Genomic DNA, 72,089 nt, shown 5'->3' with positions numbered 1-72,089 from the left:
ATAGAAGATGGTTACGAATTTCAGTGGTTTGCATATATACAGTTAACAGAAAGATTTAAAGAAGATAAGAAATATATGGAATATGAAGAAGAAAAGTCTGTAGAAGAATCATCTGACAAATAGGATCGTGTGGTTTCCAGAATATATAAACTACGGCTGAAATATGATACGGAGGATGAAGAAGTTAGAGACTGCATGGTAGAGTGGGCATAACGGCTACACAATGCCCTTGAAACGGCTGAAAGGGGAAAACTCTCAGAGTTTCTAAAAGGCAAAAACTGAGCAGAGTTTAAAATAAGAGCGAAAGCCATATGGGACTTTCTATTAGATAAAGAAAACACTGAATTAGGAATATGTAATTTTGAATCATAGAATTTCAGATCATATTATGAATAGTTTAGGTTTCTGTTTTCTTTATGCTTTATTAGTTGTGTAACAAACTCAATGATAAATATTAGTAATTAGGGAAGAAGTGATTCTGAGAAGAATTGAGAAATGCGTGTCGGAGATCCGTTCCCCACCCCGGATCTCCGCTTTTCCAAAATTTCTGCATTACTCTTCTGTTCCTCTTTCTTTTGCTCAGTATGTCTTTATTATATTTGAAATTTAGTAAAATTAATTAATTAATGGAAAACAAAACTTGAATTGGTAATTCAGAAGACCTTTTTTTCCTGCAGAAACAATATACCAGCTATAATTACCTTCCATTTGGACTCTTGCAAGGTACTTTAAGTGTCTCAGGCTTGAAAAGCGTTCTGCACATTTCTCTATGTTGCGTTCTTAGCCTCTTCTGAAACATATCAGCACAACCACATAGCAATATCAAAAGTACACTCACAAATGAGATCGATGATGAAGGAAAGGCGTTATCTACCTGATCAAACTTCTCATTCCACTTGATGGCACTTGAATTCAACACGAATCTCTGGCCCACAGGACCCACAGGGTTCACACTTCCAACCCGGATTGTCTGGAAGGATTCGTTGGGGAACCTGACAAAATTGATGATATCATATCCTGCTTCTAAGTCTCCTTTCTTGCTGAAAAATATTTCTTCACCAGCATTGTTGTTAAACCGAATGTTTCTTAAAAACGAATGAAGCTGGACCAGAGGAGGAAAAACAAAACAAAACACTTCTTTAGTCATATTTGAAGAAATGGATGAATACTCTGTGCTTTCCAGCATCTGAAAATTGTCCATGTAAAACACAATGGAAGAGTTAAAATAACAACTGGTGGGATATTTCCAGGACTTCTCAATGAACCAATGAAGTATTTTTCGCCACCTCTAGTATCATGTAATGTGTTTCTTGATCCATGCAAATCTCCTCTGACTCAGCAACATTATTGCAGCCTGTTGTGCACAAGGTTGATGATGGCATAGGCTCTGGCCCTTTATTGCAAATGAAAAGCTTCCAATTCTCACCCTTTCTCTCAAACGTTCACATTCTCTATGGATCTCTTTCATTTTGGAAAGTGTGGGGGGAATCAGTGGCAGCTATTTCCAGACATTAAAGACTATATCCCATGTTTATTTACTTTATTTCTTATTCATAAATTGGATGCTTATATCATCCATCTGGCTACTAAGGCCACTTTGGGCATTTTACAGATTCCAATTTTCTGAAGCTCCCAAAGGGAATCTCCCCCCCCACCCCGGCAATCTCAGTTTCTCTCTCTCTCTCTCTCTCTCTCTCTCTCTCTCTCTCTGTGCCACACTAATATTATTTTAGATTTTTCCCAAGTAACGGATGTTGTCAGAAGAGCAATGCGATATTAGGTCAAACATTTCTCTCATTGAGAGAAACGGCTTGGGCCCTGGATACCTGAAGGACCGCCTCCTTCCATATGGACCTACCCGGCAGTTAAGATCTAGTCAGGGGGCCCTTTTGAAAGAGCCATCCCTCAAGGAGGTAAGAGGGACGGTTTGTAGACAAAGGGCCTTTTTGGCAGCTGCCCCCAGACTATGGAATGCCCTCCCGACTGAGATTCGTCTGGCGCTGACGCTGATGACATTTCGGCGCCAGGTCAAAACCTTCCTGTTCCAGAAGGCTTTTAATTGAAATAATATTAGCTGTGGGTCTGATGGCAATTTTAATTGTATTTTAATTGTATTTTAATTATTTTATCTTTTACTGTATTGAATTTTAATTATTGTAAGCCGCCTAGAGACCTCTGGGTAGTGTGGGCGGCATATAAATTGAATAAATAAAAAATAAAATAAATAAAATAAATTGAAGAGGCAACAAATTCTCTTCAAAAACCATGGATTTTTTTAAAAAACAAGTAATTTAAAACAAAATTAGGGAACTCTGGAAAGGTATTCGATGCACTTGTGAAAGGCGCACTCAGAAGTGAAAGCTTCTTCTCTGTCACTCTTCGAGAAGAAAAGTGAAATCTCTGTTTTCTCCTATTATTTTGAAGTTTGGGCTACAAACACACTTTGCTCTACTCTGCTTGGTGCTGGCATTGACTTAGTTTAGTTTCATTTATTTCTTTTTTTAAAATGAGATTGATTCACTCAGCAGAAGAAATAAGCCCTAATAATGTCCTGCTTCTCACATTGCACAATTTATTTCCTTTTCTAATTTCGATTACCTGCCATGGCTGAATTTCCTGGAGGCTCCATTTCTCTCCAGGCCCCTTCCGTTTTTGCTTAGCTCTTGATGAAAATGCTGCATGGAGTGCATGAGCTACAGCATAAACAGCATTATAGGTACTGTAGCTCTGGCCAGACATGCCCATTTCAAACACACTTCCAGGAAGACTCCTCAGCTTCTCCTCTCCACTACAAGCCTCCCGATTTGGGACATTGACATTATGAAGGGGTAAGGAACAGAGAAATGCAGTACACCAAAACTGATGGATGAAAAAAATCTGATCCTGATATGGGTTCATATTCTCCAGAAAGTTCTCAAATCCTGGCACCACGTTTGTGTGGAGTTTGAAAGACAACGTTCCATGGAAAGATTTTGTGGTCAGTTTCGTCCCAGCAGGTAAAGCTGTGAAATCCCACTGAGCTGTGGTCACCCACACCCTCCTTTGAGGCTGCATTTTGTGAAATTCAAAGGTGTCTAAAACAAATCGTAGCCCCTCCAGAGACTGCCTGTCTCCATACACAAGAATCACATTAATTCCACTCAGAGAAAGAGTCTGATAGATTGGCCCCAGGATTACCCCAATCACTTCTTTTGGTGAAAACTCAGTCACGATTGGGATTTCTTCTGTCCAAGCAATGCAAATATGATTCTGTACAAGCCTTGGTCTCAAGGTTCGAAGGAAGGTTTCCCCACTGTCGTCCTTGGCAACAATGACACCAATCCAGTTCCATCCAAATGACTTGAACAGCTGAACAATCCCATCATACTGAGCATCTTCGTTGGACACCATCCGGTAGAAGGAAGGGAACTGACTTTTGTCACTTAATATAGGATTGAAGGAGCCATAGCTGAGCTAAGAGAGAAAGCATCACATCTTTTACAATGAAAAAAATGGAAAATACTCCGCTTTGTTCCCAAATATAAACTCACTCTAAACGTATGCTAAGGATGAAAGTCAGGGAGCAAAATGTTTTATTCTTAATCTACAGAGTAATACTTTCTTGTACATTCACTTGGTCTTATGAATTCTACAGGTGGCAATCAATGCTAACCAAGAAGTGGAGTCCAGTTTAAGAGGGCCACAAATAAGATCCCTCAATGAGTTTACATTTATTTAATCCTATGAACGTACCTGAGGTATATTGTAGATACTGACAATGTTGGCCATCTGCATGGAGTTTTCAGAAGTGAGCCCACCAATGGCAGCCACCACTTTCTTCGTCTTGACACAGTTGTAATTGGGGGAAAACACTTCACTCATGAAGAGAAGATCCAGGGTGTTCCTGCAGGTTCTCCGCGGATTAAAAGAATTGTCATAAATCTTGTAACCCAATGTGATATTGGGTAACAGCTGAGCATTATCATTGACATGGTGGATGGCAAAAGCGAAGGCCAGGATGTGCTGGTAGTTCTTCGGAATCACACTACAATGAAATCCCACAAAATTAATCATTATTATTATTTGTGAATCAATTACGGTATGATTAATTGGGCATTTAATTTGGTCCTCAGAGCAAGTTAGGTATGGCCACTGTTACAATGTCTCTCAAACCTGCTTCCCACCCAGCAGTCTGCCTGTCTCCCCTTCCTGTGCACCCTGGCAAGTTCTTTCTTTCTTGATACAGCACAAGGAAAAACACTGGATTCTGTTGAAGTAGAGCCTGCAACCCTCCATCAAAATAATCCAGATGGGGATCGTAAGTGTTAACTAACAGGAGACTTATGGTCAACCACATGCTATTTCTGATTTCAGAAATATAAAAGCAGGAGTGGAAAATCTGTAAAGAGGAAATGGATGAAATCAAATGAAACATCTGATATTCAACAGTCCACCTGTGAAAAAGTTTAAAACGTTTTAAAAAACAAAGCTGCACATGGAGGTGAACGGATATATAGAGGTGAATCTATAGTCTCTTCCACGTTGACAGCATAAAAAGGCTACTGCCTACTTTCAATAAGTACTTTATCTTGTGAAGATAAGAAACCTTCATTGGTTTCAATCTGGATTTTCATTTACAAAGCATTGACAAAGCACTACTTACACAGCCTTTAGTGCAGTAAAATCAGGGTGCATGACAAAAGTTTCCAGAGTGAAGCCAACAAGAGTAATTGATACGAAGTCCCCAAGAATCATCTTATCTGAAGCTTCATGGAAAGAAGTGTGAACTCTTGTCCTCCAGTCACAGATGAAAGGGCTCTTATTTCAGCTGGAAAAATGAAGCACCAGGAGCATCAACAAAGCTAGACAGAAGGCTGGCAAATGTTGGGACTGGTCCGCTTCAGACCTCTTCATGCTGAGCCAAAGGCACCACCAATACAATCACTCTTAGCTGAAGACATAGAGCAGCATGGACTGGCAGAGCTGTCCACTTCCTCTCTCAAGCTGAGATGTTGTTATTTCCTTGGACAGGAGATTTTATACACTAAGTGCAGAGATGCTAATTGAAATGGGTTGTTTTTCCTCCTGATTTTGTCACAATAGCCCCACATTTCTCAGAGGGATTGGGAAAACAGAAATGCTAAAAGCTGTAATTCTGATAATCATAGGAAAGGTAATCAAGGCTGATTGGATTTGTTATGTTTGAAGCCCTGCTCTATCCTAAAGGAATAAAAATGTAAACAGAACTGTCCACGGATCTGGACTTTTTCCAAAGTTTCCAATATCTTTAGTCAATTTGTTCTTGTTCTCTTGTTCTTGTCAAATTGTAGCAAAGTAATGAATGAAGCACCTCCTTGCTTGACTTTTTCCCAAGGAGGGTGACCTCCATCTATCACTCTCTACGAAAAGGCTCTGATGTTTCCTATTGCAACCTCATCTTCTTCTCCCTGGAAATCTTTTAAAAATGGACTGTTCTGTAAGGCACAGGCCGAACGGTGTCCAGGGCTCAACAGAAAGTTTACTCCTCTGAAGCTACCTATTCCAAATGAGCAGTTAATTGATTAAACATTTTTTAAAAATTCTCTAGGAGTTCTGTGGCCTATGTGGGCTTCTAATTGTGGGAAGACTGTGGGCCCACCTTTGACAATAGATCCACATTGGTCCTGAAAAATATGGAAACACTGGTCTCCCCACCAAAAAAAATCAATAGGCAAGGGAGGAAATAAAGGTCTGTTGCCCCTGAAAATTCTGGAGCCAAGAGAAGTCTGTGTTCCATGTTCTCATCGTAGAGGGATGATGCTGTCATTGTTAGCACTTGGCTATGGAGACGTTTTGGAGGGAAACTCCGAGAAGACCTAACTAACCTTGTGAGGAGTAAGATGATGAGAGGAGAAGTCTAAAACAGCTGGAGGGTCAAAGAGACAACCACACACTAGAATTAGAGCATTGTCACGAGTGATATCAATGAAGTCACATTTCTTTCTTCAGGACTTGACTGAAAACCGCACACTAAGAATGACCAAGATGAGGGGATATAAGGGTCATGGCTCCCATTCCCACATGTCAGGGTTGTGTCCCAAGGTTGAAGGGGTTTGCAACTGATTCTTCTTAGAAATGGGGAAATTACATATGAAAAATTCCAATGAGCCACCTCCCTTGTTTTGCTGGCGTTGTTTCAAGAGTAGAGACAAATTGTTTACATCAGCATCTGATCTTTTCCCTTACAGGCTTGTGACTTATTGTACTCCATTGCAAGGCCCTGAATCTTATAAAACATCCTGCCTATTAAAAGACTTTGTAAACTCAGATGAAGAGGACACTTCTCCTGCCATATCATAGTACAATGGTGCCTCTAATAGCGATGTTAATGTGTTCCGCAAAAAACATCGTTATTGGATTTAATCGCTATTCGAAATGCGATTTCCCTTTGAAATGCATTGAAAGCTGGCTAAACCGTTCCAATTGGAACGAATTGCCCTCACTATTCAAAAATCTCCATGGGAAACATTGCTATTCAAAAGGCGGTTCCCCCATTGAAATGCATTGAAACCTATTCAATGCATCTCAACGGGGGGGGGGGGATTCAACAACAACTTAATGAAGAGTCAGAACAAAGTCAAATTGGGTTAACAAAGGCTTTGGCGGGCCAAAAGCCAGCTGGCTTTTCCTTGTTTGGAAACGCAAGCTTGCTGGCCAGAGAGAGATCGGCTCCCTCCTTGGGAACTCGGCGTCGGATGAAAAGAGGGAGCTGATCTCTCCCTGGCCAGTGAGCTTGCTTTTCCAAAGGAGAAGCAAGCTCGCTGGCCAGGGAGAGATTGGTTCCCTCCTTGCACCGATGGTGAGTTCCCTTCGTGCAGGGGGGAGCTCAGCCCAGCGTGAAGGGAACTCAGCGTCAGGTGAAAAGAGGGAGCCGATCTATCCCTGGCCAGCGAGCTTGCTTTTCCAAACGAGAAGCAAGCTCGCTGGCCAGGGAGAGATCGGTTCCTTCCTTGCACCGATGGTGCAAGATTAACCATCTATCACTCTCTACGAAAAGGCTCTGATGATTCCTCTTGCAAACTCCTCTTCTTCTCCCTGGAAATCTTTTTTAAAAAATGGGCTGTTCTTTAAGGTACAGGCCAAATGGTGTCCAGGCCTCGACAGCAAGGTTACCCAGCTGAGGCTACCTATTCCAAATAAGCAGTTAATTGAGTTAACATTTTTTAAAAAATTACCTAGGTGTTTTGTGGCCTATGTGGGCTTCTAATTGTGGGAAGACCGAGGGTTCACCTTTGACGCCTAAGCAGGTTAATACCATTTTAGGCCAGACCTCTAGAGGACTTCTTGCAATAGGTCCACATTGGCCCTGAAAAATATAGAAACCTGGCCCCCCACCCCAACAAAAAAATGGGCAAGGGGGGGAAATAAAGGTCTGTCGCCCCTGAAAGTTCTAGAGCCAACTGAAGTCTGTGTTCCATGTTCTCATCGTAGAGGGATGACGTTGTCATTGTTAGCACTTGGCTACGGAGACATTTTGGAGGGAAACTCTGAGAACAGTTAACTAACCTTCTCAGGAGTAAGATGATGGGAGGAGAAGTCTAAAACAGCTGGAAGGCCAAAGAGACAACCACACACTAGAATGACAGCATTGTCATGGGTGATATCAATAAGGTCACATTTCTTTCTTCAGGACCTGAGTGAAATCCACACACTAAGAATGACCAAAATGAGGGGATATCAGGGTCATGGCTCTCATTCCCACATGTCATGGTTGTGTCCCATGGTTCAAGGGGTTGGCAACTGAATCTTCTTAGAAATGGGGAAATTACACATGAAAAATTCCAATGAGCCACCTCCCTTGTTTTGCTGACATTGTTTCAAGAGTAGAGACATATTTATTACTTCAACATCTGATTTTTCCCTCATAGGCAGGTGACTTATTGCACTCCATCGCAAGGTCCTGAATGTTATAAAATATGCTGCTCATTAATAGACTTTGTAAACTCAGATGAAGAGGACACATCTCCTCCCATATCATAGTATGAATGCATCAATTTATTTTATTATTTATTGCACATATATGCCACCCATCGAGACATAGTCTACGCTGGGCGGCTGAGAGCAGACGAGATAAAAACTGTTAATATATAACAGTTTTACAGCAATATAGAATGATAATAATAGTTCAAAGATAGATAAAGAAGAAAGATAAATTAAGTAGTGCCTGGACGCACTACTTAATGGATCATAGGAAACTGACACACTTTGCAATCCAGAGGGTGTATCATTTTGTGTTTAGTCGTTTAGTCGTGTCTGACTCTTTGTGACCCCATGGACCAGAGCACGCCAGGCCCTCCTATCTTCCACTGCCTCCCGAAGTTGTGTCAAATTCATGTCGGTTGCTTCGCAGACACTGTCCAGCCATCTCATCCTCGGTCGTCCTCTTCTCCTCTTGCCGTCACACCTTCCTAACATCAAGGTTTTTTCCAAGGACTCTTTTTTTCTCATGAGATGGCCAAAGTACTGGAGCCTCAGCTTCAGGATCTGTCCTTCCAGTGAGCCCTCAGGGTTGATTTCCTTTAGAACTGATAGGTTTGTTCTCCTTGCAGTACAGGGGATTCTCAAGAGCCTCCTCCAGCACCACAATTCACAGGCATCAATTCTTCGGCGGTCTGCTTTCTTTATGGTCCAGCTTTCACTTCCATATGTCACAACAGGAAAAACCATAGCTTTGACTATTCAGACTTTTGTTGGCAATGTGATGTCTCTGCTTTTTAAGATGCTGTCAAGATTTGTTATCGCTTTCCTCCCATCATTTTGCTTGATGAGAATTAATTCTAAAAATCTGAATACATTTTTGACTAGTCAACATGCCCACAAATATAATTTAAGAAAAATACACCGCCAATTCGAATTTAATTCTGTAGGTATGACCTCATAAAGGTAACAGACCTTTTTTATACCTCACTTAAAATAAAAACAATGCAAAACCAGGACCATTATCAAGGCCTCTAAGATAGCTTATTTCATTAGTTTGTATATACTTTCCCCGCAGGAATTCACTAAAGATGATGTGATTTCTCTTTCACCTGTATCTCAACTTTTTCCCTACTATTTGCTTTTTGTTGTTCAGGTCAGGCCTAAGAATAAGAACATAACATTTGGGAAGAAAGATACAACCCAGCAAGCCACCACTGGAAGCCAAGATGGAGAAGACCTCCACGGCTACCATGTATTTCCCTTTAGTACTCAGGTAGGCTGGCAGAAAAGACACCCAAACACTGCAAAACATCAACATGCTGAAAGTGATTAATTTGGCTTCATTAAAAGTATCTGGCAACTTGCGGGCAAAGAAAGCCATTGTGAAACTTATGATGGCTAACAGCCCCATGTAGCCCAGGACAAGATAGAACATGAGGTCTGAACCTTCATTACATTGAACTAAGATTTTGTCAGTCTCAGAATGCATGTCAAACTCTGGGAAGGGGGGAGAGGTAATCAACCAGACCACACAGATACCAGCCTGAATAAGAGAACACACGGTGATGACTGACCCTGCCAGCCGCTTCCCAACCCATCTCCTCATCCCAAGTCCAGGTCTTGTAGCCATGAAGGCCACAATCACAGTGAGGGTTTTGGCTAAGACACAAGCAACAGATACACAGAAGACGATGCCAAACACCATTTGTCTCAGAAGGCAGGTGAGAGTTCCAGGCTGTCCAATGAAGAAGAAGGAACAGAGGAAGCAGAGGAGGAGAGAGGAAAGGAGGGCACAGGTGATGCTCCAGTTGTTGGCTTTGACCATGGGAGTGTGGCGGTACTGAATGAATGTCCCCATCACTACTGCAGTGATCATGGAAAGGAATAGGGCTAAGCAAGTCAGAACTGAGCCCAAGGGTTCCTCATAAGAGAGGTAGCATAGGGCTTTCGGAATGCAACTGTCTTGATTCTTGTTTGGATACCATTCTACAGGACATGGTTCACACAAGTCTGCATCTGAAAAAGAAGAGCAAAGTCTTGATATTTCTCGAAACCACATATTTTTGAAATTCAGGTTTGATCAATTGATAAAATGGCACCAAACAAATTACAACCTTCTACAAGAGGACTAGGCACATGAAATTCTTGTTGAGGAATATGGGGGATTATGTGATGATCCAGATGCTGGCAATTAGAGGCTCAGAGTTCCAATATGTGATTTGTCCTTGACAATAGAACTACTGAGAGTTCCTTCAAAACTCACATCATCTGGTACAGAAAAACTAGGTCAAAATTGTTCCTGGCAATATAAGTGAGGCCAGATACCACTTTGGAAAGTCTCACGGTAATCATGGGAAACATAAAGTCCTGGCTGTTCCTGACAAACTGGACTGTGTATGGATGTTGAAGTCCCCCAGTACAATAAGCCGAGGCAACTGATACACCACATTGGCAGCAGATCTCAGACAGGGAGACGGTTATGCAGCAGGGTGGGTGGTACAAGCCCACTCTCAAGTACGTGTACTCAACTTAGAAATCATCTAATCATCTAACCACAGGCTCTGCACATTCACTTTCCCCACCCTCCTGGCTGGCTCCTCCTCCTGAGCTGCTGGTGTGCACTGCACCTTCCCTCCCCATCATCTGAGCTTCCCTTCTGAGAGGAGCATGGACTTCTCCACCTCCTCCAGTAGCTGCTTTCTCAGACAAGGAGCAGGGATTCCTAAAGCACAGCTTGTGAGTGGGCAGCTGCTGGAGGAGGCAGGGAAGAGAAGCCCTTACTTCTGCCGGAAGGGAAGATCATGCAACAGGGAGGGAAGGAGCAGGGTATGCTGGTAAATCAGCTGAGGAGCCAACAAGGGGTGTGTGTGTAAGTTCTGCAGGGAAAGTGGAAGAACATGGTGGCAGATGTTTCCTTAGGCGATACACTGCAATGCTCTATGACAGAATATCATTGGTTCCACAAAATCCATGCATATCTTTATTTTAAGAAAAAAGGGAAAGACATTTCTTGTTGCCTAAAAATCTGAACTTTGGAATGTTCATTTAGGAAATTCGTAAATTTTTCACATACCTATGTGGATAGAAATCCTCCCCTTGGGACACTTCATACAATCATAGCAGCACACCTCTTTACCCTCCTGGATGAACATGCTCTGTCCTGGGTGGCAGCTCTCGACACAAATGGAGCTGGGCATCTTCTGTTTGCCAACACAAGGAAGTGTGTTTAGAATGCACATCTTTATGATGAAAGATCTCCTTTCACTCTCAGACCCGACTGCTATGCCCACAAACAATGGTAAACGGGCTTCTTTTTCTGTCCACGTTGCCTTGGAAGCCTAATCTCCACTGGACACCAATCCCAACTAGCACCGTGTTGTAACAAGAAGGTGCCTCTCTCCACTTCACCTCTTTCATTGCCATTTTCTTAGTGTAGTAGGTATCACTGCCCTTCATTGAAGAGCTAATGATATGAAATATACCAAATGTGTTTTGTCTCAAAGTTCTCAACTGACCAATATTTTTATTGGTTCACTAAGAATTTGCAAATATGATGAGATTTCAGGTTTTCTCCAGAACTTTAACTTAGGCAGTGATGATATAAAGTTGTTGTTTAAGGAAATAGTTTTCAAAGTAAGCCATCTGCAGTAAATTTCTCAAACCAAGTAGAAAGACTTTCTCAGTCCAAGTCTGATTATCTACTACTACCATGCTCCCTGTCTATCTAAAACTTACATGGACTCCATGACTAAACCCAGCAGCCCTCCTACCGGTGTCCCTGTCTAAAAAATGAGGAAGGAGCTATAGGATAGCGAATCTTTTTGGGGGATGCCCCATTGATGGAATGCACTCCTGAGCAAAGCCAGGGTGATGATGGAAATATGGTGGTTTTTAATGGTAATAAACCCCCCCACCTTTAAAAAAAATGCCTCCATTAAATCTAGGAAATAGTGGTGGTAACACATTACGATAAAATTAACAATAATCATCCTCACCTGATTAAACTTGTGATTCCACACAATGGCGTTTCTATCAATGGTGAACCTTTTGCCTAAAGAAGCCCAAGGGTCCATCCTTCCAACTTGGATTTCACTGGAAGACTCGTTGGGAAATGTGACAAAATTCATGATATCATATCCTGCAGCCAGTTGCCCATTCTCATCAAAGATGATTTCTTCCCCAGCACTGTTGTTGAACTGGATATTCCTCAAAAAAGAGTGAAGCTAGAGTGCAGAAATATACAATTCCAGGCAGAGAGCAGGAAATGAGATCCTGATATGCCAAGCATTAAAAAATGTTCCTTCCATAATGAGATGGAAGATGTCAAGGGGAATTGGTAATTCTCTGCATAGCCAGGACATCTCACTGAACCCATAGAATTTGTTCCCAACACTGAATCAGGCTACATATTTGTCTATTCTAGTATTTCTCTTTCAAGAAACAGTAAGTCACTAGGATGCTGTAGGAGAGCATGTATCCTGCCTTGCTTTCTGACCTCTGTTCTTTTAACTGGATAATCCAGGAACTAGGGAATTACAGAGCTCCCTCAGGGCAGAACACTATACTACCGAGTGTATGCCAACCTTGGTTTTTGGTGCCACTTTTGTTATCCATCCAAATCTCCTGAACATTTGCATTTCTTGATATGCAAGTGACCAGTAATGACCAAAAGAGGCCTATAGGTGGCACTAATTTTGCATCATTCTGTAATGCTAAATCACAAGGAGGGGGTTTTCTGGGAGAAATTATGATTTGAGATGTAATATTAAAAAAAATTGCAGCTGAAAGCCAGTAACATACACATATAAATCTACCATCACCTAGGACTTGAAAAGAATGATGGCAAATTAAATGTTAGTACAGTACTTTAAGTTCTATCCTATAAAAGAAAGTGAGTTGTAAAATAATAACATCTGCATGGGCAAAAATTGATAAATCTTTTAAATGGCAATATAACTATATCAACATCTTACTGGCTTACTGAAACAAACTTCTGAACATTCAAAACGTAATTCTTCAAAAATTTATAGCATTTTTTGTGAGACCCTGTGTACCGTACAACTCACCATGCTTTTATATTTATATAAGAAATTTGATCAGTGGTTGTACCAGGACCACTCCTACCGTCAGACTTTTCATATTGAAAATTTCCATCCAAGTCTCCTCTATCCACCACACTCTATCCATCACTCTATCTCATTAGCTCTCTGCTCATTTTAGCAACATATGGATTGGATGAAACAGGAGTGGGAGCAAAGATGCACGCATGTTTCATGCAACACATCGTGCAGTTTCATGTTCATTTGTTTTGGCAACTTCAAATAGAAATTAGATAAATAATTTATCTTTTTTCATGATGTATTTAAATAAATTATTTATCTTATTTCATGTTGTATTTTGATTTTCCTTTATTTTGTACTTCTGATTACCTGCCATGGCTGAATATGGTGGAGGCTCCATTTCTCTCCAGGCTCCTTCCGCTTCTGCGTAGCTCGGGATGAAAAGGCTGCATGGAGCGCATGAGCTACAGCATAAACAGCATTGTAGGTACTGTAGCTCTGGCCAGACATGCCCATTTCAAACACACTCCCAGGAAGGCTCCTCAGCTTCTCCCTCCCGCTACAAGTCTTCCGATTTGGGACATTGACGTTATAAAGCGGGAATGAACAGAGAAATGCAGTACACCAGAATTGATGGATGAAATAAATCTGATCCCGATATGGGTTCATATTCTCCAGAAAGTTCTCAAATCCTTGTACCACATTTGTGTGGAGTTTGAAGGACAAGGTTCCATGGAAAGAATTTGTGGTCAGTTTCAGCCCAGCAGGTAAAGCTGTGAAATCCCACTGAGCCGTGGTCACCCACACTCTCCTTTGCGGCTGCATTTCGTAAAATTCAAAGTTCTCTAAAACAAATCGTAGCCCCTCCAGAGACTGCCTGTCTCCATACACAAGAATCACATTAATTTCACTCAGAGAAAGAGTCCAATAGATTGGCGCCAGGATTACAGCAATCACTTCTTTTGGTGAAAACTCGGTTACGATTGGGATTTCTTCTGTCCAAGCAATGCAGATATGACTCTGCACAAGTCTTGGTCTCAAGGTTCGAAGGAAGCTTTCCCCACTGTCATCCTTGGAAACAATGACACCAATCCAGTTCCATGCAAATGACTTGAACAGTTGAACAATTCCATCATACTGAGCTTCTTCATTGGTCACCATCCGGTAGAAGGAAGGGAACTGACTTTTTTCACTTAATATAAGATTGAAAGAGCCATAGCTGAGCTAAGAGAAAAAGCATTACATCTTATACATTAAAAAAATGGAAAATACTCCCCTTTGCCCCCAAAATAAACTCATTCTAAATGTATACTAAGGATGAAAGTCAGGGAGCAAAATGTTTCATTCTTAGTCTCCAGAGGAATAATATCTTGTACATTCAATTGGTATTATGAATTCTACAGGTGGTAGTCAATGCTAGCCAAGAGATAGCGCCCAGTTTAAGAGGGACGCAAGTAAGATCCCTCAATGAGGTTACATTTATTTAATCCTATGGATGTACCTGAGGTATATTGTAGATACTGAAAATATTTGCCATCTGCATGGAGTTTTCAGAAGTGAGGCCACCAATGGCAGCCACCACTTTCTCCTTCTTGCCACAGTTGTAATTGGGGGGATGCCCTTCGCTCATGAAGAGAAGATCCAGGGTGGTCCGGCAGGTTCTCCGGGGATTAAAAGAATTGTCATAAATCTTGTAACCCAATGTGATATTGGGTAACAGCTGAGCATTCTGGTTGATCTGGCGGATGGCAAAAGCAAAGGCCAGGATGTGCTGGTAGTTCTTGGGAATCACTCTGTAATGAAATCCCACAAAATTAATCATTATCATTTTTTTCAGAATCAATTATGATATGATTAATTGGGCACTTAATTTGGTCATCAGAGCAATTTGGATATGGCCACCATTACCAATGCCTCTCAAACCTGCTTCCCACCCAGCAGTCTGCCTGTCTCCCCTTCCGGTGCACCCTGACAAGTCCTTGCTTTCTTGATACAGCACAAGGAAAAACACTGGATTCATTTGAAGCAGAGCCTGCAACCCTCCATCAAAATAACCCAGATGGAGAGAGTAAGTGTTAACTAACAGGAGACCTATGCCAAAAATATATTTCATAGAAGTCAACCACATACTGTTTATGATCTCAGAAACATAAAAGCAGGAGTGGAAAACCTGTCAAGAGGAAAGGCATAAAACCGAATTAAAAATCTGATATTCAATGGTCCACCTGCCAAAAAGGTTAAAACATTTTAAAAAGCGAAGCTGTCATGGAGGTCAATGGACATATACATATGAATCTATAGTCTCCTCCATGTTGAGAGCATGAAAAGGAAACTGCCTACTTTCAATAATACTTTATTTGGTGAAGATAAGAAACCTTAATTGGTTTCAATCTGAATTTTCATTTACAAAGCATTGCGAAAGAACTACTTACACAGCATTTAGTGTAGTAGAATCAGGGTGCATGAGAAAGGTTTCCAGAGTGAAGCCAACAAGAGTAATGGATACAAAGTCCCCAAGAATAATCTCATCTGAAGCTTCATGGAAAGAAGTTTGAACTCTTGTCATCCGGTCACAGATGGAAGGGCTCATATTCCAGCTGGAAGAATGAAGCACCGGGAGCATCAACAAAGCCAGGCAGAAGGTTGGCAAATGTTGGGACTGGTCCACTTCAGACCTCTTCATGCTGAGCCAAAGGCACCACCAATACAGTCACTCTTGGCTGAAGAGATAGAAGAGCATGGACTGGCAGAGCTGTCCACTTCCTCTCTCAAACTGAGATGTTGTCATTTCCTTGGACAGGAGACTTTATACACTAAGTGCAGAGATGCAGATCCAAATGGGCTGTTTTTCCTCCTGATTTTGACACAAAAGACCCACATTTCTCGGAGGGATTCAAGAAACAGGAATGCTAAAAGCTATAATTCCGATAATCATAGGAAAGGTAATCAAGACTGATTGGATTTGTTATTTTTGAAGCCCTGGTCTATGCTAAAGGAATAAAAATGTAAACAGAATTGTCCACAGATCTGGACTTTTTCCAAAGTTTCTAATATCTTGAGTCAATTTGTCCTCATTCCGCTAAATTGTAGCAAAGTAATGAATGAAGCACCTCCTTACTAACTTTTTCTCAAGGACGGTGACCTCCATCTATCACTCTCTACAAAAAAGGCTCTGATGTTTCCTCTTGCCACCTCATCTTCTTCTCCCTGGAAATATTTTTTTAAAATTGACTGTTCCGTAAGGCACAGGCCAAATGGTGTCCAGGGTTCAACTGAAAGGTTACCCAGCTGAGGCTACCTAATCCAAATAAGAAGTTAATTGATTAATTTTTTTAAAAAAAATTCTCTAGGCGTTTTGTGGCCTATGCGGGCTTCTAACGGAGGGAAGATTGAGGGTCCACCTTTGACTTCTAAGCAGGTTAATGCCATTTTAGACGAGACCTCTAGTGGACTACTTGCAATACTTCCACATTGGTCCTGAAAAATATAGAAACACTGGTCCCCTCACAAAAAAGAAATCAATGGGCAAGGGAGGACATAAAGGTCTGTCACTCCTGAAAGTTCTGGAGCCAACTGAAGTCTGTGTTCCATATTCTCATTATAGAGGGATGAAGTTGTCATTGCCAGCACTTGGCTATGGAGACGTTTTGGAGGGAAACTCTGAGAAGACCTAACTAACCTTGTGAGGAGTAAGACGATAGGAGAAGTCTAAAACAGCTGGAGGGCCAAAGAGACAACCACACACTAGAATGAGAGCATCGTCACGAGTGATATCAATAAGTTCACATTTCTTTCTTCAGGACCTGAGTGAAAATCACACACTAAGAATAACCAAGATGAGGGGATATCAGGTTCATGGCTCCCATACCTACATGTCATGGTTGTGTCCCAACTTTGAAGGGGTTTACAACTGAATCTTCTTAGAAATGGGGGAATTACAAATCAAAAATTCTAATGAGCCACCACCCTTGTTTTGCTGGTATTGTTTGAAGAGTAGAGACATATTGATTACATCAGCATCTGATCTTTTCCCCTCATAGGCAGGTGACTTATTGCACTCCATCACATGGTCCTGAATGTTATAAAATATGCTGCTCATTTATAGACTTTGTAATCTCAAATGAAGAAGACACTTCTCCTCCCATATCATAGTATGAGTTCATCAATTTATTTTATTATGTATTGCACATATATGCCGCCCATCTAGACATAGTCTACTCTGGGTGGCTGACAGCAGACTAGGTTAAAAACAGTTAATATATAATAACAGTTTTACAGCATTATACAATGATAACAATAGTTCAAGATGGGAAGAAAAAGGATGTTTTGCCTATGGACAATGTCTTTCATGACCTATCTTTGAGTCTTTCAGGACCTACCCTTAGGTCTTTTATGGCCTGCTCTTATGACACGCATGGACTATCTCATAGACATGCATGGATTTCTCTCACACACACTCAGGGAATACTTATGACACCCTCATGAACTATACTGAGAACTCTTGTGGATTATCCTTTGAACACTCGTGGATTATTCTTAGGACATTTATGGATTATCAGAATGGGATATTTTTTTACAGGATTTTTCCTTTTGTACAGGATTTTTCTTTTTACAGGATATTGAGGGACTTTGGACTTTTTCTTACCTAATTGGACTATTTTGTTTTTCCTGTTGGATTACCTGATTGGAACTGTTGTTATTCATTTTCTTGGCTTTTTGAATTCTTTTACTGATTTTGGACACTTGTGTATTTTTCATGGTTTGTTTACTTCACTACAGTTTTGTGATTAATCAGCATAATGTTTATTTGCTTGCTTTTGCATAACTTGATTTTCACTTTAAGGAACTTACTTTTTCTTTAATAAAATAATGATTGTAAAAATTAATTGGTTTCTTGAACAGTAAACTTGTCTTAGGTCATCTGATGGTACATGCCTCAGCCTTGCATACTTAATGAGTCCTGCCTGTGGTGCATAGTATGTCTAATGACTACAATGCCCACATGGTTTTCTATCAGAACGATCCAAAGGTACAAGGGTGTTCTTATTAGGGCAGACTTGTAAAAGGGAGGATTGACAAGCCTAGCTGAGCTATGGAACTCTCTCAGCACATTTTAGGGTGTACAATCTACTGATTACTCTCTGTCTGACCATTCACTCGTTCTCTAGGGAGCCGTGGGTGTTGACAGGCACTACTTAGTTGATCATAGGAAACGGACACACTTTGCAATCCAGAGGGTTTATCATAATCCTTGATGAGAAATAATTCTAAAAATGTACTACCCAACTGAATACACTTTGACTAGTCAACATGCCCACAAATATAATTTAAGAAAAATACACCACCCACTTCAAATTTAATTCTGTAGGTATGACCTCAAAAAGGTAACAGACCTTTTTTCTACCTCACATAACATATTAAAAACAATGCAAAACCAGGACCATTATCAAGGCCTCTAAGATAGCTTATTTCATTAGTTTGTGTAGACTTTCCCCAGAGGAATTCACTAAAGATGATGTGATTTCTCTATCAACTGTATCAAACCCTTTTCCCTACTATTTGCTTCTTGTTGTTCAAGTCAGGCCTGAGAATAACAACATAACATTTGGGAAGGAAGATACAACCTAGCAAGCCACCGCTGGAAGCCAAGATAGAGAAGACCTCCACGGCTACCATGTATTTCCCTTTAGTACTCAGGTAGGTTGGCAGAAAAGACACCCAAACACTGCAAAATATCAACATGCTGAAAGTGATTAATTTGGCTTCATTAAAAGTATCTGGCAACTTGCGGGCAAAGAAAGCCATTGTGAAACTTATGATGGCTAACAGCCCCATGTAGCCCAGGACAAGATAGAACATGAGGTCTGAACCTTCGTTACATTGAACTAAGATTTTGTCAGTCTCAGAATGCATGTCAAACTCTGGGAAGGGGGGAGAGGTAATCAACCAGACCACACAGATACCAGCCTGGATAAGAGAAGACACCGTGATGACTGACCCTGCCAGCCACTTCCCAACCCATCTCCTCACCCCAAGTCCAGGTTTTGTGGCCATGAAGGCAACAATCACAGTGATGGTTTTGGCTAAGACACAAGCAACAGATACACAGAAGACGATGCCAAACACCATTTGTCTCAGAAGGCAGGTGAGAGTTCCAGGCTGTCCAATGAAGAAGAAGGAACAGAGGAAGCAGAGGAGGAGAGAGGAAAGGAGGGCACAGGTGATGCTCCAGTTGTTGGCTTTGACCATGGGAGTGTGGCGGTACTGAATGAAAGTCCCCATCACTACGATGGTGGTGATAGAAAGGAAGAGGGCCAAGCTAGTCAGTACTGAGCCCAAGGGTTCCTCATAAGAGAGGTAGCTTAGGGCTTTGGGAATACAACTGTCTTGATTCTTGTTTGGATATTGGTCCTCAGAGCATTCCCGGCATTGTTTTGCATCTGAAAGAAAACAACCTGGTCTTAGTTTTGGAGTCACACAACTTTTATCCATTACAGAAAATAATCCTCCAACTGAGTCCTGCTTTTTTTTTCAAAGTTGATTCTTGGGACATGCTTCTTCTTCGTTTTGAGGCAGGAACACCACTAGAGAGACAATAAAAAATCCTGTATTTCTCCATAGGTGCTTTTGGATTCCTTCACTTACCCATCTGGATCGAAATCCTCCCGTTGGGGCATGCAACGCAGTCATAGCAGCACACCTGTTTCCCCAGTTGGACAGACATGCTCTCTCCAGGGTGGCAGTTCTCCACACAGGTGGACCTGGGTGTATTCTAATGATCATCAGAAGGAAAGTCATGAAGAAGTTAAATGATTGTAACAAAATGCCAACAGAAGCTCAAGAGGGAGGAGCCAAGGAAAGGGCAGGAGGGGCAGCGTTAGAGAGACAGTTGGAAATGTAAAATGTAATGGAACACTCATGCGTATGATCAGGACATACACTGCAGAGAATCCCAATGATTGGGAACACAAATTATCGCAATTACTGTATGCTTATAGATCTGTACCCCTTGAAAACACCAGGTTCAACCATTTGGAACTGTTGTTTGGGCGGGAGGTGTGGGGACCCCTAGATTTACTCTGACAAACTTGGGCGAGCAAGATCCTGAAACAGTAATTCAATACGTAGATAACTTAACACTTTGCAGACATCTCTGGAGATTGCAGCAGAAAACTTATAGGGCCAGAATCAGAAACAAAAATTAGGGTATGACAGAAAAGCCAGAGAGAGAACATTCAACCCTGGAGATGAGGATCTGATGCTAAGACCCATCAAAGGAAATAAGTTGCACTTATCGTATTTGCTGGCGTACAAGATGGCTTTTTGGGTCCAAAAAACATGCCTCCAAGTGGGGGGGGTCATCTTGTACACCGGGTGCACTGAATGACATGGGGCCGCGCTGGCCGGTGAGGAAGGCAGGCGGGCAGGTAGGCAGGCAGGCAGGCAGTCGGTCTGGATGGAGGGAGGGAAGCACAGCCTACCATGCCTGAGTAGCCAGAGCCCGCGGCCAGGCTGCCCACCACCCTGAACTGCTGAGCCAGCTGTGCGCTCGCCCGCCTGCCACCCGCCCCTTTCCCTTTTCCTCCTCCTCCTGTTGGGGGGGGTCGTCTTATACGGCTAGTTGCCTTGTGTGCCAGCAAATATGGTATATTGGGCAGATCTGTACAGAACAATTTCCAAACTGAACAAAATAGATTATATAACCCAGGAGGAGGGAGAATAAATAGGAATAAGGAATAAATATACTACTGAAAGTCAATGTAAAATGTAATAATATGTTCCAGTTGTGTATAAATAAAAAATGTAATTACAAATGTAACTTTCCTTTAGATGAATTAATGATAAGCAATGATAAAGTATTATAGTCAAGAGTATTAATGTGATTTAAAATGTGCAGTGTTATTATTAAAGGTTGTGTGAAATATTACTAAACTGTTTCTATGTTGTTCATGGAGCAAACCACTGTAGATTTTACTCCATGGAACAAACTTTCTAAGGGGGAAGGTATGTAGCGAAATGCCAACAGGTGATGTCATTTCTGCCTGTCCATCGCAGAAGCTCAAGAGGGAGGAGCCAAGGATAGGGCAGGAGGGGCGGTGTTAGAGAGACAGTTGGAAATGTGAAATGGCAGTTAGGGTTGCGAAGAGAGAAGAAGAGGGTTAGAGAATTGAGCTGAGAGTGTTAGGAGAGGGAATTGAGAAGGTTAAACAATACTGAACAAGCAGGAATGAAACTATAAGAACTACAGTGGGGTCTTGACTTAAGAACAGCCCGAGTTAAGAACATTTTGACTTAAGAACCACTCTCATAGGAAAATATTGACTTGACTTAAGTACTTAGATTTGAGTTACGAACTCAAAAAAACCAACGTGGGAGGCAGGGAAAGTGCAAAATGTGAACTTTCAGTTAACTGTTGGCCAGTGAAAAGGGTGCCTGTCTGCTTCCTCACTCCTCCCAGCATTTCTTGACCTAAGGAAAAAAAAATCCCCCTCTAGTGGTCGAAGGCGGAATAGCAGCTTCCCATTAGTTTCTATGGACGGAAAAGAGGAGATACGGATCAAATGGTTTTCAATACATTCCTATGGGAAATGCAGATTTGACCTGAGAACTTTTTGACTTGAGAACCGCCTTCCAATACGGATTAAGTTCTGAAGTCAAGACACCACTGTATAAGAAAGATATTGATTATAAGTACATACTAGTTTGGATTAAAAGTGATTGTATACATGATTCAATCCTTGTTAATACCTGATACAGTTCATACTTGATTTGCCTTTATGGTTTACATGACAATAAATGAATATTTGTTAATTAAACCTCTGATTCCTAAGTTCAGTAACCCGTAGTTTTGGCAGCACATGTGTATAACATAATTGGTATTAGGAGAATACCTGGTGGCAGCTAGAAGAGAAAAAGGGTGTGATCCTTTGTGAGGGCCCAATAAACAGGGGCAACAAGGTCAATCGCCACCATGATAATTAGAAGGAAGGTTATTTATAAGTTAAACAATCATGAGGAACAGGGATCTCTAAACTTTTGAAAATGAGGGCCACATCGTATATTTTCCACATTCTTGAAGGCTAAAGGAAGGTGCTCGTAGACGCAGCCGCATGCACGCATGCACCCCAGTGACCACAGATGTCCGCTCACCTGTATGGAGCCCCCCACACTTGCACACAAAAGCACAGACCCCCGGAAGCCCAACACCCCTCTCCCATATGAGCTGAAGGCCATGGGTTGAAGGGAACAGTCTGGAGAAAATGGCAAAGTAGGCACGATGTGGCCTGCGGGCCGCAGTTTTGAGACCCCTGATGAAGCATGCATATATATTGTAAAATAGTGCCTCCAAGTGCCATCCCAGAGAGAGATGGCCAAGAAGGATAACATGGTCGATGGTATTGAAAGCTGCTGAGAGGTCCAGCAGAACCATTAGGGACACACTCCCCCGTCCAGGTCCTGGTGTAGGTCATCCACCAATGTGACCAAATCTGTCTGTGTCCCATAGCCAGGCCTAAAACCAGATTGAAATGGGTCTAGATAATCTGCTTCCTCCGGGAATCCCTGCAGCCAAAAAACCACCACACAATTCAGTACCTGGCCCGGAATGAGACGTTTGAGACCGGCCAGAGTTATCCAAAACACTGGGATCCAGGGAGTGCTTCTTCAGTAGTGGTCTTATTACTGTCTCCTCTAAACAGTATCTTATCCTGCTGCAAGGATGCATTGAGCACTCCCCGTACCCAATTGGCCATTCCTCCTCTGGCAGCTTTTATGAGCCAGGAAGGCCAAGGGTCCAGCACACATGTGGTGGCATTCACCTCCCCAAGAATCTTGTCCACATCATCAGGCTGCACCAACTGAAAAGTATCCATTAAAAGAGGACAAGCTGGGGCCAAAGATACATCCACTGGGTCTGTATCAATTACAACATCCAGGTCAGAGGGGATGCGAGCGACTTTATCTACAAAATGTTGTGCAAATTGCTCACAGCGGGGTGTGGAGTGGTTGATATTTTATTTTTTTGGTGGGGCATGTACTAAGCCCCGGACCACACAGAACAACTCTACTGGACAACTTTGTTCTTTAGAAGTTAAATTTCTTTTAAAGTATAATGCAAGGGTTGTTTATTATATTTTATTATATTATATTTTAATTTTTTCGCAGGAATCCTGATGAGTTTCCATAAATTATGCATAATTTGCTGTCCTTCTTTGGAGACAATAGACATGGTGTCATCACCGGTCACAAAAGACACTCTGGGCTGAGTCTAACTAAAGTTCTCATCTAGTGTAGACAAATTGGATCAGTTACTTGATGGTGGATCCATGCATACTTTTAATTTTCTTGAAGCAATTAAATTTAACCTCATCTGCATGGAACTGCTGGGAGAGGTTCTCCAGGGTTTTGGTGATCAATCTCACCAGTATGCAGATGACACCCAACTCTATCTCTCCTTCCTGTCTAATGCCAAGGAGGTTGGCTATATGAAAGGATCTGGATAAATAATAGAAGAAGATTAGATTTGGAGGGTCATGACCTAAGATATGGAGAACACGATTACTTTTGGTAAAATAAAGGTGAATGCAGAGTTTAATAACCACCATATACGCCAAGCTATACTGAAGATTTGGGTTCACTACAAGTTAAGACTTTTACCTAAACAGCCATTAGGGGTATCCTCACAGGAGGCATGGTTCAAAAGGGAAAGATTATAAATAAAGGGAAATGGGAACATATGGAAATATTCTAAAAATGGAAGGGGGTTAATTTAAGATGAAGGCAAGAGAAGAATTAATAGAAGATGGTTACGAATTTCAGAGGTTTGCATATGTACAGTTAACAGAAAGATTTAAAGAAGATAAGAAAAATATGGAATATGAAGAAGAAAAGTCTATCTTTGTAGAAGAATTATCTGACAAACAGTATTGTCCGGTTTCCAGAATATATAAACTAATGCTGAAATGGGATACAGATGATGAACAAGTTAGAGACTGCAGGGTAAAGTGGGCATAACGGCTACACAAAGCCCTTGAAATGGCTGAAAGGGGGAAACTCTCAGAGTTTCTAAAAGGCAAAAGTTGAGCAGAGTATAAAATAACAGCGAAAGCCATATGGGACTTTCTTTTAGATAAACAAAACACTAAACTAGGAATATGTAATTATGAATCATAGAATTTCAGATCACATTATGAATTGTTTAGATTTCTGTTTTCTTTATGCTTTATTGGTTATGTAACAAACTCAATGATAAATATTAGTAATTGGGGAGGAAGTGATTCTGAGAAGAATTGAGAAATGCATGCGGAGATCGGTTCCCCACCCCGTATCCCCGCTTTTCAAAAATTTTTGTATTACTGTTTTTTCCTCTTTCTTTTGCTCAGTATGTCTTTATTGTATTTGAAATTTAGTAAAATTAATTAATTAATGGAAAACAAAACTCGAATTGGTAATTCAGAAGACCTTTTTATCCTGCAGAAACAATATACCAGGTGTGATATGAAATGATATTAATCCTCTAATTACCTTCCGTTTGGACTCTCGCAAGGTTCTTTAAGTGTCTCAGGCTTGAAAAGCATTCTGCACATATCTCTATGTTGTGTTCTTAGCCTCTTCTGGAAAAATATCAGCACAACCACATAGCAATATCAAAAGTACACTCACAAATGAGATGGATGATGAAGGAAAGTCGTATCTACCTGATTAAACTTCTCATTCCAGTTAATAGCACTTTCATTCAACACGAATCTCTGGCCCTCAGTAGCCAGAGGGTTCACACTTCCAACCCGGATTGTCTGGAAGGATTCGTTGGGGAACCTGACAAAATTGATGATATCATATCCTGCTTCCAAATCTCCTTTCTCATTAAAAAATATTTCTTCGCCAGCACTGTTGTTAAACCGAATGTTTCTTAAAAACGAATGAAGCTAAATTGGAAGAGAAAAAAATAATTTCTTTAGGCAGAGTTGAAGAAATGCATTAATACTCTGTGCTTTCCAAGCATCTAAAAATTGTCCATGTAAAACACAACAGAAGAGTTAAAATAACAACTGGTGGGATATTTCCAGAACTTCTCAACGAACCGATGAAGACTTTTTTTTCCACCAGTAGTATCAAGTGATGTGTTTCTTGATCCATTCAAATCTCCTCTGACTCAGCAACATTATTGCAGCCTGTTGCGCACAAGGTTGATGACGGCATAGGCTCTGGCCCTTTATTGGAAATTAAAAGCTTCCAATTCTCACCCTTTCTCTCAAACGTCCAAATTCTGTATGGATCTCTTTCATTCTGGAAAGTTTCGGAGGGGAACCTCAAGTTGGTGGGCATCAGTGGCAGCTATTTCCAGACATTAAAGACTATATCCCATGTTTATTTACTCTATTTCTTATTTATAAATTGGATACTTATAATGTCCATCTGGCTACGAAGGCCACTTTGGGCATTTTACAGATTCAAATTTTCTGAAGCTCCCAAAGGGAACCTCCCCCCCCCACCCACAGTCTCTCTCTCTCTCTCTCTCTATGACACAAACATAATTTTAGATTTTTTTTCCAAGTAACAGATGTTGTCAGAAGAGTAATGCGATATTAGGTCAAAAATTTATCTCACTGAAGAGGCAACTAATTTTCTTCAAAAACCATGGATTTAAAAAAACAACGAGTAATTTAAAAGAAAATTGGGGAACTCTGGAAAGGTTTTCAATGCACTTGTGAAAGACACATTCATTGACAGCTCCTTCTCTGTCACTCTTCCATAAGAAAAGTGAAATGTCTGTTTTCTGCTATGATTTTGAAGTTCGGGCTACAAACACATTTTGCTCTGCTTGATGTTGGTATTGGCTTAGTTTAGTTTTATTTATTTATTTATTTTTTAATGAGATTGATTCACTCCACAGGAGAAATAAGCCCTAATGATGCTGTGTTTCTCACATTGCACAATTTATTTCCTTTTCTAATCTCGATTACCTGCCATGGCTGAATGTCCTGGAGGATCCATTTCTCTTCAGGCCCCTTCCGCTTCTGCGTTGCTCTTGATGAAAACGCTGCATGGAGCGCATGAGCTACAGCATAAACAGCATTGTACATACTGTAGCTGTGGCCAGACATGCCCATTTCAAACACACTTCCAGGAAGGCTCCTCAGCTTCTCCTCTCCACTACAAACATCCCGATTTGGGACATTGAGGTCATAAAGTGGGAATGAACAGATAAATGCAGTACACCAAAACTGATGGATGAAATAAATCTGGTCCTGATATGGTTTCATATTGTCCAGAAAGTTCTCAAATCCTGGCACCACGTTTGTGTGGAGTTTGAAGGACAAAGTTCCACTGAAAGATTTTGTGGCCAGTTTCATCTCAGCAGGTAAAGCTGTGAAATCCCACTGAGCCGTGGTCACCCACACCCTCCTTTGAGGCTGCATTTTGTGAAATTCAAATATGTCTAATATTAATCGTAGCCCCTCCAGAGACTGCCTGTCCCCATACACAAGGACCACGTTAATTTCACTCAGAGAAAGAGTCCAATAGATTGGCCCCAGGAATACCTCAATCACTTCTTTTGGTGAAAACACGGTCACTGTTGGGATGACCTCTGTCCAAGAAATGCAAATATGATTCTGCAGAAGTCTTGGTCTCAAAGTTCGAAGGAAGGTTTCCCCACTGTCATCCTTGGAAACAATGACACCAGTCCAGTTCCATCCAAATGACATGAATAGCTGAACAATCCCATCATACTGAGCATTTTCGCTGGGAACCATCCGGTAGAAAGAAGGGAATTGACTTTTGTCAATTAATATAGGATTGAAGGAGCTGTAGCTGAGCTAAGAGAAAAAGCATCACATTTTAAACATTAAAAAAATGGAAAATACTCCCCTTTGTCCCCAAATATAAAGTCAATCTAAATGTATGCTAAGGATGAAAATCAGGGAGCAAAATGTTCAATTCTTAGTCTCCATAGGAATACTTTCTTGTACATTCACTTGGTATTATGAATTCTACAGGTGGGAGTCAAAGTATGCAAGTTAGATGCAAGGGATGCAAGTAAGATCTCTCTATGAAGTTACATTTGTTTAACCCTGTGGACGTACCTGAGGTATATTGTAGATACTGAAAATGTTGGCCATCTGCATGGAGTTTTCGGAAGTGAGCCCACCAATGGCAGCCACCACTTTCTCCTTCTTGCCACAGTTGTAATTGGGGGGATGCCCTCTGCTCATGAAGAGAAGATCCAGGGTGTTCCCGCAGGCTCGCCAGGGATTAAAAGAATTCTCATAAATCTTGTAACCCAAAGTGATATTGGGTAACAGTTGAGCATTCTGGTTGATCTGGCGGATGGCAAAAGCAAAGGCCAGGATGTGCTGGTAGTTTTTTGGAATCAGACTGCAATGAAATCCCACAAAATTAATCATTATCAGGGGTGTTTCTGAGGATCAATTATGTATGATTAATTGGGCACTTATTTTGGTCCTCAGAGCAAGTTCGGTACGGCCACCGTTACAATGCCTCTCAAACATGCTTGCCTCCCAGCAGTCTGCCTGTCTCCCCTTCCGGTGCACCCTGACAAGTTCTTTCTTTCTTGATACAGCACAAGAAAAAACACTGTATTCTGTTGAAGTAAAGCCTGCAACCCTCCATCAAATAACCTAGATGGGTATAGTAAGTGTTAGAAGTCAACCACATACTGTTTTTGATCTCAGAAATATAGAAGCAGGAGTGGAATATCTGTCAAGAGGAAATGCATAAAACCGAATGAAACATCTGATATTCAATGGTCCACCTGTCAAAAAGGTTAAAATGTTTTAAAAGAAAAACAAAGCTGCACACGGAGGTCAACGGGCATATACATCTGAATGCATAGTCTCCTCCATCTTGACATCATAAAAAGGCAACTGCCTACTTTCAATAAGTACTTTACCTTTTGAAGATAGGAAACCCTCATTGGTTTCAATCTGGATTTTCATCTGCATTGACAAATATCTACTTACACAGCATTTACTGCAATAGAGTCTGGGTGGGTCACAAAGGTTTTCAGAAGGAAGCCAACAAGAGTAATGGATACAAAGTCCCCAAGAATCATCTCATCTGAAGCTTCATGGAAAGAAGTTTGAACTCTTGTCCTCCAGTTGCAGACGGAAGGGCTCATATTCCAGCTGGAAGAATGAAGCACCGGGAGCATCAACAAAGCCAGACAGACGGCTGGCAGATGTTGGGAATGTTCCGCTTCAGACCTTTTCATGCTGAGCCAAAGGCACCACCAATACAATCACTCTTGGTGGAATACACAGAGGAGCTTGGACTGGCAGAGCTGTCCACTTCCTCGCTCAAACTGAGATGTTGTCATTTCCTTGGACAGGAGACTTTATACACTAAGCGCAGAAATCCTAACTGACAAGGGCTGTTTTTCCTCCTGATTTTGAGACAAAAGCCCCACATTTCTCAGAGGGATTGAGGAGACAGAAATGCTAAAAGTAGTAATTCCAATAATTATAGGGAAGGTAATCAAGGCTGGTTGGATTTGTGTTGTTTGATGCCCTTCTCTATTCTAAAGGAATAAAAATGTAAACAGAACTGTCCACGGATCTGGACTTTTTCCAAAGTTTCTAATAACATGAGTCAATTTTTTCTTGTTCTGTGCTGTCAAATTGTAGTAAGTTAATGAATGAGGCTCTTGCATCTCCTAACTGACTTTTTCCCAAGGAGATTAAAGATTTGTCACTCTCTACGAAAAGGCACTAGAATGAGAGCAGTGTCACGGGTGATATCAATAAGTTCATATTTCTTTCTTCAGGACCTGAGTGAAAATCACACACTAAGAATGACCAAGATGATGGGATATCAGGGTCATGGCTCCCATTCCCACATGTCAGGGTTGTGTCCCAAGCTTGAAGGGGTTTGCATCTGTATCTTCTTGGAAAAGAGGAAATTACAAATGAAAAATTATAATGAGCCACCTCCCTTGTTTTGCTGGCATTGTTTGAAGAGTACAGACAAATTTTTTACATCAGCATCTGATCTGTTCCCTTACAGGCAGGAGACTTATTGCACTCCATCACAAGGCCCTGAATCTTCTAAAAGATGCTGCTCCATTAAAAGACCTTGTAAACTGAGATGAAGAGGATATTTCTCCTGCCATTTCAATTGACTTCATCAATTGCTGCAGCCACTGATGAATCAAATGACTTTGGGCAGCGTGGCTGGCTCTTACCTCCCACCCTGGATAACGGTGAGACCTTCAAGTCTCCCAACAGAACTAAGACCTGGGGAGGAACACCAGATTATTTAAGGGCATTCCCCCTTAAGCCGCCCTCTACCTTTTCAGGCAGCGGCAAGGGCAGAGCTTGGCAGACGAAAGAAAAAGAAGGGGATTGTGGCATCACATTGGCAACTGACTAGAGGGGAGGAGGGGAGGGTTGCATCACTGAAACTCAGTAGTATGATTTGGCCTGACAATCAAGCGGCTGTTTACATCATAAACAAATTTACGTCCCATTTAGAATGGATCATGACATTGGTTAGGGCATTTATATTTATGCGCTGCAAGTTAACATACTGTAGCATGCATGACATGTACCAGGTCCAGAAAGTTAGATCATCAATGCATTGTCACACCAAGAGATTGAGCTGTTCATGGAGCCGGATACCAGAGCCTGGGAGTTTCCGGACCTTCTGCCTCTGGAGGTTTGGTGAAGTGGTGAGAAGATGCATCAGGAGCAATAGGTTTGGACCTGACACCGAGGATGAGGAAGGGTTATTCGGACGAGAGGATAGTTACAGGAATATAGGAAAATGGTCAACCTGGAGCCAGTTTGGCCGACACCTGTTGAACATTTATAATGATTTATGGTACATTGAAATGGAAAGGGACTGGCACGTGAACTATTTGGGGAAGGTGGTCAGCACTGGCCTTTTTTGGAAGAAAATTAATGGGCTTAGAGTTCACTCAGGGGATTACCGCATAAGGAAAATGATAATGGGACAGTCCAAAGAGAGGGGTAGAATACAAGATATTAAAGCTCCATATCGCCTCCGATATGGTGCATCTGTAAACACTGGGTGCTCTTATGCAGGGATGAATACGAAAGGGTTCCTATTCTAGATGACATCATTAATGACGTTCGCTGGGTCACTTAGAATTAGCAAAAGTGATTACATGGGGAAAAAAGATAAGTCTAGTCTAGCCCTGCAATGGCAGGATGTTAAGGCTAAAGTAGAAAAGGTGCAAATTCTTCTTTGGCACTCCAAGGCTGATCAGCTAGGCAAGGGACTACAAATCACCTTGGGGCATTGAAGCATAAGCAGCATCTGCCTGGTGAAAGTATCACAGCCATAGCTAAAGGTTAGAAAACAGGTCCCCGATTTTTATGTCAACATACTGATAAGTCACCTTTCATGAAATATCAATGCTGGAAATTAACCATCTTAGCATTAGACAGAGTGGATATCGAAGTCATGGTTTTGGCGCACATTCATTCAGAATAGGTGCAGGCTGCACTGTTGCAACCCTGGGTCTTAAACCAAGAAGAGATCTAGAGGAACACTAACTAATGTGTAGGCAGGAGCTTAGTCTGATTAAATCTCCACAGGTCTCATTGGGTTGGAGAGATGGAGGCATATTGTGAGTATCAGCCACAATGGTAGGTATACTGGGCTGCGCGTTATGCAGCTGCATCCCCATGGGGGAGCAACCTGGGTCTCGGGGCCAGAGCACACATCGCATTGGAAAGGCTGCTTGGCATACTTTAGAGCCAGCTTTGCAGGGTGGAGGCCTTTGGCCAGTTTCCAACAGATATGTTGGGTACACCTTGGCGGCATTGATTTGGCCAGGTGCCGATCCTGAACATCATACATGACCTGAAATGGTTGAAGGCCACGAACACGGCCGTGCGTATCCTGTGGTCCACAATCGTACCTCATTTGTCGTGGAGAGAGTGTAGGTTTGTTCCTCAATGTTAATACAGCACACAATGGCTGCAGTGCAGTCTATAGCGGCCTTCAATCGGTTATTGGTCACCAGAGAATCCAGCTGGATAGACCTTTGTGTTTCTTAAAGTTAACATGGCACACAGGGGTGTAAACAGCAAGGGCTGCAGAGGCCATGGATCAGTGATGGTCACCAGAGGATCCAAATGGATAGCCCTGAATTTTTTAGAAAGATGGACTACATCTTTCTGATTTGGGTTTGGATGTCTTCTTGGAAGACATCAAGGGGGGCTTCCTTGTGGAGTTTGAGCGGCTCATTGGCGGCCATGGGATTAACTATGCTAGTCCCTATGCTGTGGCAGGTAGTGTGAAAAAAAACAGGTATTTTCCGGTGAGTCCCATTGTAAGATCAGGTAAACTAACAGCACATGAGACCTCCCAGCACTGCGGACTATGCGATTACAGTGATTGGGGGAACGATGCGCTGGGCCAGTTCCAGACCAACAGTCATCAACTAAAGACGGCTTGAGGTCTGGGGGGTGTTTATTAGTGGCCGGTCAGGTTCCTCCTGTCTTCATGATTGTGAGAACCTGGGGCCCGGGGCTCCGCCCCTATTTGTTGATTAAGGGGTATTTGTATACCTCTGAGATTTACCTGTTTCCGCTGTACAGCAGGCTCCCCTTTGCCAAAGGATGGCTAATTTGAATTTTCAGTCAATAAAGTGTGGCCCATTTTTTAACCCATATTATTTGTCACATATTTTCATTCTGGGGTTGGGGTGCAATGATCATAGTAAACTGACACACTTTGCAATTCAGAGGGTTGATCATATTTCTTGATGAGAAATAATTCTAAAAACGTACCACCCAATCTGCATACACTTTGGCTAGTCAACAAGTCCTGAAATATAATTTAAGAAAAATGCACCGCACAGTTTGAATTTAATTCTATAGGTATGACCTCAGAAAGGAAACAGATCTTTTTTCTACCTCACATAACATGAAAACAATTCAGAACCAGGATCATTATCAAGGCCTCTAAGATAGCTTATTTCTTTGATTGTGTAGACTTTCCCCAGAGGAATTCACTGAAGATGATATGATTTCTCTCTCATCTGTATCTCATCTTTTTCCCTACTATTTGCTTCTTGTTGTTCAGGTCAGGCCTGAGAATAACAATATAACATTTGGGAAGGAAGATACAACCCAGCAACCCACCGCTGGAAGCCAAGATGGAGAAGACCTCCACGGCTACCATGTATTTCCCTTTAGTACTCAAGTAGGCTGGCAGAAAAGACACCCAGACACTGCAAAACATCAACATACTGAAAGTGATTAATTTCGCTTCATTAAACGTATCTGGCAACTTGCGGGCAAAGAAAGCCACTGTGAAACTTATGATGGCTAACAGCCCCATGTAGCCCAGGACAAGATAGAACATGAGGTCTGAACCTTCATTACATTGAATTAAGATTTTGTCAGTCTCAGAATGCATGTCAAACTCTGGGAACGGGGGAGAGGTAATCAACCAGACCACACAGATACCAGCCTGAATAAGAGAAGACACCATGATGACTGACCCTGCCAGCCGCTTCCCAACCCATCTCCTCATCCCAAGTCCAGGCCTTGTAGCCATGAAGGCCACAATGACAGTGAGGGTTTTGGCTAAGACACAAGCAACAGATACGCAGAAGACGATGCCAAACACCATTTGTCTCAGAAGACAGGTGAGAGTTTCAGGCTGTCCTATGAAGAAGAAGGAACAGAGGAAGCAGAGGAGAAGAGAAGAGAGTAGGGCGCAGGTGATGCTCCAATTGTTGGCTTTGACCATGGGAGTGTGGCGATACTGAATGAAAGTCCCCATCACCACCACAGTGATCATGGAAAGGAAGAGGGCCAAGCAAGTCAGAAGTGAGCCCAAGGGTTCCTCATAAGACAGGTAGCTTAGAGCTTTGGGAATACAACTGTCTTGATTCTTGTTTGGATACTTGTCCTTGGGGCATTCCTGGCATTCTCTTGCATCTGAAAGAAAACAACCTGGTCTTAGTTTTGCAGTCACACAACTTTTATCCATTAGAGAACATAATCCTTAGAATGAGTCTGGCATTATTATTCAAAGTTGATACTCTTTCTTTTTCTTCAAATTAACAAAATGAGGCAGGAACACCACTAGAGAGGCAATTAAAAGTACAGTGGTGCCTCGCACAACGAATGCCTCACACAACAATGAATTCACACAACGATGGCTTTTTCTGAAAAATTTGCTGCCTCACACAACAATGTTTCCTATGGGGAATTTTCACAGAACGATTTGGGGACCATGCTTCACACAACGATTGCGTTTTGGGTCCCCTGTTTCACTGAACGATGTTTGCAAAAAAGAGCAGGAAAGGTAGCTGTTAACAGTTTTAAATGCTTGGAATCATTAGTGCACCTTCTAAAATGGGTGCATACTTAATTTGGCGTTGATCTGACTTTTCGTTAATTTTTTGTGAATTTTTTCTTCCCCCATAGGAAACAATGGAGCTCTCAGATTTTGACAGCTGTCAAAAGTTGGGGGGGGGGGATAATTCACCATTAATTAACAAAAAGTCAGATCAAAGCCAAATTAACTTTTGCATCCGTTTTAGAGGGTGCAGAAGCTAATCCAAGCATTTAAAACCATTTTTGACCCTTTTATGACACACTTAAATTTGCAAAAATTGACTTCGCTAAACCATTAAAATGCATTGGAAAGGCTGCAATGCATTTGAATGGAGGAAACATTGTTTCACACAACGATGTTTCCTATGGGGATTTTCGCTTAAGGACGGCAATCCGTTCCAATTGGAATGGATTAACCGGTTTTCAATGCATTCCTATGGGAAATGGTGTTTCGCAGAACGATGATTCACACAATGATGAATTTTTTGGAACCAATTAACATCGTTGTGCGAGGCACCACTGTACTGTATATATACAGAGGTGCTTTTCAATTCTGTCACTTACCCATCTGGATCGAAATCCTCCCGTAAGGGCACGTAACACAATCATAGCAGCACGCCTGCTTCCCCAGTTGGACAGACATGCTCTCTCCAGGGTGGCAGCTCTCCACACAGGTGGACTTGGGTGTATTCTAATGATCATCAGAAGGAAAGTGAGGAAGAAGTTAAATGATAATTAGAAGGAAGGTTATTTAAAAGTTAAATGATCATGAGGAACAGGAGTCTCCAAACTTTTGAACATGGGACATCGTAGGCATCCTTCAGTCTCGAAAGACTATGGTAGCGTGCTCTGTATGGAGGACTTGGAACAGCGTCTAGTGTGGCTGAGGAGGCCAATTCTAGAGTTACAATCTCTTCCACACTGAAGACAAATCCAATCTGTCACCTGTCCAGCTCCCTGGTTTTGCTTCCTTTGTGACTTCCTCTTTGCCTCGGCCTGCTGGACAAGGGTCTCTTCAAATTGGGAGAGGCCGTGATGTACCGCCTGCCTCCAGGCTGAACAATCAGATGTCAGAGTTTCCCATCTGTTGAGGTCTATTCCTAAGGCCTTCAGATCCCACTTGCAGATATCCTTGTATCGCAGCTGTGGTCTCCCTCTGGGGCAATTTCCCTGCACTAATTCTCTATATAGGAGATCCTTTGGAATCCGACCATCAGCCATTCTCACAACGTGCCCAAGCCAGCGTAGACGTCGCTGTTTCAGTAATGTATGCATGCTGAAAATTCCAGCTCGTTCTAGGACTACTCTATTTGGAACTCTGTCCTGCCAGTTGATACCAAAAATCCGTCGGAGGCAATGCATATGGAAGGTGTTCAACTTCCTCTCCTGCCGGGCACAAAGTGTCTAGGACTCACTGCAGTACAGGAGTGTGCTCAGGACACAGGCTCTATAGAACTGGATCTTGGTATCGTATATTTTCCACATTTTTGAAGGCTAAAGTATCATGCTCATAGATGCAACCACATGCAACACAGTGAGCACAGACGTCCGTCCACCCGTATGGAGGTCCCCCCACACACATGCACACACAAGCACAGACCCCCGGAGCCCGCCAGCCCTCTCCCATATGAGCTGGAGGCCATGGGCTTAAAGGAACAGTCTTGGAAAAATGGTAAAGTAGGCAGGATGTGGCCTGTGGGCTGCAGTTTGCAGACCCCTAATGAAGAGAAAGACATATATATACATATATACATGCATAGCTATGTGTGTGGCTCACAACATTAAAGTTAAATAAAACAATATATGATTTAAAATACAATTGAATCATCAAAACATTAAAACATAAAAGAGAGTAAAATTTCTGCTGAAACAGGTTCAGGAATTCAGTTATTATTGTTAAAAGCCTGTCTGAAGAGATGGGTCTTTAGCTTTTGTCGAAAGGATAAAAGGGAAGGGGAGAACGTTCCATAGCCTGGGAGCTGCCACAGAGAAGGCCCTCTCCCGTGTCCCCATCAGCTGTGCTTGCGCTGGCAAGGGAACTGAGAGGAGGGTACCCTCTGCTGATGTTAATCACTGAGAAGGCGCATATCAGGAGATACAGTCCTTCAGGGAGCCCAGACCCAAGTTGTATCAGTGTATAATGACCAGCACTTTGAATTAGGCCCGGAAATGGACTGGTATCCAGTGCAGTTCTTGTAACAGGTGTATTATATGCTCCCTGTTGCTGGCCGCAGTCAGTAGACTGCCTGCAGACTTTTGCACCAGCTGAACTGTCTTCAAAGGAACCCCCACATAGTGCGTGTTACAGTAATCCAAATGGGATGTAACTAAGGCATGTGTCACTGTAGCCAGATCCGACATCTCAAGGACCAGGCACAGCTGGTGTGTGGGTGATCACAGAACAGAGGAAGGCTAATTGTTTAGAGAAAGTTCAAAGGAGTCGGGAAGCAAATGTCCGAGCCAGCGGATCCTAAAGGCAACGCCCTGAAAGCTCCCTTTATTGACTAAGAGTGAGTTAAATAGTATTTTGTGAGAATTCAGATAGGATACTTAATCGTAATCAGGATTGGTTGAAGAAACTCTTCGATCTAATGCTGTTCCTCTAACCGAAATGTTAGAATGAGGAGTTGCCCAGCCCGCTGGCAGCTGCCAGTTCCTCCCAGGAATGTGTGCACATCACTGGAACAGAATGCATCTAGGACCTTTAGGCGGACGTTTCCCACACTAGCGCAAAAGATTTAGCTGTGCAGTTGCACTCATGATCATCGCCGAGACCTGGGCATCGAAGGTTAGGGACGAATCGAAGGAGTACACCCAACCTGCAGACCTGTGTTTTCATTGGGGGTTGGTGTAACCCTATTCAGCACAGTTAGTATCAGTACTGCTTCATCTGCCTTCCGACTAACCAGTAGCACCTCTGTCTTGTCCGGATTAAGTTCCAGTTTGTTTGCCCTCATCCAGCCCATTACTGATGCCAAGAGTAAAGAGTCGAGACTCAAGACAGCTTCCCTGGAGTTAGGTGGAAAGGAAATATAGAGTTGGGTGTCATCCGCATACAGGAGACACCCAACTGCAAAACTCCAGACAACCTCTCCCAGCGGTTTCATGTAGATGTTAAAAAGCGTGGGTGACAAAACAGAACCCTGAGGAACACTGCAGGCCAATGGCCAGGGCGTTGAGCAGGAGTCACCCAGCACAACCTTCTGAGATCTCCCCTCAAGGAAGGACTGGAGCCACTGTAAAATTGTGCTTCCAGTTCCCATCACAGAGTGATGGCCCAGAAGGACACCATGGTTAATGGTATTGATAGCCGCTGACAGGTCCAGCAGAACCAAGAGGGACACACTCCCCCTGTCCAGTTCCCGGTGTAGGTCATCCACCAATGTGACCAAATCTGTCTGTGTCCCATAGCCAGGCCTGAAACGAGATTGAAATGGGTCTAAATAATCTCCTTCCTCCGGGAATCCCTGGAGCATAGAAACCACCACACAGTTCAGTACCTTGTCCCGGAATGAGATGTTTGAGACCGGCCAGTATTTCTCCAATTCACTGGGATCCAGCGAGGGCTTCTTCAGTAGTGGTCTTATTACTGCCTCCTTTAAGCAAGCAGGGATCCTACCCTGCTGCAAGAAGGTATTGACCACTCCCCGTACCCAATCAGCCATTCCTCCTCTGGCAGCTTTTATGAGCGAAGAAGGCCAAGGGTCCAGCACACATGTGGTGGCACTTACCTCTCCAAGGATCCTGTCCACATCATCAGGCTGCACCAACTGAAAAGTATCCATTAAAAGTGGACAAGCTGGGGCCAAAGGTACATCCACTGGGTCTGTATCAATTACAGGGTCCACGTCAGAGGGGATGCGAGCAACTTTATCTACAAAATGTCGTGCAAATTGCTCACAGCGGGTTGTGGAGTGGTTGATATTTTATTCTTTTGGTGGGGCATGTACTAAGCCCCGGACCACACAGAACAACTCTACTGGACAACTTTGTTCTTTAGAAGTTAAAATTCTTTTAAGGTATAATGCAAGGGTTGTTTTTTAATTTTTTAATTTTAATTTTTTTTGCAGGAATCCTGTTGAGTTTCCATAAATTATACATAATTTGCTGTCCTTCTTTGGAGACAATAGACATGGTGTAATCACCGGTCACAAAAGACACTCTGGGCTGAGTCTAACTATTGTTCTCATCTAGTGTAGACAGATTGGATCAGTTACTTGATGGTGGATCCATGCATACTTTTTATTTTCTTGAAGCAATTAAATTTAACGTCATCTATATGGAACTGCTGGGAGAGGTTCTCCAGCGTTTTGGTGATCAATCTCACCAGTATGCAGATGACACCCAACTCTATCTCTCCTTCCTGTCTAATGCCAAAGAGGTTGGCTATATGAATGGATCTGGATAAATAATAGAAGATGATTAGATTTGGAGGGTCATGACCTAAGATATGGAGGACACGATTACTTTTAGTAAAATAAAGGTGAATGCAGAGTTTAATAACCACCATATACACTAAGCTATACTGAAGATTTGGGATCACTACAAGTTAAGACTTTTACCTAAACAGCCATCAGGGGTATCCTCACAGGAGGCATGGTTCAAAAGGGAAAGATTATATATAAAGGGAAATGGGAACGTATGGAAATATTCTAAAAATGGAAGGGGGATAATTTAAGATGAAGGCAAGAGGAGAATTGATAGAAGATGGTTACGAATTTCAGTGGTTTGCATATATACAGTTAACAGAAAGATTTAAAGAAGATAAGAAATATATGGAATATGAAGAAGAAAAGTCTGTAGAAGAATCATCTGACAAATAGGATCGTGTGGTTTCCAGAATATATAAACTAAGGCTGAAATATGATACAGAGGATGAAGAAGTTAGAGACTGCATGGTAGAGTGGGCATAACGGCTACACAATGCCCTTGAAACGGCTGAAAGGGGAAAACTCTCAGAGTTTCTAAAAGGCAAAAATTGAGCAGAGTTTAAAATAACAGCGAAAGCCATATGGGACTTTCTATTAGATAAAGAAAACACTGAATTAGGAATATGTAATTTTGAATCATAGAATTTCAGATCATATTATGAATAGTTTAGGTTTCTGTTTTCTTTATGCTTTATTAGTTGTGTAACAAACTCAATGATAAATATTAGTAATTAGGGAAGAAGTGATTCTGAGAAGAATTGAGAAATGCGTGTCGGAGATCCGTTCCCCACCCCGGATCTCCGCTTTTCCAAAATTTCTGCATTACTCTTCTGTTCCTCTTTCTTTTGCTCAGTATGTCTTTATTATATTTGAAATTTAGTAAAATTAATTAATTAATGGAAAACAAAACTTGAATTGGTAATTCAGAAGACCTTTTTATCCTGCAGAAACAATATACCAGCTATAATTACCTTCCATTTGGACTCTTGCAAGGTACTTTAAGTGTCTCAGGCTTGAAAAGCGTTCTGCACATTTCTCTATGTTGCGTTCTTAGCCTCTTCTGAAACATATCAGCACAACCACATAGCAATATCAAAAGTACACTCACAAATGAGATCGATGATGAAGGAAAGGCGTTATCTACCTGATCAAACTTCTCATTCCATTTGATGGCACTTGAATTCAACACAAATCTCTGGCCCACAGGACCCACAGGGTTCACACTTCCAACCCGGATTGTCTGGAAGGATTCGTTGGGGAACCTGACAAAATTGATGATATCATATCCTGCTTCTAAGTCTCCTTTCTTGCTGAAAAATATTTCTTCACCAGCATTGTTGTTAAACCGAATGTTTCTTAAAAACGAATGAAGCTGGACCAGAGGAGGAAAAACAAAACAAAACACTTCTTTAGTCATATTTGAAGAAATGGATGAATACTCTGTGCTTTCCAGCATCTGAAAATTGTCCATGTAAAACACAATGGAAGAGTTAAAATAACAACTGGTGGGATATTTCCAGGACTTCTCAATGAACCAATGAAGTATTTTTCGCCACCTCTAGTATCATGTAATGTGTTTCTTGATCCATGCAAATCTCCTCTGACTCAGCAACATTATTGCAGCCTGTTGTGCACAAGGTTGATGATGGCATAGGCTCTGGCACTTTATTGCAAATGAAAAGCTTGCAATTCTCACCCTTTCTCTCAAACGTTCACATTCTCTATGGATCTCTTTCATTTTGGAAAGTGTGGGGGGGAATCAGTGGCAGCTATTTCCAGACATTAAAGACTATATCCCATGTTTATTTACTTTATTTCTTATTCATAAATTGGATGCTTATATCATCCATCTGGCTACTAAGGCCACTTTGGGCATTTTACAGATTCCAATTTTCTGAAGCTCCCAAAGGGAATCTCCCCCCCCACCCCGGCAATCTCAGTTTCTCTCTCTCTCTCTCTCTCTCTCTCTCTCTCTCTCTGTGTGTGTGTGTGCCACACTAATATTATTTTAGATTTTTCCCAAGTAACGGATGTTGTCAGAAGAGCAATGCGATATTAGGTCAAACATTTCTCTCATTGAGAGAAACGGCTTGGGCCCTGGATACCTGAAGGACCGCCTCCTTCCATATGGACCTACCCGGCAGTTAAGATCTAGTCAGGGGGCCCTTTTAAAAGAGCCGTCCCTTAAGGAGGTAAGAGGGACGGTTTGTAGACAAAGGGCCTTTTCGGCAGCTGCCCCCAGACTATGGAATGCCTTCCCGACTGAGATTCGTCTGGTCCCGACGCTGATGACATTTCGGCGCCAGGTCAAAACCTTCCTGTTCCAGAATGCTTTTAATTGAAATAATATTCGCTGTGGGTCTGATGGCAATTTTAATTGTATTTTAATTGTACTTTAATTATTTTATCTTTTACTGTATTGAATTTTAATTATTGTAAGCCGCCTAGAGACCTCTGGGTAGTGTGGGCGGCATATAAATTGAATAAATAAAAAATAAAATAAGTAAAATAAATTGAAGAGGCAACAAATTCTCTTCAAAAACCATGGATTTTTTTAAAAAACAAGTAATTTAAAACAAAATTAGGGAACTCTGGAAAGGTATTCGATGCACTTGTGAAAGGCACACTCAGAAGTGAAAGCTTCTTCTCTGTCACTCTTCGAGAAGAAAAGTGAAACCTCTGTTTTCTATTATTTTGAAGTTTGGGCTACAAACACGCTTTGCTCTACTCTGCTTGGTGCTGGCATTGACTTAGTTTAGTTTCATTTATTTCTTTTTTTAAAATGAGATTGATTCACTCAGCAGGAGAAATAAGCCCTAATAATGTCCTGCTTCTCACATTGCACAATTTATTTCCTTTTCTAATTTCGATTACCTGCCATGGCTGAATTTCCTGGAGGCTCCATTTCTCTCCAGGACCCTTCCGCTTCTGTTTAGCTCTTGATGAATAGGCTGCATGGAGCGCATGAACTACAGCATAAACAGCATTGTAGGTACTGTAGCTCTGGCCAGACATGCCCATTTCAAACACACTTCCAGGAAGGCTCCTCAGCTTCTCCTCTCCACTACAAGCCTCCCGATTTGGGACATTGACATTATGAAGGGGAAAGGAACAGAGAAATGCAGTACACCAAAACTGATGGATGAAATAAATCTGGTCCTGATATGGGTTCATATTCTCCAGAAAGTTCTCAAATCCTGGCACCACGTTTGTGTGGAGTTTGAAAGACAACGTTCCATGGAAAGATTTTGTGGTGAGTTTCGTCCCAGCAGGTAAAGCTGTGAAATCCCACTGAGCCGTGGTCACCCATACCCTCCTTTGAGGCTGCATTTTGTGAAATTCAAAGGTGTCTAAAACTAATCGTAGCCCCTCCAGAGACTGCCTGTCTCCATACACAAGAATCACATTAATTCCACTCAGAGAAAGAGTCCGATAGATTGGCCCCAGGAATACGCCAATCACTTCTTTTGGTGAAAACTCAGTCACGATTGGGATTTCTTCTGTCCAAGCAATGCAAATATGATTCTGCACAAGCCTTGGTCTCAAGGCTCGAAGGAAGGTTTCCCCACTGTCATCCTTGGAAACAATGACACCAATCCAGTTCCATCCAAATGACTTGAATAGCTGAACAATCCCATCATACTGAGCATCTTCGTTGGACACCATCCGGTAGAAGGAAGGGAACTGACTTTTGTCACTTAATATAGGATTGAAGGAGCCATAGCTGAGCTAAGAGAGAAAACATCACATGTTTTACAATGAAGAAAAATGGAAAATACTCCCCTTTTTTCCCAACTATAAAATCACTTTAAATCTATACTACGGATGAAAGTCAGGGAGCAAAATGTTTTATTCTTAATCTACAGAGTAATACTTTCTTGTACATTCACTTGGTATTATGAATTCTACAGGTGGCAATCAATGCTAACCAAGAAGAGGAGTCCAGTTTAAGAGGTCCACAAATAAGATCCCTCAATGAGGTTACATTTATTTAAGCCTATGAACGTACCTGAGGTATATTGTAGATACTGACAATGTTGGCCATCTGCATGGAGTTTTCAGAAGTGAGCCCACCAATGGCAGCCACCACTTTCTTCGTCTTGACACAGTTGTAATTGGGGGAAAGCACTTCACTCATGAAGAGAAGATCCAGGGTGTTCCTGCAGGTTCTCCGCGGATTAAAAGAATTGTCATAAATCTTGTAACCCAATGTGATATTGGGTAACAGCTGAGCATTATCATTGACATGGTGGATGGCAAAAGCGAAGGCCAGGATGTGCTGGTAGTTCTTCGGAATCACACTACAATGAAATCCCACAAAATTAATCATTATTATTATTTGTGAATCAATTACGGTATGATTAATTGGGCATTTAATTTGGTCCTCAGAGCAAGTTAGGTATGGCCACTGTTACAATGCCTCTCAAACATGCTTATCACCCAGCAGTCTGCCTGTCTCCCCTTCCTGTGCACCCTGGCAAGTTCTTTCTTTCTTGATACAGCACAAGGAAAAACACTGGATTCTGTTGAAGTAGAGCCTGCAACCCTCCATCAAAATAACCCAGATGGGGATCGTAAGTGTTAACTAACAGGAGACTTATGGCAATAATATATTTCATAGAAGTCAACCACATGCTATTCTGATTTCAGAAATATAAAAGCAGGAGTGGAAAATCTGTAAAGAGGAAATGGATGAAATCAAATGAAACATCAGATATTCAACAGTCCACCTGTGAAAAAGTTTAAAACGTTTTAAAAAACAAAGCTGCACATGGAGGTGAACGGATATATAGAGGTGAATCTATAGTCTCTTCCACGTTGACAGCATAAAAAGGCAACTGCCTACTTTCAATAAGTACTTTATCTTGTGAAGATAAGAAACCTTCATTGGTTTCAATCTGGATTTTCATTTACAAAGCATTGACAAAGCACTACTTACACAGCCTTTAGTGCAGTAAAATCAGGGTGCATGACAAAAGTTTCCAGAGTGAAGCCAACAAGAGTAATTGATACAAAGTCCCCAAGAATCATCTCATCTGAAGCCTCATGGAAAGAAGTGTGAACTCTTGTCCTCCAGTCACAGATGAAAGGGCTCTTATTTCAGCTGGAAAAATGAAGCACCAGGAGCATCAACAAAGCTAGACAGAAGGCTGGCAAATGTTGGGACTGGTTCGCTTCAGATCTCGTCATTCTGAGCCAAAGGCATGACCAATACAATCACTCTTGGTGGAAGACACAGAGGAGCAGGGACTGACAGAGCTGTCCACTTCCTCTCTCAAGCTGAGATGTTGTTATTTCCTTGGACAGGAGATTTTATACACTAAGTGCAGAGATGCTAATTGAAATCGGTTGTTTTTCCTCCTGATTTTGTCACAATAGCCCCACATTTCTCAGAGGGATTGGGAAAACAGAAATGCTAAAAGCTGTAATTCTGATAATCATAGGAAAGGTAATCAAGGCTGATTGGGCTCTATCCTAAAGGAATAAAAATGTAAACAGAACTGTCCACGGATCTGGACTTTTTCCAAAGTTTCCAATATCTTTAGTCAATTTGTTCTTGTTCTCTTGTTCTTGTCAAATTGTAGCAAAGTAATGAATGAAGCACCTCCTTGCTTGACTTTTTCCCAAGGAGGGTGACCTCCATCTATCACTCTCTACGAAAAGGCTCTGATGTTTCCTATTGCAACCTCATCTTCTTCTCCCTGGAAATCTTTTAAAAATGGACTGTTCTGTAAGGCACAGGCCGAACAGTGTCCAGGGCTCAACAGAACGTTTACTCCTCTGAAGCTACCTATTCCAAATGAGCAGTTAATTGATTAAACATTTTTTAAAAATTCTCTAGGAGTTCTGTGGCCTATGTGGGCTTCTAATTGTGGGAAGACTGTGGGCCCACCTTTGACAATAGATCCACATTGGTCCTGAAAAATATGGAAACACTGGTCTCCCCACCAAAAAAAATCAATAGGCAAGGGAGGAAATAAAGGTCTGTCGCCCCTGAAAATTCTGGAGCCAAGAGAAGTCTGTGTTCCATGTTCTCATCGTAGAGGGATGATGCTGTCATTGTTAGCACTTGGCTATGGAGACGTTTTGGAGGGAAACTCCGAGAAGACCTAACTAACCTTGTGAGGAGTAAGATGATGAGAGGAGAAGTCTAAAACAGCTGGAGGGTCAAAGAGACAACCACACACTAGAATTAGAGCATTGTCACGAGTGATATCAATGAAGTCACATTTCTTTCTTCAGGACTTGACTGAAAACCGCACACTAAGAATGACCAAGATGAGGGGATATAAGGGTCATGGCTCCCATTCCCACATGTCAGGGTTGTGTCCCAAGGTTGAAGGGGTTTGCAACTGATTCTTCTTAGAAATGGGGAAATTACATATGAAAAATTCCAATGAGCCACCTCCCTTGTTTTGCTGGCATTGTTTGAAGAGTACAGACAAATTGTTTACATCAGCATCTGATCTGTTCCCTTACAGGCTTGTGACTTATTGTACTCCATTGCAAGGCCCTGAATCTTATAAAAGATCCTGCTTATTAAAAGACTTTGTAAACTCAGATGAAGAGGACACTTCTCCTGCCATATCATAGTACAATGGTGCCTCTAATAGCGATGTTAATGTGTTCCGCAAAAAACATCATTATTGGATTTAATCGCTATTCGAAGCTCTTGTTTCAAGAGTAGAGACATATTTATTACTTCAACATCTGATTTTTCCCTCATAGGCAGGTGACTTATTGCACTCCATCGCAAGGTCCTGAATATTATAAAATATGCTGCTCATTAATAGACTTTGTAAACTCAGATGAAGAGGACACATCTCCTCCCATATCATAGTATGAATGCATCAATTTATTTTATTATTTATTGCACATATATGCCACCCATCGAGACATAGTCTACGCTGGGCGGCTGAAAGCAGACAAGATAAAAACAGTTAATATATAACAGTTTTACAGCAATATAGAATGATAATAATAGTTCAAAGATAGATAAAGAAGAAAGATAAATTAAGTAGTGCCTGGACGCACTACTTAATGGATCATAGGAAACTGACACACTTTGCAATCCAGAGGGTGTATCATTTTGTGTTTAGTCGTTTAGTCGTGTCTGACTCTTTGTGACCCCATGGACCAGAGCACGCCAGGCCCTCCTATCTTCCACTGCCTCCCGAAGTTGTGTCAAATTCATGTCGGTTGCTTCGCAGACACTGTCCAGCCATCTCATCCTCGGTCGTCCCCTTCTCCTCTTGCCGTCACACCTTCCTAACATCAAGGTTTTTTCCAAGGACTCTTTTTTTCTCATGAGATGGCCAAAGTACTGGAGCCTCAGCTTCAGGATCTGTCCTTCCAGTGAGCACTCAGGGTTGATTTCCTTTAGAACTGATAGGTTTGTTCTCCTTGCAGTCCAGGGGATTCTCAAGAGCCTCCTCCAGCACCACAATTCACAGGCATCAATTCTTCGGCGGTCTGCTTTCTTTATGGTCCAGCTTTCACTTCCATATATCACAACAGGAAAAACCATAGCTTTGACTATTCGGACTTTTGTTGGCAATGTGATGTCTCTGCTTTTTAAGATGCTGTCAAGATTTGTTATCGCTTTCCTCCCATCATTTTGCTTGATGAGAATTAATTCTAAAAATCTGAATACATTTTTGACTAGTCAACATGCCCACAAATATAATTTAAGAAAAATACACCGCCAATTCGAATTTAATTCTGTAGGTATGACCTCATAAAGGCAACAGACCTTTTTTATACCTCACTTAAAATAAAAACAATGCAAAACCAGGACCATTATCAAGGCCTTTAAGATAGCTTATTTCATTAGTTTGTATATACTTTCCCCGCAGGAATTCACTAAAGATGATGTGATTTCTCTTTCACCTGTATCTCAACTTTTTCCCTACTATTTGCTTTTTGTTGTTCAGGTCAGGCCTAAGAATAAGAACATAACATTTGGGAAGAAAGATACAACCCAGCAAGCCACCACTGGAAGCCAAGATGGAGAAGACCTCCACGGCTACCATGTATTTCCCTTTAGTACTCAGGTAGGCTGGCAGAAAAGACACCCAAACACTGCAAAACATCAACATGCTGAAAGTGATTAATTTGGCTTCATTAAAAGTATCTGGCAACTTGCGGGCAAAGAAAGCAACTGTGAAACTTATGATGGCTAAAAGCCCCATGTAGCCCAGGACAAGATAGAACATGAGGTCTGAACCTTCGTTACATTGAACTAAGATTTTGTCAGTCTCAGAATGCATGTCAAACTCTGGGAAGGGGGGAGAGGTAATCAACCAGACCGCACAGATACCAACCTGGATTAGAGAAGACACCATGATGACTGACCCTGCCAGCCGCTTCCCAACCCATCTCCTCATCCCAAGTCCAGGCCTTGTAGCCATGAAGGCCACAATCACAGTGATGGTTTTGGCTAAGACACAAGCAACAGATAGACAGAAGACGATGCCAAACACCATTTGTCTCAGAAGGCAGGTGAGAGTTCTGGGCTGTCCAATGAAGAAGAAGGAACAGAGGAAGCAGAGGAGGAGAGAGGAGAGGAGGGCACAGGTGATGCTCCAGTTGTTGGCTTTGACCATGGGAGTGTGGCGGTAATGAATGAACGTCCCCATCACTACTGCAGTGATCATGGAAAGGAATAGGGCTAAGCAAGTCAGAACTGAGCCCAAGGGTTCCTCATAAGAGAGGTAGCTTAGGGCTTTGGGAATGCAACTGTCTTGATTCTTGTTTGGATACCATTCTTCAGAACATGGTTCACACAAGTCTGCATCTGAAAAAGAAGAACAAAGTGTTGATATTACTCGAAACCACATATTTTTGAAATTCAGGTTTGATCAATTGATAAAATGGCACCAAACAAATTACAACCTTCGACAAGAGGACTAAGCACATGAAATTTTGGTTGAGGAATATGCAGGATTATGTGATGATCCAGATGCTGGCAATTAGAGGCTCAGAGTTCCAATAAGTAATTTGTCCTTCACTATAGAACTACTGAGAATTCCTTGAAAACTCACATCATATGGTACAGAAAAACTAGGTCAAAACTGTGCCTGGCAATATACAGTAAGTGAGGCCAGATACCACTTTGGAAAGTCTCAAGGTAATCATAGTAAACATGAAGTCCTGGCTGTTCCTGACAAACTGGACTCTACATGGATGTTGAAGCCCCCCAGCACAATAAGCTGAGGCAAATGATGCACCACATTGACAGCAGATCTCAGACAGGGAGATGGTTATGCAGCAGGGTGGGTGGTACAAACCCATTCTCAATTACATGTACTCAAGTTCAGAATTCATATAATCATCTAACCACAGGCTCTGCACATTCACTTTCCCCACCCTCCTGGCTGGCTGCTCCTCCTGAGTAGCTGGTGTGCACTGCACCTTCCCTCCCCATCATCTGAGTTTTCCTTCTGGGAGGAGCATGGACTTCTCCACCTCCTCCAGTAGGTGCTTTCTCAGACAAGGAGCAGGGATTCCTAAAGCACAGCTTGTGAGTGGGGAGCTGCTGGAGGAGGCAGAGAGGGGAAGCCCTTACTCCTGCCGGAAGGGAAGATCATGCAACAGGGAGGGAAGGAGCAGTGCACTCTGGTAAGTCAGCTGAGGAGCCAACAAGGGGTGTGTGTGTAAGTTCTGCAGGGAAAGTGGAGGAACATGGCGGCAGATGTTTCCTTAGGCCATACACTCCAATGCTCTATGACAGAATATCATTGGTTCCACAAAATCCATGCATATCTTTATTTTGAGAAAAAAGGGAAAGACATTTCTTGATGCCTAAAAATCTGAACTTTGGAATGTTCATCTAGGAAACTCGTAAATCCTTCACATACCTATGTGGATAGAAATCCTCCCCTTGGGACACTTCACACAATCATAGCAGCACGCCTCTTTACCCTCCTGGATGAACATGCTCTGTCCTGGGTGGCAGCTCTCGACACAAATGGAGCTGGGCAGCTTCTGTTTGCCAACACAAGGAAGTGTGTTTAGAATGCACATCTTTATGATGAAAGATCTCCTTTCACTCTCAGACCCGACTGCTATGCCCACAAACAATGGTAAACGGGCTTCTTTTTCTGTCCACGTTGCCTTGGAAGCCTAATCTCCACTGGACACCAATCCCAACTAGCACCGTGTTGTAACAAGAAGGTGCCTCTCTCCACTTCACCTCTTTCATTGCCATTTTCTTAGTGTAGTAGGTATCACTGCCCTTCATCGAAGAGCTAATGATATGAAATATACCAAATGTGTTTTGTCTCAAAGTTCTCAACTGACCAATATTTTTATTGGATCACTAAGAATTTGCAAATATGATGAGATTTCAGGTTTTCTCCAGAACTTTAACTTAGGCAGTGATGATATAAAGTTGTTGTTTAAGGAAATAGTTTTCAAAGTAAGCCATCTGCAGTAAATTTCTCAAACCAAGTAGAAAGACTTTCTCAGTCTAAGTCTGATTATCTACTACTACCATGCTCCCTGTCTATCTAAAACTTACATGGACTCCATGACTAAACCCAGCAGCCCTCCTACCGGTGTCCCTGTCTAAAAAATGAGGAAGGAGCTATAGGATAGCGAATCTTTTGGGGGGATGCCCCATTGATGGAATGCACTCCTGAGCAAAGCCAGGGTGATGATGGAAATATGGTGGTTTTTAATGGTAATAAAAAACCCCAACTTTTAAAAAAATGCCTCCATTAAATCTAGGAAATAGTGGTGGTAACACATTACGATAAAATTAACAATAATCATCCTCACCTGATTAAACTTGTGATTCCACACAATGGCGTTTCTATCAATGGTGAACCTTTTGCCTAAAGAAGCCCAAGGGTCCATCCTTCCAACTTGGATTTCACTGGAAGACTCGTTGGGAAATGTGACAAAATTCATGATATCATATCCTGCAGCCAGTTGTCCATTCTCATCAAAGATGATTTCTTCCCCAGCACTGTTGTTGAACTGGATATTCCTCAAAAAAGAGTGAAGCTAGAGTGCAGAAATGTACAATTCCAGGCAGAGAGCAGGAAATGAGATCCTGCTCCTCATATGCCAAGCATTCAGAAATGTTCCTTCCATAATGAGATGGAAGATGTCAAGGGGAATTGGTAATCCTCTGCATAGCCAGGACATCTCACTGAACCCATAGAATTTGTTTCCAACACTGAATCAGGCGACATATTTGTCTATTCTTGTATTTCTCTTTCAAGAAACAGTAAGTCACTAGGATGCTGTAGGAGAGCATGTATCCTGCCTTGCTTTCTGACCTCTGTTCTTTTAACTGGATAATCCAGGAACTAGGGAATTACAGAGCTCCCTCATGGCAGAACACTATACTACCGAGTGTATGCCAACCTTGTTTTTTTGTTGCCACTTTTGTTATGCATCCAAATCTCCTGAACATTTGCATTTCTTGATATGCAAGTGACCAGTAATGACCAAAAGAGGCCTATAGGTGGCACTAATTTTGCATCATTCTGTAATGCTAAATCACAAGGAGGGGGTTTTCTGGGAGAAATTATGATTTGAGATGTAATATTAAAAAAAATTGCAGCTGAAAGCCAGTAACATACACATATAAATCTACCATCACCTAGGACTTGAAAAGAATGATGGCAAATTAAATGTTAGTACAGTACTTTAAGTTCTATCCTATAAAAGAAAGTGAGTTGTAAAATAATAACATCTGCATGGGCAAAAATTGATAAATCTTTTAAATGGCAATATAACTATATCAGCATCTTACTGGCTTACTGAAACAAACTTCTAAACATTCAAAACGTAATTCTTCAAAAATTTATAACATTTTTTGTGAGACCCTGTGTACCGTACAACTCACCATGCTTTTATATTTATATAAGAAATTTGATCAGTGGTTGTACCAGGACCACTCCTACCATCAGACTTTTCATATTGAAAATTTCCGTCCAAGTCTCCTCTATCCACCACACTCTATCCATCACTCTATCTCATTAGCTCTCTGCTCATTTTAGCAACATATGGATTGGATGAAACAGGAGTGGGAGCAAAGATGCACGCATGTTTCATGCAACACATCGTGCAGTTTCATGTTCATTTGTTTTGGCAACTTCAAATAGAAATTAGATAAATTATTTTTCTTTTTTCATTATGTATTTAAATTAATTATTTATCTTATTTCATGTTGTATTTAGATAAATTACGTATCTTATTTCATGTTGTATTTTGATTTTCCTTTATTTTGTACTTCTGATTACCTGCCATGGCTGAATATGGTGGAGGCTCCATTTCTCTCCAGGCTCCTTCCGCTTCTGCGTAGCTCGGGATGAAAAGGCTGCATGGAGCGCATGAGCTACAGCATAAACAGCATTGTAGGTACTGTAGCTCTGGCCAGACATGCCCATTTCAAACACACTCCCAGGAAGGCTCCTCAGCTTCTCCCCTCCACTACAAATCTTCTGATTTGGATAATTGAGGCTGTAAAGTGGGAATGAACAGAGAAATGCAGTACACCAAAACTCATGGAGGAAATAAATCTGATCCTGATATGGGTTCATATTCTCCAGAAAGTTCTCAAATCCTGGCACCACGTTTGTGTGGAGTCTGAAGGACAAGGTTCCATGGAAAGAATTTGTGGCCAGTTTCAGCCCAGCAGGTAAAGCTGTGAAATCCCACTGAGCCGTGGTCACCCACACTCTCCTTTGCGGCTGCATTTCGTAAAATTCAAAGTTCTCTAAAACAAATCGTAGCCCCTCCAGAGACTGCCTGTCTCCATACACAAGAATCACATTAATTTCACTCAGAGAAAGAGTCCAATAGATTGGCGCCAGGATTACAGCAATCACTTCTTTTGGTGAAAACTCGGTCACGATTGGGATTTCTTCTGTCCAAGCAATGCAGATATGACTCTGCACAAGTCTTGGTCTCAAGGTTCGAAGGAAGGTTTCCCCACTGTCATCCTTGGAAACAATGACACCAATCCAGTTCCATGCAAATGACTTGAATAGCTGAACAATCCCATCATACTGAGCTTCTTCGCTGGGCACCATCCGGTAGAAGGAAGGGAACTGACTTTTGTCTCTTAATATAGGATTGAAGGAGCCGTAGCTGAGCTAAGAGAGAAAGCATCACATCTTTTACAATGAAAAAAATGGAAAATACTCCCCTTTGTTCCCAAATATAAACTCACTCTAAACGTATACTAAGGATGAAAGTCAGGGAGCAAAATGTTTGATTCTTAGTCTCCAGAGGAATAATTTCTTGTACATTTACTTGGTATTATAAATTCTACAGGTGGGAGTCAATGTGACCCAAGAGATGGGGCCCAGTTTAAGAGGGATGCAAGTAAGATCCCTCAATGAAGTTACATTTATTTAAACCTATGGACATACCTGAGGTATATTGTAGATACTGAAAATGTTGGCCATCTGCATGGAGTTTTCAGAAGTGAGCCCACCAATGGCAGCCACCACTTTCTCCTTCTTGCCACAGTTGTAATTGGGGGGATGCCCTTCGCTCATGAAGAGAAGATCCAGGGTGGTCCGGCAGGTTCTCCGGGGATTAAAAGAATTGTCATAAATTTTGTAACCCAGTGTGATATTGGGTAACAGCTGAGCATTCTGGTTGATCTGGCGGATGGCAAAAGCAAAGGCCAGGATGTGCTGGTAGTTCTTCGGAATCACACTGCAATGAAATGCCACAAAATTAATCATTATCATTTTTTTCAGAATCAATTATGTTATGATTAATTGGGCATGTAATTTGGTCCTCAGAGCAATTTGGATATGGCCACCACTACCAATGCCTCTCAAACCTGCTTCCCACCCAGCAGTCTGCCTGTCTCCCCTTCCGGTGCACCCTGTCAAGTGATTGCTGTCTTGATACAGCACAAGGAAAAACACTGGATTCGTTTGAAGCAGAGCCTGCAACCCTCCATCAAAATAACCCAGATGGGGATAGTAAGTGTTAACTAACAGGAGACCTATGCCAAAAATATATTTCATAGAAGTCAACCACATACTGTTTATGATCTCAGAAATATAAAAGCAGGAGTGGAAAACCTGTCAAGAGGAAATGCATAAAACCAAATTAAAAATCTGATATTCAATGGTCCACCTGCCAAAAAGGTTAAAACATTTTAAAAAACGAAGCTGTCATGGAGGTCAATGGACATATATATCTGAATCTATAGTCTCCTCCACGTTGAGAGCATGAAAAGGAAACTGCCTACTTTCAATAATACTTTATTTTGTGAAGATAAGAAACCTTAATTGGTTTCAATCTGAATTTTCATTTACAAAGCATTGCGAAAGAACTACTTACACAGCATTTAGTGTAGTAGAATCAGGGTGCATGAGAAAGGTTTCCAGAGTGAAGCCAACAAGAGTAATGGATACAAAGTCCCCAAGAATCAACTCATCTGAAGCTTCATGGAAAGAAGTTTGAACTCTTGTCATCCGGTCACAGATGGAAGGGCTCATATTCCAGCTGGAAGAATGAAGCACCGGGAGCATCAACAAAGCCATACAGAAGCCTGGCAAATGTTGGGAATGTTCCGCTTCAGACCTCTTCATGCTGAGCCAAAGGCACCACCAATACAGTCACTCTTTGCTGAAGAGATAGAGGAGCATGGACTGGCAGAGCTGTCCACTTCCTCTCTCAAACTGAGATGTTGTCATTTCCTTGGACAGGAGACTTTATACACTAAATGCAGAGATGCTAATTGAAATCGGTTGTTTTTCCTCCTGATTTTGTCACAATAGCCCCACATTTCTCAGAGGGATTGGGAAAACAGAAATGCTAAAAGCTGTAATTCTGATAATCATAGGAAAGGTAATCAAGACTGATTGGATTTGTTATTTTTGAAGCCCTGCTCTATTCTAAAGGAGTAAACATGTAAAAAGAACTGTCCACGGATCTGGACTTTTTCCAAAGTTTCTAATATCTTGAGTCAATCTGTCCTTGTTCTGCCAAATTGTAGCAAAGTAATGAATGAAGCATCTCCTTTCTGACTTTTTCCCAAGGAGGGTGACCTCCATCTATCACTCTCTACGAAAAGGCTCTAATGTTTCCTCTTGCCACCTCATCTTCTTCTCCCTGGAAATATTTTTTTAAATTGACTGTTCTGTAAGGCATAGGCCAAATGGTCTCCAGGGTTCAACTGAAAGGTTACCCAGCTGAGGCTACCTAATCCAAATAAGCAGTTAATTGATTAAACTTTTTTTTTTAATTCTCTAGGCGTTTTGTGGCCTATGCGGGCTTCTAATGGAGGGAAGATTGAGGGTCCACCTTTGACTTCTAAGCAGGTTAATGCCATTTTAGGCGAGACCTCTAGAGGACTACTTGCAATACTTCCACATTGGTCCTGAAAAATATAGAAACACTGGTCCCCTCACAAAAAAGAAATCAATGGGCAAGGCAGGACATAAAGGTCTGTCACTCCTGAAAGTTCTGGAGCCAACTGAAGCCTGTGTTCCATATTCTCATTGTAGAGGGATGATTTTGTCATTGCTAGCTCTTGGCTATGGAGACGTTTTGGAGGGAAACTCCAAGAAGACCTAACTAATCTTGTCAGGAGTAAGACGATGGGAGGAGAAGTCTAAAACAGCTGGAGGGCCAAAGAGACAACCACATACTAGAATGAGAGCATTGTCCCGGGTGATATCAATAAGTTCACATTTCTTTCTTCAGGACCTGAGTGAAAATCACACACTAAGAATGACCAAGATGAGGAGATATCACGTTCATGGCTCTCATTCCGACCTGTCAGGGTTGTGTCCCAAGTTTGAAGGGGTTTACAACTGAATCTTCTTAGAAATGGGGGAATTACAAATGAAAAATTCCAATGAGCCACCACCCTTGTTTTGCTGGCATTGTTTCAAGAGTAGAGACATATTGATTACATCAGCATCTGATCTTTTCCCTCACAGGCAGGCGACTTATTGCACTCCATCGCAAGGTCCTGAATGTTATAAAATATGCTGCTCATTAATAGACTTTGTAAAGTCAGATGAAGAGGACACTTCTCCTCCCATATCATAGTATGAATTCATCAATTTATTTTATTATTTATTGCACATATATGCCACCCATCTATACATAGTCTACTCAGGGCGGATGACAGCAGACAAGATAAAAACAGTTAATATATAATAACAGTTTTATAGCAATATACAATGATAATAATAGCTCAAAGATAGATAAAGAAGAAAAATAAATTAGGTAGTTCCTGGAGGCACTGTGATGAGATGGGATATGTGTTTAAAAATCTTGTGTTGAATATGGTTTATGTGGTAATGAAAAATGCAAGAGAGGTTCCATCTTGTTTCTCTGCATACTTGATCTTTGCTATGCTGACAGGGTGTTTGCTAGTGAGAGCTGGGAAAATGCTTTTCTGAGAGCATAAGAAGAAACACTGTGATAAGATAGAAGGGTTTTGTTGTGACTCGGTGCAAAACCACAGAAACCCAAATAACATCTGTTAGCCGTGAGAAGGAAGGTCAGGTGGTACAGCAGGATTGTTTGCGTAACGACGGACTGGGATTGGATGACATCATGGGAAGGAGCAGATAAGGATTTGCCAGTTACTCTTAAAAAAGGGACTTTTGCCTATGGACAATGTCTTTCATGACCTACCTTTAAGTCTTTCAGGACCTACTCTTAGGTCTTTTATGGCCTACTCTTATGACACGCATGGACTATCTCATAGACATGCATGGATTTCTCTCACACACACTCAGGGAATACTCATGACACCCTCATGGACTATACTGAGAACTCCTTTGAACACTCGTGGATTATTCTTAGGACATTTATGGATTACCAGAATGGGATATTTTCTTTTACAGGATTTTTCCTTTTGTACAGGATTTTTCTTTTTACAGGATATTGAGGGACTTTGGACTTTTTCTTACCTAATTGGACTATTTTGTTTTTCCTGATGGATTACCTGATTGGAACTGTTGTTATTCATTTTCTTGGCTTTTTGAATTCTTTTACTGTTTTTGGAAACTTGTGTATTTTTCATGGTTTCTTTACTTCACTACAGTTTTGTGATTATAATGTTTATTTGCTTGCTTTTGCATAACTTGATTTTCCCTTTAAGGAACTTACTTTTTCTTTAATAAAATAATGATTATAAAAATCAATTGGTTTCTTGAACATTAAACTTGTTTCAGGTCATCTGATGGTACATGCCTCAGCCTTGCATACTTAATGAGTCCTACCTGTGGTGCATAGTATGTCTAATGACTACAAAGCCCACATGGTTTTCTATCAGAACAATCCAAAGGTACAAGGGTGTTCTTATTAGGGCAGACTTGTAAAAGGGAGGATTGACAAGCCTAGCTGAGCTATGGAACTCTCTCAGCACATTTTAGGGTGTACAATCTACTGATTACTCTCTGTCCGACCATTCACGCGTTCTCTAGGGAGCTGTGGGTGTTGACAGGCACTACTTAGTTGATCATAGGAAACGGACACACTTTGCAATCCAGAGGGTTTATCATAATCCTTGATGAGAAATAATTCTAAAAATGTACTACCCAATTGAATACACTTTGACTTGACAACATGCCCACAAATATAATTTAAGAAAAATAAACCACCCACTTCAAATTTAATTCTGTAGGTATGACCTCAAAAAGGTAACAGACCTTTTTTCTACCTCACATAACATATTAAAAAAAAATGCAAAACCAGGACCATTATCAAGGCCTCTAAGATAGCTTATTTCATTAGTTTGTGTAGACTTTCCCCAGAGGAATTCACTAAAGATGATGTGATTTCTCTATCAACTGTATCAAACCCTTTTGACTACTATTTGCTTCTTGTTGTTCAAGTCAGGCCTGAGAATAAGAAGATAACATTTGGGAAGGAAGATACAACCTAGCAAGCCACCACTGGAAGCCAAGATGGAGAAGACCTCCACGGCTACCATGTATTTCCCTTTAGTACTCAGGTAAGTTGGCAGAAAAGACACCCAAACACTGCAAAACATCAACATGCTGAAAGTGATTAATTTGGCTTCATTAAAAGTATCTGGCAACTTGCGGGCAAAGAAAGCCACTGTGAAACTTATGATGGCTAACAGCCCCATGTAGCCCAGGACAAGATAGAACATGAGGTCTGAACCTTCATTACATTGAACTAAGATTTTGTCAGTCTCAGAATGCATGTCAACCTCTGGGAAGGGGGGAGAGGTAATCAACCAGACTGCACAGATACCAGCCTGGATAAGAGAAGACACCGTGATGACTGACCCTGCCAGCCACTTCCCAAGCCATCTCCTCATCCCAAGTCCAGGTTTTGTGGCCATGAAGGCAACAATCACAATGATGGTTTTGGCTAAGACACAAGCAACAGACACACAGAATACGATGCCAAACACCATTTGTCTCAGAAGGCAGGTGAGAGTTCCAGGCTGTCCAATGAAGAAGAAGGAACAGAGGAAGCAGAGGAGGAGAGACAAAAGGAGGGCACAGGTGATGCTCCAGTTGTTGGCTTTGACCATAGGAGTGTGTTGGTACTGAATGAAAGTCCCCATCACCACGATGGTGGTGATAGAAAGGAAGAGGGCTAAGCAAGTCAGTACTGAGCCCAAGGGTTCCTCATAAGAGAGGTAGCTTAGGGCTTTGGGAATACAACTATCTTGATTCTTGTTTGGATATTGATCCTCGGAGCATTCCTGGCATTGTTTTGCATCTGAAAGAAAACAACCTGGTCTTAGTTTTGGAGTCACACAACTTTTATCCATTACAGAAAATAATCCTCCAACTGAGTCCGTTTTTTTTTTTCAAGGTTGATTCTTGGGACATCCTTTTTCTTCGTTTTGAGGCAGGAACACCACTAGAGAGACAATAAAAAATCCTGTATTTCTCCATAGGTGCTTTTGGATTCCTTCACTTACCCATCTGGATCGAAATCCTCCCGTTGGGGCATGCAACGCAGTCATAGCAGCACACCTGTTTCCCCAGTTGGACAGACATGCTCGCTCCAGGGTGGCAGTTCTCCACACAGGTGGACCTGGGTGTATTCTAATGATAATCAGAAGGAAAGTCATGAAGAAGTTAAATGATTGTAACAAAATGCCAACAGAAGCTGAAGAGGGAGGAGCCAAGGATAGGGCAGGAGGGGCAGCGTTAGAGAGACAGTTGGAAATGTGAAATGTAATGGAACACTCATGCATATGATTAGGGCATACACTGCAGAGAATCCCAATGATTGGGAACACAAATTATAGCAATTATAGATCTGTACCCCTTGAAAGCACCAGGTTCAACCATTTTGAACTGTTGTTTGGGCGGGAGGTGTGGGGACCCCTAGATTTACTCTGACAAAGTTGGGCGAGCAAGATCCTGAAACAGTAATTCAATACGTAGATAACTTAACACTTTGCAGACATCTCTGGAGATTGCAGCAGAAAACGTACAGGGCCAGAATCAGAAACAAAAATTAGGGTATTACAGAAAAGCCAGAGAGAGAACATTCAACCGTGGAGATGAGGAACTGATGCTAAGACCCATCAAAGGGAATAAGTTGCACTTAGCGTATTTGCTGGCGTACAAGATGGCTTTTTGGGCCCAAAAAACATGCCTCCAAGTGGGGGGGGTCATCTTGTACACCGGGTGCACTGAATGACACGGGGCCACGCTGGCCGGTGAGGAAGGCAGGCGGGCAGGCAGGCAGGCAGTCGGTCTGGATGGAGGGAGGGAAGCACAGCCTACCATGCCTGAGTAGCCAGAGCCCGCGGCCAGGCTGCCCACCACCCCGCACTGCTGAGCCAGCTGTGCGCCTGCCCGCCCACCACCCGCCCCTTTCCCTTTTCCTCCTCCTGTTGGGGGGGGTCGTCTTATATGGCCAGTTGCCTTGTGCGCCAGCAAATATGGTATATTGGGCAGATCTGTACAGAACAATTTCCAAACTGAACAAAATAAATTATATAACCCAGGAGGAGGGAGAATAAATAGGAATAAGGAATAAATATACTACTGAAAGTCAATGTAAAATGTAATAACATGTTCCAGTTGTGTATAGATAAAAAATGTAATTACAAATGTAACTTTCCTTTAGATGAATTAATGATAAGCAATGATAAAGTATTATTATAGTCAAGAGTATTAATGTGATTTAAAAGGTGTAGTGTTATTATTATAGGTTGTGTGAAATATTACTAAACTGTTTCTATGTTGTTCATGGAGCAAACCACTGTAGGTTTTACTCCATGGAACAAACTTTCTAAGGGGGAAGGTATGTAGCGAAATGCCAACGGGTGATGTCATTCCTGCCTGTCCATCACAGAAGCTCAAGAGGGAGGAGCCAAGGATAGGGCAGGAGGGGCGAGTTAGAGAGACAGTTGGAAATGTGAAATGGCAGTTAGGGTTGAGAAGAGAGAAGAAGAGGGTTAGAGAATTGAGCTGAGAGTGTTACGAGAGGGAATTGAGAAGGTTAAACAATATTGAACAAGCAGGAATGAAACTATAAGCACTATAAGAGAGATATTGATTATAAGTGTATAGTAGTTTGGACTAAAAGTGGTTGTATACATGATTCAATCCTTGTTAATACCTGATACGTGATTTGCCTTTATGGTTTACTTGACAATAAATGAATATTTGTTAATTAAACCTCTGATTCCTAAGTTCAATAATCCATAGTTTTGGCAGCACATGTGTATAACATAATTGGTATTAGGAGAATACCTGGTGGCAGCTAGAAGGGGAAAAGGGTGTGATCATTTGTGAGGGCCCAATAAACAGGGGCAACAAGGTTGATCACCACCATGATAATTAGAAGGAAGGTTATTTATTTATGAGGAACAGGGGTCTCTAAACTTTTGAAAATGAGGGCCACATCGTATATTTTCCACATTCTTGAAGGCTAAAGGAAGGTGCTCGTAGACACAGCCGCATGCACACATGCACCCCAGTGACCACAGATGTCCGCCAACCTGTATGGAGCCCCCTCCCCATTTGCACACAAAAGCACAGACCCCCGGAAGCCAGCCACCCCTCTCCCATATGAGCTGAAGGTCATGGGTTGAAGGGAACAGTCTGGAGAAAATGGCAAAGTAGGCACGATATGGCCTGCGGGCCGCAGTTTTGAGACTCCTGATGAAGCATGCACATATATTGTAAAATAGTGCCTCCAAGTCCCATCCCAGAGAGAGACGGCCAAGAAGGATAACATGGTCGATGGTATTGAAAGCCGCTGAGAGGTCCAGCAGAACCAAGAGGGACACACTCGCCCTGTCCAGGTCCCAGTGTAGGTCATCCACCAATGTGACCAAATCTGTCTGTGTCCCATAGCCAGGCCTAAAACCAGATTGAAATGGGTCTAGATAATCTGCCTCCTCTGGGAATCCCTGGAGCCAAAAAAACACCACAAAATTCAGTACCTTGTCCTGGAATGGGACATTTGAGACCGGCCAGAGTTATCCAAAACACTGGGATCCAGGGAGTGCTTCTTCAGTAGTGGTCTTATTATTGTCTCCTCGAAGCAGTATCTTACCCTGCTGCAAGGAGGCATTGACCACGCCCCGTACCCAATTGGCCATTCCTCCTCTGGCAGATTTTATGAGCCAGGAAGGGCAAGGGTCCAGCACACATGTGGTGGCATTCACCTCCCCAAGAATCTTGTCCACATCATCAGGCTCCACCAACTGAAAAGTATCCATTAAAAGAGGACAAACCGGAGCCAAAGATACATCCATTGAGTCTGTATCAATGAGAGCATCCAGGTCAGAGTGAGTGTGAGCAACTTCATCTGCAAAATTTTGTGCAATTCCTCACGGCAGTTTGTGGAGTGGTCGATATTTTGTTCTTTTAGTGGGACATATACTAAGCATGTACCACTTAAAACAACTGGGCTGGAAAACTTTGTTCTTTAGAAGTTAAATTTCTTTTAAAATATAACGCAAGGATTTTTTTGCAGGAATACTGATGAGTTTCCATAAATTATGCATAATTTGCTGTGCTTCTTTGGAGACAATAGACATGGTGTCATCACCAGTTACAAAAGAGACTCTGGGCTGAGTCAAACTACTGTTCTCATCTGGCATAGACAAATTGGATCAGTTACTTGATGGTGTATCCATGCATAATTAGAACCAAATGACTCAAAGGAGGATTTAAGGATCCTCCCGGTCTCTACAAGCTTCCTTTCTGTTTGAGAACCAGTCTGAAGCTTCAAGCAAAATTACTTTCATTTGCTTGAGTGGAAGTAATTTTGAAAATTGAAAATTACTTTTTATTTGCTCGAAGCAATTAAATTTAACATCATCTCCATGGAACTGCTGGGAGAGTTTCTCAGGGTTTTGGTGATCAATCTCCCCAGTATGTAGATGACACCCAATTCTATCTCTCCTTCCTGATATGGAGGACACAATTACTTTTGGTAAAATAAAGGTGAATGCAGTTTAATAACCACCATATATGCCAAGGTATACTGAAGATTTGGGATTACTATAAGTTAAGACTTTTACCTAAAGAGCCATTACGGGTATCCTCACAGGAGGCATGGTTCAAAAGGAAAAGATTATGTATAAAGGGAAATGGGAACGTATGAAAATCCAGTGGTGCCTCACTTAGCGATGTTAATCCGTGCAGCAAAAATAGCTGCTATTAAAACACCATTAATGCGTTTTCTACCTAATACCTTCTTTTTCTGTTATAATATATTCCGTTTCTCGCCATCTTTGGGGAAAAATTTTATTCTATCTTTAAATTTATGTAAATTATTATTTGTGATGACGTTTGTTATATGTTTATTTTTTAAGTGCATGTTGTAAGCCACCTAGAGTGGTCACAATTGACTAGATAGGCGGGGTATAAATGAAATTAATTAATTAATTAATTAATTAATTAATTAATTAATTAATTAATTAATTAATTAATTAATTAATTAATTAATTAATTAATCAATTAATCAATCAATTAATTAATTAATTAATCAATTAATCAATTAATCAATTAATTAATTAATGCATTCCTATGGGCTTAAAAACAAACCTTAAGCGAAAATCCTCCATGGGGCGGCCATTTTCAGTGCCTCTAAAGCAAGGCAACACAGCGGGTGGCCATTTTGGAACCGCCGATCAGCTGGCCGAAAATGGGGGCTTTGTGATGATAGCTTCCCTGAGATCATCACAAAGCGAATTTTCCCCATAGGGAACATTGCAAAGTGAACGCTTTTGAGATCGCAAAAACATCGTCGCAAACCGATTTCTTCATTAAATGGAGCGACCGCTATGCGACACCACTGTATTCTAAAAATGGAAGGGAGAGAATTTAAGATGAAGGCAAGAGAAGAATTAATGGAAGATAGTTATGAATTTCTGTGGTTTGCATATGTATAGTAAACAGAAAAATTTAAAGAAGATAAGAAAAATATGGAATATGAAGAAGAAAAGTGTATCTTTGTAGAAGAATTATCTGACAAATAGGATCGTCTGGTTTTCAGAATATATAAACTACTGCTGAAATATGATACAGAGGATGAACCAGTTAGAGACTGCATGGTAAAGTGGGTATAACAGCTACAGAAAGCCCTTGAAATGGCTGAAAAGGGGAAACTCTCAGAGTTTGTAAAAGGCAAAATTTGAGCAGAATTTAAAATTACAGTGAAAGCCATATGGGACTTTTTGTTGGATTAAAAAAACACTAAACTAGGAATATGCAATTTTGAATCATAGAATTTCAGATCACAATATGTATAGTTTAGGTTTCTGTTTTCTTTATGCTTTATTAGTTGTGTAACATACTCAATGATAAATATTAGTAATTAGGGAAGAAGTTATTCTGAGAAGAATTGAGAAATGCGTGTCGGAGATCCGTTTCCCACCCCGGATTCCCCCTTTCCCAACTTTTTTGTATTTCTGTTTGTTCCTCTTTCTTTTGCTCAGTATGTCTTTACTATATTTTAAAATTAATGAAATTAATTAATTAGTGGAAAGCAATAGGTAATTAGTGGAAAGAATAGGTAATTCAAAAGACCTTTATATCCTTCAGTGACAATATACCTGCTATGATACCAAATATTATTCATCCTCTAATTACCTTCCATTTGGACTCTTGCAAGGTACTTTAAGTGTCTCAGGCTTGAAAAGCAATCTGCACATTTCTCTATGTTGTGTTCTTAGCCTCTTCTGAAAAAACATCAGCACAATCACATAGCAATATCAAAAGTACACTCAGAAATGAGATGGATTATGAAGGAAAGGCATATGTACCTGATTAAACTTCTCATTCCAGGTGATGGCACTTCCATTCAACATGAATCTCTGGCCCACAGGAGCCGCAGGGCTCACACTTCCAACCCGGATTGTCTGGAAGGATTCGTTGGGGAACCTGACAAAATTGATGATATCATATCCAGCTTCTAAGTCTCCTTTCTCATTAAAAAATATTTCTTCACCAGCAGTGTTGTTAAACCGAATGTTTCTTAAAAATAAATGAAGCTGGATTGGAGGAGAGAAAAAAAATAACTTCTTTAGTCAGACTTTAACACATGAATTAATACTCTATGCTTTCCAGCTTCTGAAAATTGTCCATGTAAAACACAATGGAAGAGTTAATGTAACAACTGGTGGGATATTTCCAGGACTTCTCAATGAACCCATGAAGCATTTTTTCCCTCCAGTAGTATCAAGTGATGGGTTTATTGATCCATGCAAATCTCCTCTGACTCAGTAACATTAAATGATAAGCAGAAATCCTCTGGTTGCAGCATGTTGTGTACAAGGTTGATGATGGCATAGGCTCTGGCCCTTTATTGGAAATGAAAAGCTTACAATTCTCACCCTTTCTCTCAAACTTTCACATTCTCTATGGATCTCTTTCATTCTGGAAAGGTTTGGGTGGAGCCTCAGGTTGGTGGGCATCAGTGGCAGCTATTTCCAGACATTAAAGACTATATCCCATGTTTATTTACTCTATTTCTTATTTATTAATTGGATACTTATACCGTCCATCTGGCTACTAAGGCCACTTTGGGCAGTTTACAGATTCCAATCTCCTCAGGCTCCCAAAGGGAATCTCCCCCCCCCCAAATCTAAGTTTCTCCCTCTATTTCTTTCTCTGCCACACAAACATAATTTTAGATTTTTTCCCAAGTAAAAGATATTTTCAGAAGAGTAATGCGATATTAGTTAAAATATTTCTCTCATTTAACAGGCAATTAACTTTCTTCAAAAAAGCATGGATTTTAAAAATCAAATCATTTAAAACAAAATAAGGGAACTTTGGAAAGTTAGTCAATGCACTTGTGAAAGGCACACTCATTGACAGCTCCTTCTCTGTCACTCTTCCAGAAGAAAAGGGAAACTTTTATCTCCTGCTGTGATTTTGAAGTTCGGGCTACAAACACACTTTGCTCTACTCTGCTTGGTGTTGGTATTGGATTAGTTTAGTTTCATTTAGCCTTTTGTTTCTGATCATGGGGTGTTCTTGGCAAAGATACTGGAGTGGCTTGCCATTTCCTACTCCAGGTGGATTGCGTTTAGTCGGAACTCTCCACTATGTCCTGTCCGTCTTGGGTGTCCCTGCACGGCATAGCCCATAGCTTCTCTGAGTTACTCAAGCCCCTTCGCCACGACAAGGCAGCAATCCATGAAGGATTAGTAAGATCTATGAACGTTGGGAAGCTGGAGGTGGTCAAACAGGAGATGGCAAGAATAAACATCGACATCCTGGGCATCAGCGAACTAAAATGGACAGGAATGGGCGAATTCAGCTCAGATGATTATCATATCTACTACTGTGGGCAAGAATCCCGTAGAAGGAATGGAGTAGCCCTCATAGTCAACAAAAGAGTGGGAAAAGCTGTAATGGGATACAATCTCAAAAATGATAGAATGATGTCAATACGAATCCAAGGCAGACCATTCAACCTCACAATAATCCAAGTTTATGCACCAACCAGCATTGCTGAAGAGACTGAAATTGAACAATTCTATGAAGATTTACAACACCTTCTAGAACTGACACCAAAGAAAGATGTTCTTCTCATTCTAGGGGACTGGAATGCTAAAGTAGGGAGCCAAGAGATAAAAGGAACAACAGGGAAGTTTGGCCTTGGAGTTCAGAACGAAGCAGGACAAAGGCTAATAGAGTTTTGTCAAGAGAATAAGCTGGTCATCACAAACACTCTTTTCCAACAACACAAGAGGCGACTCTATACATGGAAATCACCAGATGGGCAATATCGAAATCAGATTGATTATATTCTCTGCAGCCAAAGATGGAGAAGTTCTATACAGTCAGCAAAAACAAGACCTGGAGCTGACTGCGGTTCTGATCATCAGCTTCTCATAGCAAAATTCAATCTTAGACTGAAGAGAGTAGGAAAAACCACTGGGCCACTCAGGTATAATCTAAACCAAATCCCTTATGAATACACAGTGGAAGTAAAGAACAGATTTAAGGAACTAGATTTGGTGGACAGAGTGCCTGAAGAACTTTGGATAGAGGCTCGTAACATTGTCCAGGAGGCAGCAACGAAAACCCTCCCAAAGAAAAGGAAATGCAAGAAAGCAAAGTGGCTGTCCAACAAGGCCTTAGAAATAGCAGAGAGGAGAAGGGAAACAAGATGCAGGGGAGATAGGGAAAGTTACAGAAAATTGAATGCAGACTTCCAAAGAATAGCAAGGAGAGACAAGAGGGCCTTCTTAAATGAACAATGCAAAGAAATAGAGGAAGATAACAGAAAAGGAAAGACCAGAGATCTGTTCAGGAAAATTGGACATATTAGAGGAACATTTTGCGCAAAGATGAACATGATAAAAGACAAAAATGGGAGGGACCTAACAGAAGCAGAAGACGTCAAGAAGAGGTGGCAAGAATACACAGAGGAATTATATCAGAAAGATTTGGATATCCCGGACAACCCAGACAATGTAGTTGCTGACCTTGAGCCAGACATCCTGGAGAGCGAAGTCAAGTGGGCCTTAGAAAGCCTGGCTAACAACAAGGCCAGTGGAGGTGATGGCATCCCAGTTGAACTATTTAAAATCTTGAAAGATGATGCTGTTAAGGTGCTACATTCAATATGCCAGCAAGTTTGGAAAACCCAACAGTGGCCAGAGGATTGGAAAAGATCAGTCTACATCCCAATCCCAAAGAAAGGCAGTGCCAAAGAATGCTCCAACTACCGAACAATTGCACTCATTTCGCATGCTAGCAAGGTTATGCTCAAAATCCTCCAAGGTAGGCTTCAGCAGTATGTGGACCGAGAACTCCCAGAAGTACAAGCTGGATTCCGAAGAGGCAGAGGAACTCGAGACCAAATTGCTAACTTGCGCTGGATTATGGAGAAAGCCAGAGAGTTCCAGAAAAATATCTACTTCTGCTTCATTGACTATGTGAAAGCCTTTGACTGTGTGGACCACAACAAACTATGGCAAGTTCTTAAAGAAATGGGAGTGCCTGACCACTTTATCTGTCTCCTGAGAAACCTATATGTGGGACAGGAAGCAACAGTTAGAACTGGTCATGGAACAACTGAGTGGTTCAAAATTGGGAAAGGAGTACGGCAAGGCTGTATATTGTCCCCCAGCTTATTTAACTTATATGCAGAATACATCATGCGGAAGGCTGGACTGGAAGAAACCCAAGCCGGAATTAAGATTGCCGGAAGAAATATCAACAACCTCCGATATGCAGATGATACCACTCTGATGGCAGAAAGTGAGGAGGAATTAAAGAACCTTGTAATGAGAGTGAAAGAGGAGAGTGCAAAAAATGGTCTGAAACTCAACATCAAAAAAATAAGATCATGGCCACTGGTCCCATCACCTCCTGGGAAATAGAAGGGGAAGATATGGAGGCAGTGTCAAATTTTATCTTCCTGGGCTCCATGATCACTGCAGATGGAGACAGCAGCCCTGAAATTAAAAGACGCCTTCTTCTTGGGAGGAAAGTGATGACAAATCTTGACAGCATCTTGAAAAGCAGAGACATCACCTTGCCAACAAAAGTCCGAATAGTCAAAGCTATGGTTTTCCCTGTCGTGATGTATGGAAGTGAGAGCTGGACCATAAAGAAAGCAGAACGCCGAAGAATTGATGCCTTTGAATTGTGGTGCTGGAGGAGGCTCTTGAGAATCCCCTGGACTGCAAAGAGAACAAACCTATCAATTCTAAAGGAAATCAACCCTAAGTGCTCACTGGAAGGACAGATCCTGAAGCTGAGGCTCCAGTACTTTGGCCATCTCATGAGAAGAAAAGAGTCCTTGGAAAAAACCTTGATGTTAGGAAGGTGTGATGGCAAGAGGAGAAGGGGACGACCGAGGATGAGATGGCTGGACAGTGTCTGCGAAGCAACCAACATGAACCTGACACAACTCCGGGAGGCAGTAGAAGACAGGAGGGCCTGGCGTGCTCTGGTCCATGGGGTCACGAAGAGTCGGACACGACTAAACGACTAAACACAACACACAGTTTCATTTATCTCTTGTTTGTTTTTATTTGAGATTGATTCACTCAACAGGAGAAATAAGCCCTAATAATGTCCTGTTTCATACAATGCAGAATTTCTTTCATTTCCTAGTTCTAATTACCTGCCGTGGCTGAATGTTCTGGAGGCTCCATTTCCCTCCAGGCTCCTTCCACTTTTGCATAGCTCTTGATGAATAGGCTGCATGGAGCGCCTGAGCTACAGCATAAACAGCATTGTAGGTACTGTAGCTCTGGCCAGACATGCCCATTTCAAACACACTGCCAGGAAGGCTCCTCAGCTTCTCCTCTCCACTACAAACCTCCCGATTTGGAACATGGAAGTTGTAAAGTGGCAAGAAACAGATAAATGCAGTACACCAAAACTGATGGATGAAATAAATCTGATCCTGATATGGATTCATATTCTCCAGAAAGTTCTCAAATCCCGGCACCACGTTTGTGTGGAGTTTGAAGGACAAAGTTCCACTGAAAGATTTTGTGGTCAGTTTCATCTCAGCAGGTAAAGCTGTGAAATCCCACTGAGCTGTGGTCACCCACACCCTCCTTTGAGGCTGCATTTCGTAAAATTCAAAGGTGTCTAAAACTATTCGTAGCCCCTCCAGAGACTGCCTGTCTCCATACACAAGAACCACATTAATTTCACTCAGAGAGAGAGTCCAATAGATTGGCCCCAGGAATACCGCAATCACTTCTTTTGGTGAAAACATGGTCACTGTTGGGATGACCTCTGTCCAAGCAATGCAAATATGATTCTGCACAAGCCTTGGTCTCAAGGTTCGAAGGAAGGTTTCCCCACTGTTGTCCTTGGAAACAATGACACCAATCCAGTTCCATCCAAATGACTTGAACAGCTGAACAATCCCATCATACTGAGATTCTTCGCTGGGCACCATCCGGAAAAAGGAAGGGAACTGACTTTTGTCTCTTAATATAGGATTGAAGGAGCCATAGCTGAGCTATGAGAGAAAGCATCACATCTTTTACAATGAAAAATTGGAAAATACTCCCCTTTGTTCCCAAATATAAACTCACTCTAAACGTATAACGTACTAAGGATGAAATTCAGGGAGCAAAGTGTTTGATTCTTAATCTCCAGAGGAATACTTTCTTGTACATTCACTTGGTATTATGAATTCTACAGGTGGGAGTCAATGCCAGCCAAGAAGTGGAGTCAAGTTTAAGAGGGACGTAATTAAGATCCCTCAAAGAGGTTACATTTATGGACGTACCTGAGGTATATTGTAGATACTGAAAATGCTGGCCATCTGCATGGAGTTTTCGGAAGTGAGCCCACCAATGGCAGCCACCACTTTCTCCTTCTTGCCACAGTTGTAATTGGGGGGATGCCCTTGGCTCATGAAGAGAAGATCCAGGGTGGTCCAGCAGGTTCTCCGGGGATTAAAAGAATTGTCATAAATCTTGTAACCCAATGTGATATTGGGTAACAAATGAGCATTCTGGTTTATCTGACGGATGGCAAAAGCAAAGGCCAGGATGTGCTGGTAGTTCTTCGGAATCACACTGCAATGAAATCTCACAAAATTAGTCATTGTTGAGGGTTTTTTTTTTTTTGAAAATCAATTATGGTATGATTAATTGGGAACTTCATTTGGTCCTCAGAGCAAGTTAGGTACGGCCACCGTTACAATGCCTCTCAAACATGCTTACCCCCCAGCAGTCTGCCTGTCTCCCCTTCCTGTGCACCCTGAGAAGTCCTTGCTTTCTTGATACAGCACAAGGAAAAGCACTGGATTCTGTTGAAGCAGAGCCTGAAACCCCCCATCAAAATAACTCAGATGGGGATAGTAAGTGCTAAGTAACAGGTGACCTATGCCAATAATATATTTCATAGAATTCAAAAATATACTGTTTCTGATCTGAGAAATATAGAAGCAGGAGTGAAATATCTGTCAAGAGGAAATGCATAAAACCCAATGAAACACCTGATATTCAACGGTCTTGCTATCAAAAAGGTTAAAACGTTTTAAAAAATAAAGCTGCACATGGAGGTCAAAGGATATATACATCTGAATCTATATTCTGCTCCATGTTGACAGCATAAAAAGGCAACTGCCTACTTTCAATAAGTACTTTATCTTGTGAAGATAAGAAACCCTCAATGGTTTCAATCTGGATTTTCATCTACAATGCATTGACAAAGAACTACTTACACAGCATTTACCGCAATAGAATCTGGGTGGGTCACAAAGGTTTTCAGAGGAAAGCCAGCAAGAGTAATGGATACAAAGTCCCCAAGAATCATCTCATCTGAAGCTTCATGGAAAGAAGTTTGAACTCTTGTCCTCCAGTCACAGATGGAAGGGCTCATATTCCAGCTGGAAGAATGAAGCACCAGGAGCATCAACAAAGCCAGAGAGAAGGCTGGCAAATATTGGGACTGGTCCGCTTCAGACCTCTTCATCCTGAGCCAAAGGCACCACTAATACAATCAACTCTTGGCAGAAGACACAGAGGAGCTTGGACTGGCAGATCTGTCCACTTCCTTGCTCAAACTGAAATGTTGTCATTTCCTTGGACAGGAGACTTTATACACTAAGAGCAGAGATGCTCACTGAAATGGGCTGTTTTTTCTCCTGATTTTGACACAAAAGCCCCACATTTCTCAGAGGGGTTGAGGACACAGAAATGCTAAAATCAGTTGTTCCGATAATCATAGGAAAGGTAATCAAGGTTAATTGGATTTGTTATGTTTGGAGCCCTGCTCTGTTCTAAAGGAATGAAAATGTAAACAGAGCTGTCCATGGAATTGGACATTTTCCAAAGTCTCTAATATCTCTTGAGTCAATTTGTTCTTTTTCTGTGCTGTCAAATTGTAGCAAGGTAATGAATGAAGCATCTCCCAACTGACTTTTTCCCAAGGAGGGTGACCTCCATCTATCACTCTCTACGAAAAGGCTCTGATGATTCTTCTTGCAACCTCCTCTTCTTCTCCCTGAAAATCTTTTAAAAAACAGACTGTTCTGTATGGCACAGGCCAAATGGTGTCCAGGGCTCAACAGAAAGGTTACCCATCTGAGGCTACCTATTCCAAATAAGCAGTTAATTGATTAAACTTTTTTTTAAATTTCTCTCGAAGTTTTGTGGCTTATGTGGGCTTCTAATTGTGGGAAAACTGAGGGTCCACCTTTGGCAATAGATCCACATTTGTCCTGAAAAATATGGAAACACTGTTCCCCCCCCCCCAAAAAAAAGAAATCAATGGGCAAGGGAGGGAATAAAGGTCTGTCACTCCTGAAAGATCTGGAGCCAACTGAAGTCTGTGTTCCATATTCTCATCATAGAAGGATGAGGTTGTCATTGATAGCACTTGGCTACGGAGACGTTTTGGAGGGAAACTCTGAGAAGACCTAACTAACCTTGTCAGGAGTAAGATGATGGGAGGAGAAGTCTAAAACAGCTGGAGGGCCAAAGAGACAACCACACACTAGAATGAGAGCATTGTCATGGGTGATATCAATAAGGTCACATTTCTTTCTTCAGGGCCTGAGTGAAAATCACACACTAAAAATGACCAAGATGAGGGGATATCACGTTCATGGCTCTCATTCCGACCTGTCAGGGTTCTGTCCCAGGTTTGAAGGGGTTTACAACTGAATCTTCTTAGAAATGGGGAAATTACAAATGAAAAATTATAATCAGCCACCTCCCTTGTTTTGCTGGCATTGTCTGAAGAGTAGAGACAAATTGTTTACATTAGCATCTATTCTTTTCCCTTACAGGCAGGCGACCTATTGCACTCCAGTGCAAGGCCCTGAATCTTATAAAATATGGTGCTCATTAATAGACGTTGTAAACTCAGATGAAGAGGACACTTCTGCCGTATCATAGTATGACTTCATTAATTGCTGCAGCCACTGATGAGTGAAATGACTCCCTCAATCCAACCGGAAGCTTGTGACTGCCTTCCTGCATACTCCAATCCTTCTCCTGCTTTTCCTCCCTATATTCCCCTATCCTCTGCATGTATTGTCAACCGGGGTGCCTCAACCAGTTCCTTCGCATTGGTCGATGCTACGTCCCAGGAACCCCCTCCTCTTAATTTTGATTTTATCAACCCTACACCTGCAACAGTTGCTCCAGCCTCACCCTCTGACCCTGTCTGTCCTCCAGCCCCTGTCCCCCTCCTGCCTTCTGTGGATCCCCCTCCCCATCTAGACTCTAACACTGCCCCCTGCTGACTGACTGTTCCTCCCCCAGCCCCCCCATCTCCCCAACCCTCCCTCCAACTGATCTCATGGAATATAGGCGGCTGGAGGAAAAAAGCCCCGGACAAGGACCTGCTTAAGTTTCTCTCTAGCTTTGATATCATTCTCCTACAGGAAACCTGGTCATTAACCCCTCCGTCTATTCTGGGTTTTTCTACTTTCCATCTCCCTGCTGTTAAATCTAAATCAAGAGGACGTCCCTCTGCGGGTCTTTGTTGTTTCTTTAAACCCTCTTCCTTATTTACCCTCATCTCTATCCCTTCCCCCTCATCCTATATTCAAATTTTCCTCCTCCAGTACGGCGAACTTAAAATTCTACTGCTTAACCTTTATTTCCCGCCTCCATCCTCTTCTCTGAACAGCTCCTGGACGGAGGTAGAGAATCTTGCCAACCTTAATCTGGAAGCCAATCCATCTGCCCATATTTTGATCCTGGGGGACTTTAATACCCGGTTAGGACCCAATAATTCTGCCCTAGCCAAATATATAAATTTGGAGTTTGATGAGTCGTTTCCCCCCTGGCTCAATTGCTCAAGGTCCTCTAGAGACAAGATTATTACCCCTCATGCTATCTTTTTAATCAATCTTTGTCTCAACCTTCATATTGCCATTCTCAACGGCACATGGGGTAAGGATATTCCTGGGGAATATACCCACCTCTCCACTAGGGGACCAAGCGTAATTGATTACGCCCTTGCTTCCCCAGCCCTCCTCCCTTTTCTTTCTGATTTCTCTGTTGGAGTCCGTGCCGACAGTGATCACTTGCCTCTTCTTCTGTCCCTAACTTCTCCTTCCCCAATCTCCTCCCCTCCTACCCTCCCCTTACAACCTTCCTCTCGCCTTAAATGGTCTCCTCAAACAGAAACCGACTTCTTCTCTTGGATTCTATTGCCAGAGATTTCCAATCTCCACCGTACTATCGCTACAACTGACTCTATCTTCACAGCTATTACCTCCTACAACACTCTTTTAGATTCCTTAGTTATCTCTCTTAGCAGTCCAACTAACCACCCTTCTCATAATCGAGCTACCTCATGGTTTGATTCTGACTGTTGGCAGGCTAAGAAGCAGGTTAGGTCCCTCTTTCACTCTTTCCGCCTTAACCCTACCCCAGCTTCCTTACAACTCTACCTTATTGCCAGAAGGTCCTGCTTATTAACTCTAGACTCAAAAAAACACCTCTTTGCCCAACGCAAGTGGTCCGACCTGCTACAAGCAATCTTATCACATAACTACAAAGCCTTCTGGTCTCTGGTTTCCTCTTCCACTACTTTCTTTTCTCCCGATCCTTCTTCCTCTATCCCCTCGGAAGAATGGATAGCCCACTTCTCCACAATTTTCTTCTCCCTGAACCCTAATCCCCCCCCCCGATTCCTCACTGCAGGCCCTATCTGATTGGCCTCCTGTTACCTCTGATGAAATATTGGATTTAATTAGTTCATTGAAGTCTGGTAAGGCCCCAGGCCCAGATCAAGTTCTTACTGAGATTCTGACTAGTAACCCTCATTGGTGGTCTCACTCTTTGGCCAACCTCTTCACTTTAGTTAACCATTCTGGTATCTTTCCCAACTCCTGGTTAATTTCCACCCTGATCCCAATTTTCAAAAAAGGTGATCCCTCCCTTCCCAGTAACTACCGTCCAATTA

General features: G+C 41.8%; 4 protein-coding genes across 4 annotated transcripts; all 4 read right to left on the bottom strand.

Annotated features, from left to right (window-relative positions):
• Nucleotides 1-7,073: 7,073 nt before the first annotated feature.
• LOC140708299 (vomeronasal type-2 receptor 26) lies at nt 7,074-16,146 on the bottom strand. The gene is made up of 5 exons (XM_078378243.1): nt 16,121-16,146; nt 14,500-14,791; nt 11,934-12,161; nt 11,012-11,138; nt 7,074-9,954 (listed from the first exon to the last, which is right to left on the bottom strand). Exons 1-5 carry the CDS (start codon nt 16,144-16,146, stop codon nt 9,044-9,046), a joined length of 1,584 nt encoding a protein of 527 aa, XP_078234369.1. The 3' UTR covers nt 7,074-9,043.
• Nucleotides 16,147-18,536: 2,390 nt separating this feature from the next.
• Nucleotides 18,537-29,699, bottom strand: LOC140708301 (vomeronasal type-2 receptor 26). The gene is made up of 5 exons (XM_078378242.1): nt 29,636-29,699; nt 29,200-29,251; nt 27,083-27,374; nt 19,644-19,770; nt 18,537-19,438 (listed from the first exon to the last, which is right to left on the bottom strand). The coding sequence occupies exons 1-5, from the start codon at nt 29,697-29,699 to the stop codon at nt 18,537-18,539; spliced, it is 1,437 nt and encodes a 478-aa protein (XP_078234368.1).
• A 2,126-nt stretch (nt 29,700-31,825) lies between these two features.
• LOC144583419 (vomeronasal type-2 receptor 26-like) lies at nt 31,826-44,070 on the bottom strand. The gene has a single exon (XM_078377143.1). The coding sequence runs from the start codon at nt 32,985-32,987 to the stop codon at nt 32,025-32,027; it is 963 nt and encodes a 320-aa protein (XP_078233269.1). The 5' UTR covers nt 32,988-44,070; the 3' UTR covers nt 31,826-32,024.
• A 551-nt stretch (nt 44,071-44,621) lies between these two features.
• Nucleotides 44,622-57,471, bottom strand: LOC144583421 (vomeronasal type-2 receptor 26-like). Its single transcript, XM_078377145.1, has one exon. The coding sequence runs from the start codon at nt 46,605-46,607 to the stop codon at nt 45,654-45,656; it is 954 nt and encodes a 317-aa protein (XP_078233271.1). The 5' UTR covers nt 46,608-57,471; the 3' UTR covers nt 44,622-45,653.
• Nucleotides 57,472-72,089: the final 14,618 nt, after the last annotated feature.

Source organism: Pogona vitticeps, chromosome 6, assembly GCF_051106095.1.
Source record: "Pogona vitticeps strain Pit_001003342236 chromosome 6, PviZW2.1, whole genome shotgun sequence".
In the NCBI taxonomy this organism is placed as follows: Eukaryota; Metazoa; Chordata; class Lepidosauria; order Squamata; family Agamidae; genus Pogona; species Pogona vitticeps.
Note: the sequence above shows the minus strand (reverse complement) of the source record. Positions and strands in the feature narration are given on the sequence as shown.

Bases quoted from the DNA above. Each gene is read 5' to 3' on its own strand.
- LOC140708299 (XM_078378243.1), bottom strand. From the start codon at position 16,146: ATGGAGGTCACCGTCCTTGAGAAAAA. The intron at 12,162-14,499 runs GTACATCCATAG...TCTGCACTCTAG, and splicing joins GTATCTACAATATACCTCAG to CTTCACTCTTTTTTGAGGAA. The intron at 9,955-11,011 runs GTATGTGAAAAA...CTTCTTTTTCAG, and splicing joins GAGGATTTCTATCCACATAG to ATGCAGACTTGTGTGAACCA.
- LOC140708301 (XM_078378242.1), bottom strand. From the start codon at position 29,699: ATGCATCTTCTCACCACTTCACCAAACCTCCAGAGGCAGAAGGTCCGG. The intron at 27,375-29,199 runs GTAAGAGCCAGC...ATTTCATTGCAG, and splicing joins ACCGTTATCCAGGGTGGGAG to TCTGATTCCAAAAAACTACC. The intron at 19,771-27,082 runs GTACGTCCACAG...GATGATCATTAG, and splicing joins GTATCTACAATATACCTCAG to AATACACCCAGGTCCACCTG.
- LOC144583419 (XM_078377143.1), bottom strand. From the start codon at position 32,987: ATGGATAAAAGTTGTGTGACTGCAAAACTAAGACCAGGTTGTTTTCTT.
- LOC144583421 (XM_078377145.1), bottom strand. From the start codon at position 46,607: ATGTGGTTTCGAGTAATATCAACACTTTGTTCTTCTTTTTCAGATGCA.